Source organism: Gossypium hirsutum, chromosome A01, assembly GCF_007990345.1.
Source record: "Gossypium hirsutum isolate 1008001.06 chromosome A01, Gossypium_hirsutum_v2.1, whole genome shotgun sequence".
NCBI classification, from domain to species: Eukaryota; Viridiplantae; Streptophyta; class Magnoliopsida; order Malvales; family Malvaceae; genus Gossypium; species Gossypium hirsutum.
The window spans coordinates 7196523-7260576 of record NC_053424.1 but is presented as its reverse complement, the minus strand read 5'-3'; the positions used below and the strand labels follow the sequence as shown (position 1 = coordinate 7260576).

At 34.1% G+C, this 64054-nt stretch overlaps 2 protein-coding genes and 2 pseudogenes across 2 annotated transcripts; all 4 read right to left on the bottom strand.

Moving 5' to 3' along the window:
• Positions 1–28106: 28106 nt before the first annotated feature.
• Positions 28107–30725, bottom strand: LOC107917936 (uncharacterized). The gene has a single exon (XM_016847358.2). It carries the CDS (start codon positions 30459–30461, stop codon positions 28371–28373), a length of 2091 nt encoding a protein of 696 aa, XP_016702847.2. The 5' UTR covers positions 30462–30725; the 3' UTR covers positions 28107–28370.
• Positions 30726–36510: 5785 nt separating this feature from the next.
• On the bottom strand, positions 36511–40123 carry LOC107916869 (reticulon-4-interacting protein 1 homolog, mitochondrial-like; annotated as a pseudogene).
• A 402-nt stretch (positions 40124–40525) lies between these two features.
• Positions 40526–44063, bottom strand: LOC107916862 (protein SAWADEE HOMEODOMAIN HOMOLOG 2). Its single transcript, XM_016846229.2, has 9 exons — positions 43805–44063; positions 42945–43030; positions 42815–42860; positions 42552–42741; positions 41937–42009; positions 41762–41813; positions 41326–41469; positions 41077–41196; positions 40526–40972 (listed from the first exon to the last, which is right to left on the bottom strand). The coding sequence occupies exons 1-9, from the start codon at positions 43856–43858 to the stop codon at positions 40673–40675; spliced, it is 1065 nt and encodes a 354-aa protein (XP_016701718.1). The 5' UTR covers positions 43859–44063; the 3' UTR covers positions 40526–40672.
• Positions 44064–44558: 495 nt separating this feature from the next.
• Positions 44559–46548, bottom strand: LOC107917654 (transcription elongation factor 1 homolog; annotated as a pseudogene).
• Between the last annotated feature and the right edge of the window lie 17506 nt (positions 46549–64054).

Here is a 64054-nt window from a genome sequence, read left to right as displayed (position 1 = left end):
AAAACTTCAAAAAATTTCATAATCAACCATCATTTTTACAATATCAATCTTTTTTAAAGCTTTTATTTTAAATTACGTCAGATAATTTTAGTAACAAAAAGATTTGATTTATATAATATAAATAATTTAAACATACAATTAGAATGTTTTAAAGTTTGAGGACCAATTTAGAATAAATGTCATGGTTAATTTAATTTTTTGTTTTTGTTATTTTAATTAGTTTATTCTTTATTTTTTTATCAAATAAAATTGAAGTATAATAAAAAACATAAATCTCTCTTCTTTTTTCTTTTTTTAATAATGAAATAATAGAGATCATATGTTAAAATTATAATTATTACATTTACTCTAATAATTTATTATTAGTTTGGTAATAATGATTATAGTTGCAATTATAGTTGGTGATGAAATCATATTTTCATGAACTAATATAATTATTGTTTATAAATTTATTTCAACACTCTATATTTAGTTATTAAAATATAAATTGTAATGAAAAAAATTATATTGTATCAAAAGAAAGATGACTTAAGTGTGTAAAAAGCCTTTAATTTAAAAAAAAAACATTAAGCCCTTTTTTTTCTTTTTTTTTATATGCACTTAATTGGGCACCTAAAATGTTTAAGTTAACAGTCCCCTTTTTAAAAAAAAAAAAACTCAAGCATCTCTGCCATGTGTCATGATGAGCTGTAACATATGGCAAAAAATAATAAAAGCTTATTAAAATTGATAAAAAATATAAAAATATATAGAAAATATTTTAAATTTATAATTATATAAATATATTTTAAAATTAGAAAGTAATTTAAAAAATTATTAAAAAATATTTAAAATATATAACATTATAATATTAATATAACAATAAAAATGTAGATTAATTAAATTTTAATCCAACTTTAAAATAAACTTAGTAATAAATAATTAAAAATAAAGACACCTAGCTTAAGCAGGTGACAAATAGTAGTATATAGAAAACTGGCTATCAGTTGGATTAGATTCAAAAATTAATTGAAAACTTTGAATTTAATATTTGTTTATGATATTTTAGCATGCCGTGATGTAGTTGATGCAAGCCCTTCCTTTTGTTTTCAATGACAATGAGGATTATGAAGCTTTGGGTGGTGGTGAAAGTGATTATCAATGTTCGATAGATAAAGGTGAAATAGAGGTGCTGAAGATCCACGCTTCATTTCACTTGGTTTCAGAAATATTTTTATGAAATTTCTTCTTTTTTTTTCTAAATATTTATATTTGTTATTGATTTTAATAGTCTTTTTTTACCATGTCATAATCACAATATGATACATGCAAGAGGGAAGCTAAAAGAATTTTTTTAGAGGAGCTAAAATGAATTTTTAATTTTTGATAGACTATATTTTTATAATTTTAATATTCTATATTATTAGAAAACGTAATTGTAGAAGAATTGGATTTGTGCTGTTGAAATAAAGTAGGGCAATTAAAAAGTAAAAAAGGGCAATCCAAGATAACATGTGCAAAAGAACACATAACTTTACACTGTTTAGCAGCATCTTTTTTCCATGTTTTGATCTCCTTTTACTTTTAAACCTCAATTTTAGAAAACAAAAGAATAACTGCTTATAATCTAAGACAGAATATATATGTATGTATGTATGTATGCTTTCTTTTCCCATGAAAGCCTCAATACACTAACTTTTGTCTTTATGTTATCTTCTCTTTTTAGCTGCTTTTTCATATCTTATCATTGACCCATTGAATCATTTAGGGCACTATTTTAATTTGGTCACAAAATTTCCCTAACTGATTTTTTTTTCAAGTTTTACATTATTAACTATTTTTCGAAAGGAGTTATGGCAATAAAGAGGAGAATAGGGAAAAAAAATTATTCAATTTTTGTTTTAGTTAAGGGTAAACTACATCATTAGTCATTAAATTATGGGTAAATTTTTTTTTATCACTTAACTAAAAAAAGTTACAATATTATTTTAAAGTTTTCTTTTAAGTTACTAAATTATTCAAAACTTTTATTTAAGTCACTGGGCTGTTAAGTTTTTTTTTTTTTTAAAAAGAAGTTTCGCTAGCAAGCTTCAACCAATGAAAAACATACCTTAAAGGAAGTTTGGAGGTCAAATGATTAGAAGAACATACCTTAAATCCAAGTCGATCCGATGATTAGTGTTGGAGGTCAGAGAAAAAGCTATTTGAACTTTGGTTCACAGATTCGTGACATTCAAAGCTATTTCATGAAAAGAAACTGAACTATAGAATAGAAGGAGAAAGAGAGCCTTCTATTATTGTAGGTAGCGCGAACAAAGAAAGTCATATAGCATCAATTTTTAACAACCCAGTAACTTAAATAAAAACTTATTCATAGTTTAGTAACTAATGGTGTAATTTACCCTTTAGTTAAACAAGTATTTTGAACACATGATACTACTACATGAAAAAATATCATAAATATATAGTATTGAAATTTTATAAAATATGTAACCACCCAAAAATCAGTGGTGTCAAAAAATACTGTATCGGAGCCCTATTTCTGTTGCTTGAGTTCGTAAATATTATTAATTAATATTTACGAGGTTATAATAAAGTTTAATTTAATTTTGGTCCCTCAATTTTGTCAAATTGATAGTTAATTAAGGTATAAGGACTAAATTATAAAAATTGTAAAAGCTAATCGCTATGTATTTTTAAATCATTGGAGGACCAATTGGTAATATGCCAAATGGTGGTGGGAATTATTTTTCATCCATTGATTATATTAATTATAATTAAGTTTAGTTAATTATAGTTAATTAGACTAATTTTGATTAATTTGGAGTTAATCTAATTATAAAAGTAAAAATTAAAAGAAACCAAGCTATTTTTTCTTTCCCCCACTCATCTTCTCCACCAAAGCAAAAGGAAAGAATAGATTTTGAGCATTTCAACTTTTGGTCGTTCAAATTGGCAAGTATATAAGTCTCTTTCTTGTAATTTTTATGTTTCTAAGGTCGTGAGAGTTTGATTTAACTAGCCCATGTACCAACTTGCAAAACTATTAAATATTTCATTAATGAATTCTTGAAGAAATTGGTATTCATTTGTTAGATTTTAAGCTTAGAAGTGAAAAAAGACTGGTTTATAAAGTTTACTTACTAGTTTTTTAACATAAGAACTAAAGTGTGTAAATTTCAAAATTGATGCTAAAATTCTGTAATTATGAATAGTAGAGGGTTATAAAAGGATATAATTGAGATCGATTTCGAAATCGAAACTCAAATTTGAAAGATATTATAATTTTGGTTTTAGAGATTAAATTGAATAACATGCAAAACTATAAGGGGCATTCAAAAGATGAAATTGAACTGATTTATACTTAAATAGGATGTTATAAGATTTTTTGAATTGATAAATTGAATTGAATTATTATATAGATAAAATATTGGACCAAATCGAAAATAATCGGGGGAAAGATAAAATTGTTGAATAGTCCTTGAAGTTCCAACTTGTTTGTTGATTTATCCAGTTAAATTCATATGGTATGATTGTATTTAAATTTTTGTATATTTTAATTATGAATTTGTATATGTTTGATAGTAATTTGAATTGTTTACAATTTGGTACAAAAGGTGAGATATGGACTAAATCGTAAAGAAATAATAAATGTAATGACTCGAATTTTACCGTTACCGAAAAAGTGTATTTTCGGGTCTCCGTTTCGGAAAAATGGATTCGTAAATATTTATTAAAAATATTTACGAAGTAAAATGAGTGGTTAATTAGAGTTTAATTAAGTGAATTTAATTTAATTAAGAGTAATTAAGTAAAAGGACCAAATTGAATAAAGTGTGAAAGTTGAATTTAGATTAAAAGAAAATAAAAAGGACTAAAAGGATAATTATACAAAAAGTATAAATTGAGGCGGTTTATCGTGAAGAAAATCTAAGATTTTTTTTATGTTTAGTATATTATTATATTATTATATTATTATATAATAAAAATATTTTATGTTTTAATTATATTATATTATATTATATATTATATTATATTATATAAATAAGTAAAGAAACATAAGAAACAGAATGAAAGCAAACGAAACAGAGAAGAACAGGGGAGAAAGAAAGGAAAGAAAGAAAGAAAGGGAGAAAAGGGAAAATTAATGTTTTGAAGCTTTAAACTTTAATTGGTAAGTTAATTTAGCCATTTTTACTTAATTTTGATGTTTTAGAAGATTTAGAACAAAGTTTTGATGAAAGTAAGTTGATATTTTGATAGTTATTAGATTTCTAGATATTGTCCATGTTAAATAAAATGATGAATTAAGGGCTAAATTGATAGAAATTCAAGTTAAAAATGATACAAGGATTGAATTGTAAAGTGATTCATAAGTTTTATACTTTAAGGACTAAATTGAAAGAATTTCGAAATTATGGTTTTATGATGAAAAATAGATAATTATGTCTAAGTTTGGTTAAAAATTGAGTAGAAATAAAGTATGAATTAAGATAGAAAAATAAGTGAATTTAGTTAAAATTAAATTGAAATTAAAGTAAATCAACATTTTGTACTAAGACTATTTTGGATAGTAGCAGTAGTTTAAGTTTGAAAAATCATCAAAAATTGTAGAAATTGAATTAGAGGATGAATAAAATATGGAATTAAATCTTATTTAGTCTAGTTTCTTATAGAAGAAACGATATAAGCAATTGAATTGTAAATTATGAGATATAATGAATTTTGTGAGACAAGGTCAGAATGAATTCGGGTTCCCCTGTTCTGACTTTGGAAAATCACCAAAAATTGAAGAAAAATAATTAGAGGCTTAAAGTTATATGTTTAGAATCCCTAATGAGTCTATTTTCAGGAGAAATCAATGGGAATATTATCCGAGTTCTGTACTGTGAGATAATTAATTTTTAGTGAAGAAGGGACGAAACTGTCAGACAGCAGAATAGGGGCGAATTTAAAGAATAAACTGTACTTAATGGCTAAACCAAAAATTCTGAAAATTTTATTGTAAGAAGATTTGTAAGTCTAGTTTCAGGAAAAATTAGCGGATCTTAATTTATAATTCTGTAACTCAAGATATGAATTAGTAATGTATTAATGATTATGAATTGTATTAATTTCGTAGTCAATGTGGTACCAGAAATCTCGGCTAAGAAAGGACAAGACAAAGTCAACGGGGGTTAGCTCGAAAATTACGGTTTGTATTTCTATAATCCAAACTTAGTTATTATTTGTTATATTTATATGCATATGGCAATTGTTAGTGTTAGAATTATGATGTTTTACAATTGGAATGGATTGATTTTGGTATGCGATGAATTTATTGAATTTATATTGATTGAAATTATTTTGATTGAATTTATATTGATTGAATTATATAATATATATGATTTATGTAGAAATTTGAATATTGAATGAATATTATATTGAAAAATATATTGATTGGAAATATGAGGAAATTGATATTAATATATGAGATTGTGATATTTGAATATTTGATATTGAAAAGTGAATTGAATTGTATTGAATTATGAATTAATGTGAATAATTGAAATATATTGTTGAATTGAATGAAATTGTATGAATTGTGAAAATGGGTGAATATATGTGATTATCAGAATGGTATATTGATGAAAGAATTATTAAATTGAGAAAGTGAATGAAATACCCTATTAACTAGTCGGGCTGAGTCGGATATAATTGGCATGCCATAGGATCTGGAAGTGTACGGGATTTGCCGGCTTTATCGATCAGGCACTTTATGTGTCGTATTTCAGGCACCTCGTGTGTCGTATCAGGCACCTCGTGTGTCGTTTTAGGCACTTTATGTGTCGTATACTGATCAGGTACTATGTACCGTTTTAGGCACAATGTGCCGTACTGGTGTGTTTGGATTGGAATCCGTGTATCCGTCAAAGTCCGGGTTTGTTAATAGGGGTAAATAAGTGAAAGATAAATCGAATAAATTTGATTGATCAAGCTATTGAAATGAAACGAGAAATTGAATGAGAATTGAAAATTTAGATATGAAATTAAAAATATGAACCAAAGGTTCATGAAATGATTGGAGTTCGAATTGATGATATATGATGCCACTTGATGGATTGAAATGTGATTTGAGATATATGAATCGTATGTATATACTGAAAGCTATCAGGGATAGTAAGTTGATATGATATAAATGAAATTGACTGTTATTGAAATGAATTAAAATGGAATATGATTGATAAGTGTATAGTTGAATATAGTTTAATGATATTGAATTGTGAGTAAATTAAGGAAAGCTCTACCGAGTAGTAAGTGAAAGAATGGAATAAATAATAATGGATTTAGTTAAGAATTGAACAATTATGTTATTGTGTTTATTATATGATTTGTATAAAATTTATATGGTAAGTAGTTGAAATTTATCTATGAATAAATAATTGCATAATTGTAATTGTTATTATGATCTTAAATATTTGTTATATTATTAAATGTTCAGATTTTAGAAATACTACTGAGTATACCATACTCAGCGTACGGTTTGTTTCCGTGCGCAGGTTAAGTAAAGATAGTACGTTGAATCAGCATCCCAAGACGATCCCGAATTCATTAAGGTAAAGTATGTTGAGTATTGATAGTGGTATGTACCCAGGATGTTTAATGAGAGTCATTTAGGTTGTAAAAGTATTGATGAAATGAGTAAATTATGGTTGGCAACGGTATATAGTATAAATTTTGAAATTTACTGTTCATATTGGACCGCGAGGGCCCATTAAAGGGACGACATTTTAAAACTAGGATGTGTGTGAATATTTATTTTAATTAATGACCGGAATTGGACCGTACTGACTGGTAAGGTAATGTCTCGTAACCCTGTTCCGGTGACGGTATAGGGTTAGGGGACGTTACAATAAATTGATTCATAAATTGAATATGATGAATTGAAATTTGATATATTTAATGAATTGAGAGTTGATTATGATTTGATCAAATGGTATTGATGTGAATTTGATGGATTATCGAGATAGATGGTTAAATTGAATAAAATTAAAAATAATGTGTCTTAATGAAATTGTGAAATTGGCTTGGAATTGAGATAATGTATGCTATGCTATGTATGAAATGATATCTTAATTGATGACATTGAGATCGATAGAATGCGAATTGAACTTAAAATGAAATTGGATTATTAGTTACCTTATTAACAGTTCAGGCAAAGTCGGATATAGTTGGTATGTTATAGGATAGATAGAGTACGAGTTACTTCGACTACATGCTGATGAGTGTTCGGCACAACTTACTTCGGTTATATTAATGAGCGTTGGGCACAAACTATTTACTTCGGAATTGTCCGGTGAGGCATTAGGTGCCAAATTGGTGTGTTAGTTGGATTCGTGTATCCATTCGAGTACGAGTCAGGTTAATATGGATATAAAATGTAAAGCTGATAATGGTATACCAATTGAATTGATATGTTGAATTGGTACTATAAAAACGAGTTACGATATACGAATATTGATAACATGTGAAAGATCATATAACGAGCCTAAGGGTCAATATGGAAAAATGTTAATGAAACAATTCGATTTGGAAAATGATATGAATATGACATTGAATCTATTAAATGTTGATTGATTATGTGAATGACATGGCAATGTTGATTATAAGTGAATTGGAATGTTATATGTTTAACTTACTATATCATACGGTTGTATGTTGAACTCACTTTGTTGATATGTGGTTGTCATGTTTAGGCAAACTTGTCAAACTAGTAGCTTATCATATTAAATTTTAAATGGAAGTAAGTTGTTGTTTAATGCCTAAGAACTTACTAAGCAATCGATATGCTTGTTGACACCTCTTTTTTGGATGGAAACGGGGTCGACTTGGATTTTGAAAAGAATGAAAACGGGAGTCGCCACCAATCCTTTTTTGACGAGGTGTGATCGGGTCACCTCAAAAAGTGGTTGTTTTTAATAAATGATTTAATTTTATTAAAACAACGATTTTGGTCTACGAAATTCAGAAAAATGAGTTCGGGAGCCGGTTACGCACGAGGAAGGATTAGCACCCTCGATACGCCCAAAATTGGTACCTAGTTGATTAATTAGTGTCTTAGTGTCGAAAATTGAAAATTTGAAGAGTTTAAAAAAATGCGATCCTTAAAAGAAAATCTGATATCGTGAATTGAAACATAAGATTCTCTTGTTCCGAAGGAATATCACATCCAGCACGTTAGGACACGATACTCTAACCATCGAAACCAAGATCACCTCATAGTTTAATGAAACCATACTTTGAAGCTTTAAGAGGATATTTGGCTATTTAGTCAAACGAGAAATCGAAACCCAGCACGTTAGGGCACGTTTTCTCGAGTTTCCAAACGCGAAATATTGCCTTATTTAGAAAAATTTTCCTTTTGGTGTTTAGTGTCGATGCTTGACAAAACAATAACGAATACAACAAAGTGAGCAAAGTAAAATGAGTAACAACAATGCAATAGGCAAAATGAAATGACGAGGCGATTACATAAACAAAGCATACAACTAAATAAATAGAACTAACATTTTAGAAAAAGCACTAGTGTACATGGATAAATAAACATACACCAAATAACAATGATGACAATAAATACAATTATGTAAAATATATATATATATATATATATGCATGTATAATTTAAAGCCATAAAATAAGAAATATATAAATTACAGAATATGAAAACATAGATAAGTATGTACATATATATAAAATCGGTAAATATTATAAAAAATGTAACTGTGTATTTATATATTTACAAATCGTGATTATATAAAATATATGTATGTGAATTATAAAATATGTGAAATATACGAAAAGCATTTTTAAGAGTCTAAAATATATAAGTATGTATATGATGTAAAATATGCATAAATATATGTAAGTATATAAGAATTATGAAATGTGAAAAAATATATTTAAGTATGTATAAGTACGTATATATACATATTATAAATATATAAATATATAACAAAGCATAAACTAATAATAATAATAATAATAATAACATTGGAATATAAAAGAAACGTACATAAAATTAATAAAATATTAAAATAAAGTGAAATGAAAAATATTAAATACAAAAAATATATGCGTATACACATACGTAATAAAAATATACACTAGTACATAATTATAATAATAGTAATACTAATAATACTAATAATATAAAAATAATAAGGATATTTGATAAAGATACAAAAATAAACGAAAAAAATGATTAAAATCGAATTAAAAACAAAGTTGTAGGGCCAATTTAAAATGAAAACAAAGGAAAGGGACTTAATTGTAACGCGCGTGCAACTTGGAGGGTCAAAAGCGCAATAAACCCAAGTATTAAAACGCTGCGCAGCATGGGGGACCAGAATGAATTCGGGGCGAAACCATGGAGCCAAATTAAAAATAAAGAAAAAGCTTGATCGTAAACTCCCGAAAAAGCGGAAGGGCTAAAAGCGCAATTAGCCCTTTCAAAGAAAAACACGCGGATCCTCCTGGTGCGGGTCGGGTCGACCCGACCCGCGTTCAAAACGACGTCGTTTTATTTGTTTAAACTGGGGGTCCAAAACGGTGCGTTTTGACCCCCTATAAAAGTCAAAAAAATTTCAAAAAAACATTTGTAGAGCTGAAAAGAAAAAAAAGAAAAGGGAGAGAGGAGAGGGGAGCTCGGAGCGATTTCCGGCCAAGGGGGGTCACCGGACGGCCACCGGAGGCTCGCCGGCGCCGGCGCCGGCCACCGCGTGCGGTGGCCGGAAAGGTAAAATTTTTTATATTTTTTTGCTATTTATTCTTGGTCTTAAAATGTATAGATCTTAGGTTTATATTAATAAAAAGGTATAGATATGTTTATAGAAATCGAAAGAAAATGTATGAAAAAAGATAACCTTTTCGTTTGCCTTTCCTTTTTCCCGAATGCTTGCTATCTCAGTACTGAGATCTATGTTTTTTTTAAAGTTCTAGCTTCTGTTTTTCTAAAATACCCGAAAACAAACACAAAAAAAAACCCCCTGTTTCCGTCCTTCATTTCGGGTTTTATAACCCATTTTTACATCCTTTTTCTATTATTCTATCCTGTTTTTTGTCTTGATCTTGCAGGGTATGGAGGTGCTGGTAGTGGAGGAGGAGCAGGTGGCCGACATGGTGGCATGGAGAGCTGGGCGTGGCAGACGAGGAGGCCACGCGAGGCATGCGGCGCTAGGGTTTGGGGCATCCTTCTGCCGAAAATGTTAATGCTGTCTGGGCTGGGTTTTAATTTTTGTTTCGGGCCATGGGCTACATTGGGCTTGTTATTTTTCTTTGTAATTGGACTGTTGTTTATATTGTTTTAATATTCGGGCCTGGGCATAAAATTGGGCCTTACAGCTGCCCCTCTTTGCTTGTTATCGTGTAACGAGAACAGAGCAAAGACTAAGAAAGGCCAATTTTGCCCGGGCTCGTCGAGTTTTGACTTCTTTTGGTGCTTCCTTTCTTCAAGTAACCTCATTCTAGTCCACTGCGTCTTATGATTCTTCGATCTGCTCTACTGCAACTTCAGATACGCCTTGTAGCTTCAATCTACTCTGCTACGATTCCATGGGGATGAGATTTGTGTTTTTAGTCTGCTCCACTACTATTTAGGGAGATAAGACTGTGGTTTCGTCTGCTCCGCTACTGCTTAGGGAGATAATACTGTAATCTCCGATCTATTCCACTGTCAAATGCAGGGAGATAGAGTTATCAGCTTCAATGTACTCCACTGTAGTCACAGGGAGGTAGAATCTGCCATCTTTGATCTTCAATCTATTCCACTGTCAAATGCAGGGAGATAGAGTTATCGGCTTCAATGTACTCCACTGTAGTCAGGGAGGTAAAATCTGCCATCTTCGATCTGCTTCGCTGTCAACTACAGGAAGGCAAGATCTACAATCTTCGATCTACTTCACGCCAATACATGAAGATAAGATCTGCTTTCTTCGATCTACTTCGCCACCAGTATGGAAAGACAAGATCTGCATCGTCGATCCACTTCCTACCAATATAGGAAGATAGGATCTGCTACCTTCGATCTACTTCACGCCAATACATGAAGACAAGATCTGCATCTTCGATCTACTTCGCCATCAATATGGGAAGACAAGATCTGCATCTTGGATCCACTTCCTATCAATATAGGAAGATAGGACCTGCTATCTTCGATCTACTTCATGCCAATACATGAAGACAAGATCTGCTTTCTTCGATCTACTTCGCCACCAATATGGGAAGACAAGATCTGCATCTTCGATCCACTTCCTACCAATATAGGAAGATAGGATCTGTTATCTTTGATCTACTTCATGCCAATACATGAAGACAAGATCTGCTTTCTTCAATCTACTTCGCCACCAATATGGGAAGACAAGATCTGCATCTTCGATCCACTTCCTACCAATATAGGAAGATAGGATCTGATATCTTCGATCTATAAAATCAATTTTATGGACCTATTTACGTCTAGTGTTTAGGATGACATGATCAGAGTGGATCAAATGCTCCTAACTAGATGTGTATGAATGATATTTGTAGAATGTCATGAGAATGGTCCATTTTTAATGCTTAGGTTGTCATTCCTCATTGTTCATCAAGGTTCCATCACTGATGCCTTCTTGTTCAGCCAGTACCTTTGACAGAAAACCTAAAGAAATAGACGCTATTTAGACTATCATTTCTCAAATGTTTCCAACCCTTAGGTTTGGTTAGTTCTAAACAATAGTCCTGTTTCAGGTCCTCGTATTATTTAGAAACTTTCAGAGTAATATGCAGAACTCCTTCTGCATGTGTATTGTCAGTCCATTAATCGTTATTTCAATGAAAAATGCTTGAAAAAGATTATCAAAATGGACAAAATGAAATTTTGTTGAGAGTAAATCTCTAAACCAACAAATCAAGATAGCAAATTTTACTGAGATACGAGATGAATAAGATGAACAAGATTATCACAATGAATAAGATGGAACTTTATTGAGAGCAGAGCTTTAAATGAACAAATAGCAAATTTTGCTAAGATGTAAATAAGATAAAAAAAAAGATGCCCCAGATATCGCAGCATGAGCTTCTCTGCACAAACTCTGTGTTTAGAAGTCCTAAAAGACTTTGTTGATGCCCCAAGATGTAGCATCTCTCCTTCTTGTTAATTCGGAGAAGACAAAACTACTCTATGCCTCATCTTTGATCGAAAATTTGAATTGCCCATTCCTGGGCTTTCAATTCAAAGCCCCTTTGGTCTCAAGGTGCCCTTTGCGGGTTTTCGCCTTGGCCTCTCCCTTTTTTTTATTTTTTTATTTTTTTTTATTTTTTTTAGGCAAAGTACCTCTTCACTGAATCCGAATTCACAGGATTGGGCAAGCTTTTGCCATCCATCCCAGTTAAAATTAATGCCCCTCCTGAAAAGGCCTTTTTTACTACATAAGATCCCTCCCAGTTTGGCATCCACTTTCCTCTGAAGTCCTTTTGTATGGGAAGGATCTTCTTCAGTACCAAGTCCCCTTCATGGAAGTTTCTAGGACGAACTTTCTTATTGTAAGCTCGCATCATTCGTTTCTGGTACATTTGACCATGACGGATAGCTCTTAACCTCCTTTCTTCAATCAAGTTCAGCTGATCATATCGGGCTTGGACCCATTCTGCTTCGTCTAACTTTAGTTCTGAAAAAACTCGGAGAGAGGGAATTTCAACCTCAATTGGTAGCACTGCCTCCATTCCATAAACCAAAGAGAATGGTGTTGCCCCGGTAGAAGTCCTGACGGACGTTCGATAAGCATAGAGGGCGAATGGCAACTTCTCGTGCCAATCTCTATAGGTTTCAGTCATTTTCCCCACAATCTTTTTGATATTTTTATTGGCTGCCTCCACCGCACCATTCATCTTCGGACGATATGGCGATGAGTTGTGGTGCCTGATCTTGAATTGATTACAAACCTCTGCTATCGTGCTATTATTCAAATTTAATGCGTTGTCTGATATGATCCTTTCAGGCATTCCATACCGACATATGATTTCCTTCTTTAAAAACTTGCTGACAGCTGTCTTTGTGACGTTGGCGTAAGAAGTAGCCTCTACCCACTTAGTAAAGTAGTCAATCACCACAAAAATGAAACGATGTCCGTTTGAAGCCTTTGGCAATATTGGCCCAATGACGTCCATGCCCCACATGGAGAAAGGCCATGGGGAAGTCATGACGTGAAGAGGTGATGGAGGCACATGAATTTTGTCTCCGTAAATCTGGCATTTATGGCACTTCTTAGCATACTTGATGCAGTCTCCTTCCATGGTAGACCAATAATATCCAAATCTCATGATCTGTCTGGCCATTGTGAAACCGTTAGCGTGTGTTCCACAAATACCATCATGGACTTCTTCCAAGATCTGCTTGGCCTCCACAGCGTCTACACATCTTAACAGCACCTGATCTTTTCCTCTTTTGTACAGGATTTCTCCATCTAAGACGTAACCACTAGCCAGCCTCCTCAACATTCTCTTGTCATTCTCAGTTGCTTGGTTTGGGTATTTACAATTTTTACGTATCGCAATATGTCCTGATACCAAGGGTTGTCGTCCTTTTCTTCTTCCTCGTCAATATTACAACAGTGGGCTGGAGCATCATAAATGCTCATTTGGATAGGCTTCACATCCTCTGGTCTATTTACTTTGATCATGGAAGCCAATGTAGCTAAAGCGTCGGCCATCTGATTCTCGTCTCGTGGGAGATAACAAAAAGTGATGTCGTCAAACTCCTCAATCAATTCTAGGACTATCCTTCGGTAACTAATCAACTTAGGGTCTCTTGTTTCCCATTCGCCTTTGAGCTGATAAATTACCAATGCCGAATCCCCATATACCTCAAGTACCTTGATTTTGCGTTCCATAGCCGCGCGGATTCCCATGATACATGCTTCATATTCCGCCATGTTATTTGTGCAATCAAAATCTAGTTTACTGGTGAAAGGATAATGATCACCGTTTGGAGATACCAAGACTGCCCCAATCCCGTTGCCCATGGCATTTGAGGCTCCGTCAAAATTTAATTTCCAAGTATTGCCTTCTTGTGTGCTCGCTTCAGTAGTTGCCACATACATCAGATCCTCATTTGGGAAGTCAAAGTTCAAAGGCTCATAATCGTCCAGGGCTCTACTTGCTAGAAAATCTGCTATCGCGCTCCCTTTTACAGCCTTTTGATTCACATAGGTTATGTCAAATTCAGATAGTAGAATTTGCCATCGGGCCATCCTTCCGTTTAGAGCAGTTGACTCCATCATGTATTTCAGAGGGTCTAACTTTGAGATTAACCAAGTCGTATGGTACAACATGTATTGTCTCAATCTCCGAGTAGTCCAAACCAATGCGCAACATAATTTTTCAATTGGCAAATATCTCGTTTCGCATTCAGTGAACTTCTTACTGAGATAATAGATCGCTCTTTCTTTTCGTCCTGACTCATCATGTTGGCCGAGCACGCACCCCATGGAATTCTCAAATACTGCCAAGTATAGTATCAGTGGTTTGTCAGGGCAAGGTGGCATCAGTACTGGGGCGTTGGACAAGTAATGTTTAACTCTCTCGAAAGTTTCCTGGCACTTCTCATCCCATACACCTGGATTGTGTTTCCTAAGAAGACGGAATATGGGGTCACATTTCTCAGTTAATTGTGAAATGAATCGAGCGATGTAATTTAGTCTTCCTAGGAAACCCCGAACTTCTTTTTGAGTACTTGGCGGAGGTAATTCTTGTATGGCCTTAACTTTGTCTGGGTCAATTTCAATTCCCTTTTCGCTGACTAAGAATCCTAGCAGTTTTCCTGATCTAGCCCCGAAAGTACACTTGGCTGGGTTAAGTTTTAGCTGGAACTTCCTTAACCTCAGAAACAGTTTTCTCAGAACTTGCACGTGTTCCCTTTCTGTTCTGGATTTTGCGATCATGTCATCAACATAAACTTCTATCTCTTTATGCATCATATCATGGAATAATGCTACCATGGCTCTCTAATACGTTGCTCCCGCATTTTTCAATCCAAAAGGCATCACTTTATAACAAAACGTCCCCCACATCGTTATGAATGTGGTCTTCTCCCTGTCTTCAGAAAGCATCTTAATTTGGTTGTACCCGGAGAAACCATCCATGAAAGAGAACAGTGAGTATCCGGCCGTGTTGTCTACCAAGGTATCGATATGAGGCAGTGGGAAATTATCTTTTGGGCTGGCTTTGTTCAAGTCTCTGTAGTCCACACACATTCGCACCTTCCCATCTTTCTTAGGAACAGGGACTATGTTGGCTACCCATTCTGAGTACTTGACCACCTGTAAGAAACCAGCATCAAATTGCTTCTTGACTTCTTCCTTTATTTTTAGCAAGACATCAGGCCTCATCCTTCGAAGCTTTTGTTGGACTGGTTTGCATTCCTCCTTTATAGGCAATCGGTGTACCACGATATCAGTACTTAAACCTGGCATATCTTGGTAGGACCATGCGAAGACATCTTTAAACTCTTGAAGCAACTCAACAAGGTCTCGCCTTGTTTCCTTGGCAATGCAAGCGCCAAATTTTACCTCTCTGCCCTCTTCTAAGATCACAACTTCTACTGATTCCTTATAGGGTAGAATTTGTTTTTCTTCTTCTTCCATCATTCTTAACAAATCCGGAGATAAAACGCTGTCTTGGTCACCTTCAAAATCTTGAGGATTATCTATACTCATGTCTTGCTCAAATAGAGACTCTGAATTAGTAACAGAGTCGCTCATCTCGTTGATATCTGAAGACCTGTTATTGGAACAAATGGAGGCCCAAATAAAAGAATCTAAGAATACTTGTATGCATACTATGATTATAAAGGGAATGAAAAGAATGAAAGAATATTTGCTCAAGATGAAACTGAATGATAAGTTTTCACTGAAATTAGATTTTGGACATGTGCCTTTTACAAAAGATTCTTATCACCCCCAGGCTTAGGGCAACAAGTGTTCTGAATATTACTCTGAATTAGTTCTAAATGTTACAGGGATCTCTTCTGCAGTCCAGTTATTCAAAACACTTCCAGGTTCGTAAGGACGAATGCCCGATAAATTCCTTTCCACCCTTTCTTCCGCGGATATGGCATTGATGTCCAACCTCTCAATCCTTCCTTCTGTAACCTCATCCTTCTCTTCAGGGTAGACAATTCCCCTTGAAACAAAAGTCTTAGATAAATGGGGAAAGGTTATCGGTCCCCACTTGACTTCTATCCCGCCCAAATGTGCTCTTCTCTTTTCTTGCTTTTTCTCCATCTCTTTCCTCCTTTCCCTCGCATTAGGCTTATATCCCAAACCATAACGGTCCTGTTTGTTAACTAGGATCGGTACTCCGACCCTTCCCTGGAGGTATTTTCCTAATCCTCTTCCAGGCAATGCTCCCTTTCCCATCGTTAGCTGTAAGCTCATTGACGTAGCTTTGGATATCTTAGGCTCTGGGATTTTGCTCATCTCGATGACAAATGTGGCATTTACGAATTCCAATGATCGGAATGAACATTCTATCGCTTCACTATCGGCCTCTATGTATGGCATATCATCGGTGACTGATGCAATGATGTCTTCTTCTGCATCTATAGTCACCAATCGACCCTCCATCACCAATTTTAACTTTTGGTGAAGTGACGATGGTACAGCTCCTGCAGAATGGATCCAAGGCCTCCCCAATAGGCAATTGTAAGATGGTTTAATATCCATTACCAAAAAGTCCACCTCGTATGTATTTGGACCAATCAATAGAGGTATCTCGATTCTTCCCATCACTTTTCTCTCAGTGCCATCAAATGCTCTCACTATATTTTGGCATGATTTCATGTGAGAACTATCCACAGGTAGCCTGTTTAATGTGGACAGGGGCAGAACATTCAGGGCCGACCCATTGTCAACAAGTACCGCCGGTAGTATACACCCTTTGCAACGGGCAGTGATGTGCAAGGCCTTGGTAGATCCCATACCGCCTGGCGGGATCTCATCATCGTTGAAGAAGATGAAGTTATCGGCATTTATATTGTTAACCAGGCGATCCAATTTGTTCACTGAGATATCTTTAGTGACATAAGTCTCATTTAGCACTTTTACCAACGCATTACGATGTATCTCTGAACTTAGAAGTAACTCGAGCACTGAGATGCGAGCGGGTTGCTTATGCAATTGTTCCACCACGCTATACTCGCTATGCTTCAAGAATTTTAGGAATTCTCTAGCCTCATTTTCAGTCACCGGTGTGTTAATATGCGGTTCAATTCCGATCGTCTTCGTTTTATCTTGTTCAACCGCCAAGGCTTTTCCTTTTATAGGCTCCCTTTTTGTATTTCCCAGGTCGTAACATTTTCCACTACGCGTACAAAAGCCTGCGTCATTACCCTCTTCTGAAGCATTTATCGGGTTCTCCTCTCCCGTGATCATCACATTGCAGTCGTAATTCCAAGGAACCTTTTTGCTATCCTTGTAAGGAAAAGCTACAGGTTTTTGGATTATGACCCTTGGCGCCAGTTGTAATCCAGATCCTGTACTCGTTGGCCTTGAAATAATCACCACTGGGTGATTTGGGGCCTTTCCCGTAGGCCCCTCCTCCGAGGCATAAACTTCTCCATTTTCAAGTCCTTTGATCTCTTCATAAAATTCTAGCTCTTTGTTGTTCATCAGATTTTGCACCATGGCCTTGAATTCAGTGCAGTTTTGAATGTCATGGTCTTCTTCAGCATGAAACTCGCAGTACGTCTTCGTTCCTTCGGGCCTTTCTTTTGAATCTTGTTTGATGAGACCTCCTTCTATCATTTGTCTCCAGACCCAACTCAATGGGGTTTTTATCTCTGCAGTGTCGGTTTTGATTCTCTTTTTCTCACCTTCGATTATTGCGTTTACCCCTTTATCAGCATGGTTGGGTAACGGATTCGCTGCTACGTTGGGTCCTAGTGGGTTGTCAAACTTCACAATCCCCATCTTAATGAACCTTTCCACCGCCTTTTTAAACCCAGTGCAGTTCTCAATTGAGTGTCCTGGTATCCCTACATGGTATTCACATTGGGCATTCGTGTCATACCACTTGGGATATGGAGGTTGCATGGGCTCGAGATAAAATGGAGATACTATGTGTGCATCAAATAACTTCTGATACAATTCCCCGTATGTTATTGGAATGGGCGTGAATTGAAGTCTCTCTGTGTTAGCCCTTGTGTTGGGCCTTGTGTTGGGTTCCTGCCTCGAGGGGGCTTGGTGACTAGTGGTTATCATTTTTGGAGGGCCAACAGTAATCGGTTTTGAATGGCTCTTGCTATATGTGCTTACGTTGTTTACTTCGCCCTCTTTTTTCCTTGGGGCTGGTCTTTTGAAGTTTTCCCCCGTGTTAATTTTACCGCTCCTTACCGCGTTCTCAATCATTTCACCGGACATTACCATATCCGAGAAGCTCTTAGTAGCACTCCCCAACATGTGGTTGATGAACGGGCTTTCAAAGTGTTGATAAACAACATGGTGACCTCTTTTTCCAAAAGGGGTGGCTGGACTTGTGTCGCCACTTCTCTCCATCGTTGGGCGTACTGCCTGAAATTCTCGCTAGGCTTTTTCTCCATGTTTTGTAACGTAATTCGATCGGGTGTTATATCCGTTACATGACTGTATTACTTCATAAAAGCTTGCGCCAAGTCTCTCCATGAACTAACTTTAGCACGACTCAGTTGGTTGTACCATTTGGCTGCAGATCCGATCAAACTGTCCTGGAAGCAGTGGATTAACAGCTGATCGTTGTTGACGTATCCTGTCATTCTTCGACAGAACATAGTTATATGAGCTTCAGGACAACTAGTCCCATTATATTTTCGAATTCCGGCATTTTGAACTTAGGTGGGAGTACTAAATCAGGGACCAAACTCAGATCCTTGGCGTCAACCCCGCGATGATAGTCGATGTTTTCCATGACTCTAAATTTTTCCTCTAACCATTTACATCGGTCTCCTAGTTGTTTTGGCAGGTTCATTCTTGTTTTTTCTGTTTCTGCCACATCATCGAGGTCCGGGACCACAGGATTAGTGGGATTATCCCCGGGATTAGAATCCGAGCCCATTTGAAAATGCAATGGTACCGAGGCACCAGCCAGATATTGAGGTCTAATGGTAACCGGTACCCTCTGTGGGTACACCTCTGGTTGTGCTTGAATGTTAGTTGGGGTGAAACCTGGAGGATAAATAGGGTCATCGTGATCTTCCCCCGCATCGACTACGGGATCTTTTCCTTTGTTATTTTCTCCAGCCAATAACTGCTTTAATTGGTTCATCACAGTGTTCTGGGATTCTAACATGTCTTGCTGGATTTTTTTCCAGTCGTTCATGCATCTGATCTCGCATCTCTCGTTGCAACTGTTCCAATCTTTCCATCCTTTGATCCATTGCTTTTGTTTGGCGACGAGTACCGTAGTGATATTTGATTAGATTTTTGTTGGTTTCCAGGGTAACTGTCATAATTTAATTTTATTAGGGTCATTTTATGAGATGTAATGCAAATGTATGAGATGAATGCAAAAAAGAGGCATTGATTCGAATTCAATTTCATTAGAAAACTCAACTAGAAAGCAAATTTCTTTACATAAAATAAATTACATATACGGCTTTGCCTTTATACCCAAAGCCTTAACCTTCCTAAGAAGCCAAGCTAAATCTCGACCTCGGCTTGATTCTGACTCATATTTTAAACTCAATACATCGGCCTGAACTGCTAATGTTTGCAGATGATCAGCCACTTCCCGCACTTGAGTCACAGCTTCGCCCATAACGTAATCTCTATCTCTAATCTGCCTTTGAGAATGATGGAATTGCTCTTGCCATTGATCATTACTCCTCTCAAGAAGCTCCATTCGTAGCTCAGAATTGTGTAATGCGTCCTCAAGCTCCTCTACCTTTCCTTTCAGTTCTTCGATCTTATTTAAGCTTACTCTTAATTCGATCATGGAGTTGCGACTACGGTACGAGTGAAGTGACTTTTCTAGTTCTGCCACCTTGGCCTTTAATCCTGCCTTCTCATTTCGGCACTCTAACAAACTCATTTCCAAAGCGTTTTCTCGAGCTCGAGCATCTTGAAATTTCTTTTCCCACTGATCGGCCCTATTCTTTTCCTCATTGATCTCTTGTCGCCACTGCTCTGACGTTTTGCCCAGACCGACAGTTCTCATCGACAATCGCAGCTTCTTGTAATCTGTCTTTAGACTATCCAAATCCTCTTCAGCTTTGTTCTTTCCCTTCCTTAATTTCTCGGCTTCTAGCTTGTGGATATCGATGTCTAATCCCAAATGCACTCTTTCTTCTTCTAACTGTTCTATCCTCTTTCCCAACTCAGAATTTCTTTTCTCAAAGTCTCGTTTGATGATCTCTAATTCTGACGGAACTACTTGTAGATGCTCCTCTATAGACTAAACGTAATCTTCCCTCGGCTTAGGGATGTTGTCATTGACTCTTTTACTCCACCACCCATAATATTCTGAAGTTGTCATCGCTCCTACGGTGAATCTTTTCGTTCGGTGAACCTGTTTCCAAGCGTTAGATATTTCTCGAGTTTTTCTCTTGTAGTTTTCATCCTTATAAGAAAACTCACATTGAGCCAGCCCTTGTGTTGCTGGTATGAACTGTCTCGGTCTATATTGTCTTAATACGAGTAAAGGGGCATAACCGACAGCTCCCCAAATTCCGAGTAAAGGGACCCAGTTGAAATCCCCACATCGATACAGGATCTCGTCGGGTACCATCCAAGGAGCTTTCTATTCAACGTCATCCTCCTGAAGATTCTGGAGAATCGTCATCCACTTCTCTTCCGTGATGTCGTCTCGTCTTGGTGTAGCAACTTGTTCCTTCAATGGGGAATAGTCTTCTGAGAAGACTCGATAGGAGACATTTTCCACCTTCCAAAAGTGACTATGGAACCACACCAATAGTAGCTGTGCGCATCCGATGAACCTTCCCTCCCCTGCTCTTCGACATGCACTTAGAGATCTGAAGGTTTCTGCTAAGATTGCCGGGATGGGCGTGACTCCTTTGCTAAGCCGATCGAACAAATCAGAGACGGCCTCATCTACGTGCCCTAAAGCTCTAGGGAAAATTACCAATCCATAGATACCTAGAGCGAAGACATCCACTCTTTTCTTCACATCAGGGTGTGCTAATACTAAATCTCGCAAGCTTTTCCAAGGAACGCATTTACTGTCTCCTTTCTGTTGGATTCGGGCAGCGACCCACTGTTCGCTCATCCCTGTAATGCTCATCAATTTTTTTAATAATGTCGGGACACTAGTAGCTCTAGAATAGGCCTTGTCAATTTGAATCTTTGGACACCGAAGCAAGGTCGTATATTCTTCCACGGTGGGCACCAAGTCCACTTTTCCAAAAGTGAAACAACTGTAAGCGGGATTCCAAAACTGGGCTAGGGCTCGGAATAAATGCTTGTCCACTTTGACACCAAGTAAGTAAGGCAAGTCCCCGTAGTCACGGTAAAACATCTGCTTAGTCCCGTCGTCCCATTGATCCCATATTTCCTTCATTTCTCGAAGATCATTTTGGATTACGCTGATACGAGTGAAGTCCCATAACTCTGATACGTACCCTTCTGCAAGACTATCGCCTTTCTCTCTCCACATCGTCTCAGCCCATAATCGTACAGCTGCATTGTCTTCTACTTTATCAAGAAACCTCTTTTCCATGATAAGCTTTCTATCTATACTGAACGTGAATCGACACCTCTTTTGAAATGAAAATGCCATGCAATCACAAACAAAGCAAATTAGATCTAGGATTTAAAGTAAACAATAATAAATAAAGCATCTATTCGGTAAGCACTAGGGTCTGGAATAGCTCTATCTCGGTGGGTTCTTATGGTTCGCTATGTGTGGTTTGGTTCTAAAGTAAGGGTACCTGAACCAGCAGATTCCTCGATCCTTACCCATTATAGGCTCATATGGACTGAGTTCAGTTCAGGGGAATACATTTCCCTATGGCCATGCGGAGATGAAAATCTCACGAAGACATAGGTACGGATGTATCCCGGAAGCGATTCACTATCCCATGCGGAGGTGAAAACCTCACGAAGGCGTAGTTTCTCACTCCCACTTAAAAGGGTATGACCAGCGGTCATGCAATGCAATGTGCGGAGGTATAAAATAAAATACAGAACACGATAAAAAATATAACTCAAAACAAAAGAGATGCAATGAGAGGATCGTAAATTTAAATCGAATTTTCAACTTTCGACAAAAAGACAAGAAATAATCAACGCGTGGCTTGACTCTCTTATATTCCCCAGTGGAGTCGCCAAGCTGTTGACACATCTTTTTTGGATGGAAACGGGGTCGACTTGGATTTTGAAAAGAATGAAAACGGGAGTCGCCACCAATCCTTTTTTGACGAGGTGTGATCGGGTCACCTCAAAAAGTGGTTGTTTTTAATAAATGATTTAATTTTATTAAAACAACGATTTTGGTCTACGAAATTCAGAAAAATGAGTTCGGGAGCCGGTTACGCACGAGGAAGGATTAGCACCCTCGATACGCCCAAAATTGGTACCTAGTTGATTAATTAGTGTCTTAGTGTCGAAAATTGAAAATTTGAAGAGTTTTAAAAAAATGCGATCCTTAAAAGAAAATCTGATATCGTGAATTGAAACATAAGATTCTCTTGTTCCGAAGGAATATCACATCCAGCACGTTAGGACACGATACTCTAACCATCGAAACCAAGATCACCTCATAGTTTAATGAAACCATACTTTGAAGCTTTAAGAGGATATTTGGCTATTTAGTCAAACGAGAAATCGAAACCCAGCACGTTAGGGCACGTTTTCTCGAGTTTCCAAACGCGAAATATTGCCTTATTTAGAAAAATTTTCCTTTTGGTGTTTAGTGTCGATGCTTGACAAAACAATAACGAATACAACAAAGTGAGCAAAGTAAAATGAGTAACAACAATGCAATAGGCAAAATGAAATGACGAGGCGATTACATAAACAAAGCATACAACTAAATAAATAGAACTAACATTTTAGAAAAAGCACTAGTGTACATGGATAAATAAACATACACCAAATAACAATGATGACAATAAATACAATTATGTAAAATATATATATATATATGCATGTATAATTTAAAGCCATAAAATAAGAAATATATAAATTACAGAATATGAAAACATAGATAAGTATGTACATATATATAAAATCGGTAAATATTATAAAAAATGTAACTGTGTATTTATATATTTACAAATCGTGATTATATAAAATATATGTATGTGAATTATAAAATATGTGAAATATACGAAAAGCATTTTTAAGAGTCTAAAATATATAAGTATGTATATGATGTAAAATATGCATAAATATATGTAAGTATATAAGAATTATGAAATGTGAAAAAATATATTTAAGTATGTATAAGTACGTATATATACATATTATAAATATATAAATATATAACAAAGCATAAACTAATAATAATAATAATAATAATAATAACATTGGAATATAAAAGAAACGTACATAAAATTAATAAAATATTAAAATAAAGTGAAATGAAAAATATTAAATACAAAAAAATATATGCGTATACACATACGTAATAAAAATATACACTAGTACATAATTATAATAATAGTAATACTAATAATACTAATAATATAAAAATAATAAGGATATTTGATAAAGATACAAAAATAAACGAAAAAAATGATTAAAATCGAATTAAAAACAAAGTTGTAGGGCCAATTTAAAATGAAAACAAAGGAAAGGGACTTAATTGTAACGCGCGTGCAACTTGGAGGGTCAAAAGCGCAATAAACCCAAGTATTAAAACGCTGCGCAGCATGGGGGACCAGAATGAATTCGGGGCGAAACCATGGAGCCAAATTAAAAATAAAGAAAAAGCTTGATCGTAAACTCCCGAAAAAGCGGAAGGGCTAAAAGCGCAATTAGCCCTTTCAAAGAAAAACACGCGGATCCTCCCTGGTGCGGGTCGGGTCGACCCGACCCGCGTTCAAAACGACGTCGTTTTATTTGTTTAAACTGGGGGTCCAAAACGGTGCGTTTTGACCCCCTATAAAAGTCAAAAAAATTTCAAAAAAACATTTGTAGAGCTGAAAAGAAAAAAAAAGAAAAGGGAGAGAGGAGAGGGGAGCTCGGAGCGATTTCCGGCCAAGGGGGGGTCACCGGACGGCCACCGGAGGCTCGCCGGCGCCGGCGCCGGCCACCGCGTGCGGTGGCCGGAAAGGTAAAATTTTTTATATTTTTTTTGCTATTTATTCTTGGTCTTAAAATGTATAGATCTTAGGTTTATATTAATAAAAAGGTATAGATATGTTTATAGAAATCGAAAGAAAATGTATGAAAAAAGATAACCTTTTCGTTTGCCTTTCCTTTTTCCCGAATGCTTGCTATCTCAGTACTGAGATCTATGTTTTTTTTTTAAAGTTCTAGCTTCTGTTTTTCTAAAATACCCGAAAACAAACACAAAAAAAAACCCCCTGTTTCCGTCCTTCATTTCGGGTTTTATAACCCATTTTTACATCCTTTTTCTATTATTCTATCCTGTTTTTTGTCTTGATCTTGCAGGGTATGGAGGTGCTGGTAGTGGAGGAGGAGCAGGTGGCCGACATGGTGGCATGGAGAGCTGGGCGTGGCAGACGAGGAGGCCACGCGAGGCATGCGGCGCTAGGGTTTGGGGGCATCCTTCTGCCGAAAATGTTAATGCTGTCTGGGCTGGGTTTTAATTTTTGTTTCGGGCCATGGGCTACATTGGGCTTGTTATTTTTCTTTGTAATTGGACTGTTGTTTATATTGTTTTAATATTCGGGCCTGGGCATAAAATTGGGCCTTACAATGCTTACCCTGTTGTTTTCCCTTTCTATATACATTGCCAACTTACGGAACGTGTCAAATAGATCGTCAAGAAGCTCACACTATCCTGATATCAATTTGATAGTCTTTTAATCATTTTGAAGCTTGGTTTTTAGGCACGCATATAGGTGTTATGCTTTTGTTAACTTAGAAGTTGATATGGTTGAACCTTATCTAATGTTTGATATTTGAGAAGGGTAATGTCAACATTTATATGTATGTTTTGGTGGCTTGTTGTGACATTGTGAATGGCTTTAAAATGGTATGTTTGAGAATGAAATGGTATTGAATGGCCAAAAAGCATGGTTGAATAGATTGAAATCAAATAAATTGAATTGGTATGTTTTGGTGTCAATTTGAAGTTATATTGGAATAAATGATTGGAAATGGCTAAAGGCAAATTTTTGGCATGTAGTTGTGTTGATTTTATGCAGGTTTAATTGTGCAATATTGCTCCAAACTTAAGGTTTGATAGGTGGATATGAAGTAGGTACCGAATGGCCTAATTTGTATTAAAACAGAGTCCACGTCACGACATTGGGCGATGGTCGTCGCAACGAGCTTTAGATTTTAGGTCACGGCGTGATGAGTAACCCCGTCGTCACAACGAGACCAAGTCAGCATGTCACATTGCGATGAAGAACTCCCTCATGTCATGACGTCGACTCGAAGTTTTAAAAATTTTCAATTTAGTCCTATTTCGTGCTCGGATCAACAAATGAGCTTTCGTAAGCTCGATTAAGGCTCGAATTTGATTATGTATCATATTGTAAATGTGTTTATAACATGTTTGTATGTTTGAATTATCATTTTACTATATAATTGATTGTAGTTGCTCCGACAACGAATGTGGCATCTTGTTGCTTGAACCTGACGATTGGATCGGATAAGGAGTGTTACAAAATATGAATTATTAATGTATTTATATTTTATATAAATATAATTATGATTCGTAAAAATAATCTACAACTATTTTAATTTCAGTATCACTTTCTTTATTTTAACTTTTTATTCGTTGGATGATGGTAAAAGATATATATCATAGAGCAATACATGTTATATTAAGTGGTAAAAAGTTCGATTCTAGTCTAAGTATTGTGGATGGAGAAAATAATGTTAGAAGATTTTATCTCCCATTTAAGGGTTTAGCCCAGCTTGACTTTAGATTTAGTTGGAGTACAATATGATTACTAGATATTGAAGGGTTCTGGTCATCCCATAATCTTACGTCCTCAAATAGTGTCAAGTTGCTATAATATATAGGATAATCTTATTACCATTTATTTTTTTAAGAAATCTTATAATATATGGGTGTAATCTTAAATTTTGAATTTTTTTTTATTTTTTATTATTTTAATCAATTTAGTATTTTTCTATCTCAAATAAAATTTAAGCCTAATTAAAAACAAAATTCTCTTTTTCTTAAAAGTAACTTTAAAATTATAATTATTATATTTACTTTAATGATTTGTTTATTAGTATATTAATTATGATTATGATTATAATTACAACTATAGTTGATAAAGCATCAACTTTTTATGAATTATTATAATTATAATTTATAAATTTATTTCAACATCATATATTTACTTATTAATATATAAATTGTAATAAAAAAAGAATTTTAATAATTTATCATAGAAATTTAGACTAAAAAATATTTTTAAAAAAAATTATAAAAAATGACAATATAGTAAAATGTTCAAATCTTATATTCCATTAAAATAACCAAACAAAGTAACGTACATTTCGAATATTTCACTTCATAAATTTACATTTCTGTAATCTTATTATAAAATAAAATCTTACATTCTTTGAATCAAACATATTTATATTGGTATAATCATATCAAAATAAATTTTCGTAAGAATTTGAAATTTTATGATATTCAAATGTTGAAATAAAGTAAGGCAATAAAGGAAAAAAAAATGAACCAATCCATGATAACATATGCAAAAGGACACATAATTTTACTTTAAAGTTCAATTATTAGAAAACAAAAGAATAATTGCATATAATCTAAGAGAAAAGAAAAATATGCTTTCTTGTCCCATGAAAGCCTCCACTCAATGGACAAACTTTTGTCTTCAATGTTATCTTCTCTTTTTTTAGCTGCTTTTTCATATCTTATCATTCACACTAAACCATTTAGGGTATCACTATTTTAATTTGGTCACACATTTTCCCTAAACTATTTTTTTTTTAAAATTTACATTGAAATAAGATATGACAATAAAGAGAGGAAATTAGGGGGTGGATAACAAAAATAAATGCACAACTACTTTAATTTCAAAATGGCTGGGAAAAATCGCTGTTAAAAAAATTGAGCACTGATTTTGTTGTGTGTGAAGCTTGATGATGACATTGCAATTGCTTTGTATTTTGCTTACTTTTTCTGTTCTTTTTTTTTTTTGAAACTCATGTCCCCATGATTCATTAGCAGTTCAATTATCTTATCTGATGAAGTCCTTTTCAGTTGAAAATCAAGTAACTTCCTAATGCTCCATCATTTGTAATTTTCTTTTGAAATCGTTAAATAACTTGATGAATTTTTTTAACTATTTTTCTTGAATTTAATCAAATTTTTTATTTTTTATTTTTTTAATTGAATTATGGTTTCTAATTTTTTTTTTAAATAATCCAACTTTTTTAAAAAATTTCATTAATATAAGTATTATACAATTACAAGTTCAATAATATATGTCCCACTAACTATAACATATAATTCAATCAATAAAAAACATAACAGACAATAAATTAAATAAAATCGAAATAATTTTTTAAAAAAATCAGATAAAATTTACACCACATATGCACAAAATAGGATTAAGACCCAACAACCTAAGTGGTTAAAATGTAAAATCATTTCCATTTCAACCTCCAACCAAATGGAAATGACAAATGATCCATTATTATGAAGTCCTTATCCACTATTTTGTACCCAAAAGGACCATAAATTTGACAAAGATTTGGCCCCAACCTAAATTTATTTGGACTATGAAAACATCCTTAATCCAATCAAATACATCAAATCTTTGATAATTTTTGTTCCTATCAAATCATATCATTTGTTCTGACCATTGTTTTTCATTGTCTCCCCTTCTTACCAATCTAACGGCTCATATTTCATCTTTGGTCTACCCTTTAGCCAGTCCATTGCCTTTTTCAGCCTATCTTTATCAGCTTGTCAATAATTTCATTAACAGTAATAAAAAAAAAAGAAGATTAAAATCAAAATCACACCCCCACTATTTTTGAAAAAAGAAGAGCAAATATAACTGTTTTACAGAGTTTACAGTTTTACCGAACCGAAAACAAGGGAGAAAAAACAAAGAAAGGTAACCCTAACATTTTTTTTTACTATTCAAAAGGACTAAAAACTACGACATTTACTGATTTTTTTACTCATAAAAAACTTCAAAGTTTACCACAAATATCTTTCTTTTCCTTTCTTTTTTTTACTTTTTACTGCCTTCTAGCGAACCTGGCTTAAAAACCAACTCCAGCCGCGCCAACTTCAAGTGCAGCCGGCTCGAGCTTCCTATTCTTCCAAAAGCAAGCATCGGGTGCAAGCTTAGCCGATGACCTCCTCGGCTCCGACTTACAGCGCGTGAGAACAAACGACTCATACCCTTTAGCCATAGGCCCACAGCCGCCACCTCCCTTAGCTGCCGTAGCCATTGGTGGAGGAGCCGGGAAAGAACAAGACGACCTAGGTGGGTGTAACAAAATAGGAGCAGGATTACGGTCAATGCTGATCCTTGCTTTGGGTTGATCTCCACCGTCTTTTTGTTTGACTTCTGGCTTCTGCTGCTGCTTCTTCTTCTTCTTCTTCTTCTTCTCTGGTACACACCTTATGAAATCCGTACTGCACACCCAAGTCTCCTTGGATACCTCCATTGACAGCTTTGGCTCACACATCATTAATAGTAAACAATCTGGCAACAAATCCTCTTGACTCTCACTCTCCTTTGACTTACTTTCTGGATCGGGTTCTCCCATTTCCGGGCATTCGGATTCGGATCTTCCTTGGGTTGTCTCAGTTTCTTTCTCTTCTACTGTTGAAGTTGTACTCTCTTCTTCAGCTTCTTCTTCAACAGCAGCTTTATATTCTTCTTCCTCCGCTTTAACACTAACAGTTTCATTTTCATCTTCAGCTTCTTGTAGGAGTTCTTCTTCAAGGCCACCTTCATTTTCTTCAACATAAAGCTTGTCAAGATAAAATGAAACATGGGGAGAAGTTTCTTCTCTTATTGTTGACTCTTGCTGGTCGTCTTCTTGTTTTCTTTCAATTTCTTGTTCTTGACATTCTAGAATTGTTTCTTCATTTGAACTTCTTCCTGAACTTTCTTCATTTACTTCAGCTTCATCCCTTAGTACCAAAACAGATTCAGCCTCTGTTTCAACTTCAGCTTCAGCTTCTGGGATTTCTTGTTCCTCAGTGGCTTCACAAGAAACAAACATTTCACTGACTTCACTAAACTCTTGGCGTTCAATTCCTTCTCTTTCCACTTCCACAGCACCCTCTTGAACCTCTTTTTTTTCTTCTTCTTCTTCTTGTTCATCTTTTGGCAATGGAGTTTCCAGGAATTTGTTAGCAAGAGCAGCCATTTTAACAGGATCAGATCTACACCTCATCAACAACAAAGCATTCTTGGGTGGTATACAAATACTCACCCTACCTTTTTCTTCTTCTTCTTCTTCATCACCCAAATAATCATTTATTTCAATATCCTCAAACACATGTCTCCTTTGACTGCTCCTCATCATTTCACTGCTTTTCCTTCTCTCACCATCATAATCATCATCATCTTCCCCACCACCAACCACCAGCTCAATCTCCCTCCCTTTCCCTTCCCCTTCTTGCACTGCCACCAACCACCTTGCAAATACAGCCCCACAAGAGCTCCCATTCTCATTGCTCCCATTAGATCCTCTTTTCTCTTCTTTATCCCTTTGGTTAGCCATGCAAGAAGGCCTACAAGGCAAAAAGCAGTTAAACTCAGCCCCAAATGCCCTCAACGCTTCGCAAATAGTCACCGGAAAATGAACCCATTTCTTGCATTGTTGTTGCTGATGATGTTGACTACCGCTGCTCAAAAGATGAAAGCTGCTACTTGCTTCAAGACCATTGCTCCCATTGTTGGCATTGTTAGTATGATCCACTTTCCTGAAACTAACTTCCCCTCTTCTCTTAGATCTGCAAGCTCTAAACTTTTTGCCTTGTTTCTTGGTCTTGACCCTAACTTGACCTATACAAGTAACCTTAGGGGAAGAAGGCTCAGGGTTCTCAAAAGCACATCCTCTTTTCTTGCCATTAGTTGGGAACATGGGTGAAGCCTGGCCACCTTTCATGCTACCGTTGCTTCTCAACCTCCTAGTAAGCGATGAAGAAAGAGAGATTTGGGAAGGTTCCCTAGCACGACCAGGACTAAGGATGGATTTCGAAGAGATTTTCATTGACGAAGAAGAAAGACGTGAGGTGAAACAAATGAAGAGCTCGCTCGTGGTGCTTGTTGCGTTACTGCTGCTGCTACTGTTGTTGATGCTAGTACTTCGATGGGGTCGCTCAAGATCCATTATTTCTTCAAGTGTCTTTTTTTTTTTTAGTTTGACATGACCATTTCAATAGCAAGAAGAACAAACCCCAAAAAAGAAAAAAAATTTAAGGTTTTTGAGAGATTTTTTTGTGTGAGAGATGGTCAATGAATGAAGAAGAGAAATAATGGGGTTTTATTTGTTTGTTTGTAGAGTGGTGGGGTGCAAAGATTTTACAGATAGAAAGATTAATGGAAGATAGAGAGAGAGAGGGTTTATATTTAAGGAAGAAGAGGAACTGTTGGTGTTTTGTCTGTAGCAAAGTGTAAGCTTGCTTTACTTTCTGGTTCCAACGGGGGGCATGGTTGTTAGCATGTTCTCTTTTTTTGGGTACTGTCTTTAAGTTGATAGAATTGACTATTTTAGCCTTGAATTTTCTAGGGAAAATCATTAGGGGAAAGTCTGTTCTTTTAGGGTCATTAAAAGTGGAAGAAACAACCTTCAAACAAGTGGTGGGCTGAGAGTGAAGTCTGCACAAACTTTGACCGTCTTGATTCTTAACTTATAAAGTTACCTTTAAGATTGGTCAATTGTTTTTATTCTTTTTAAAACAAGTAAAAATGAGAGGGAAATGAATGGTAAAAATATTACAAAACATGTTATATTAATAGTTGAATTGTATTTTATTTTTTATTAAAAAATAAATAAATTAGTTTTTACATGTTAGATTAAATAGTAAATTAATTATTTTATTAAAAATTTTATCATTTTTACGGTTAAAACTAATACATTTATGTCAACATAAAGTAAATGTAACACAACAAGTGTAATTGTCTGATTATTTTATAAGTCATGTCATTTATTAACAATAAAAATAAATGAAATTTTTAACAGAAATGATCGATTTGCCTTTTTATCTAATATACATGACTAATTTGCTCATTTTTGAGAAAATGAACAAAATACAATTTGACTCATAGTATAAGATTTCCATGATGCTTTTTCTTAAAAACGGAATTATAAAGAAAAAAATTGGTAAATTTAATTTTTATTTTATTTTTTATATGTATTGTGTTTATAATTTTCTTTTGTCATAATAATAGTTTATAAAAAGGTTATATATTTATAATATTTTTGAAATTATATAAACTTTAATATATTTATGTATTTGTATTTATACTGGCACACAAGTTCCTTCCAATTTTTTTTTGTCTAATCATTAAAAATAAATAAATTTAATATATTTATGTAATTTCTATAATTAAACCTATGAGAAAGAGTAATTTATTTGTATTATGGTATTTGAATTTCCCATAGGTGAAATTATAAGTGAGGAGATAAAGGTATTTTTTTTTAAAGAAGAAGAAATATTTAAAAAAGATGGGAATTATGCATCTTGTATTGGTGTGTTTAGAATCTAAATTGGTGATACATTTTAAGTGTTGAAATTCAATAATTATAGAACAAAGCAGTAAAATAATTTATATTGCAATCTAGGAAAAACTTTGATTGAAAATTATTGTCTTCTTGTTTATGTCATCACATATCATTGGATGATAGACAGATATGAGAAAATGATACCAATTATTCTTACATGTTACCATTATATATATATACTAATTTTATTTGTCCCATAAAATAACATGGACGAACCTCCAAAAAAGAACATGGATGAACCTTTCAGTTTTTCGGTTTAATTTATGACCCCCGTCACTTTTATTCTTTCTACAACTAAAATTTAATTCCTCTATTTTTTATTATAAGACTTTTTATTTAATAATTGAAATTCAATTAATAATATATTAAAATTTTTTAAAAATAATAAAAAATTCATGTAGCCGATTGAATCTTAGCTCAATTGGTATAGGCATTGTTGCCAATATAGGAGAACGTGAATTTGCGTGCGCTAAAGCGCATTATCATTCTATTTATGGGTTGGAGATGAGCTATGGATAATTCTAAATATTGTGAGCGAATATTTTCAAAACTTATAATGCGATTGTTAAAAAAAATCGAATGAAAATCATGTAAACAAAAATAACATACATTTCTGTGAGATTGTGCTAAATAACCTTATTACCTTGGATTCAAAATAAAAAAAAAAACTTAAAAATCCAATTTCAATATTTTTATTTTCTTATTTGATATTCCTCATATTAGCTATGTGAGTATTTTTTTATTATTTTGAAAATATGGTGTAATTCAATTTAACGAAGCCTTTGGATACTATCATGGATTGGATTTCAATTATTAGCTAAAAAGAGGTAGAGATTAAATTCTTGATATTAAAAATATATAGTTTGAATTTCAAATATGCAAAAATGTACATGGATTGAGAGTATAATTAGACATAATTTTTTATAGGAAATATATATATGTATATATATAAAAATATTTCATACATCGTCGGTGGAGTTTAAAAACTCTACAAAATAATTAGCTGATTGACACATACCCTTTAAAATGCAGAAAAATAATAATATGGCAATTTAAAAACGGACATGTGATGGTATCTAGACCTTAATTGTGAAAATAAAGTTTTTCATTGGCACCAATAAACGATGAGTATAATGAAAAGGTGCATTATAATCTTAAAGGAAGGATTTGGATTATTAAGAAAAACAGTCACAAATTCAAAAAGAATTAATCTCGATAAAACAGACATAACTAAACTTTATAGCAGTGTATGAAATACTATTCTAATATACATGCTCATTTATGATAGAGATAAATGCATTTTGAACATGTATGTGGTTACTTCTTGTTCCTTTTCTCTACAACATTAAAAACCTAATAATAAAACCATGCATGGCATTTAAGAATAAAAATGAATGAGAGAGTTTGTAGCATATGTCTAGTAGTTAGCCAAGGGTGGAGTGGAGGCTTTCCCTCCTCCCCTACCATGTTATCAAATGCACTATATACATACATGTATAAAAATAAACATGGGCAGATCATGTAATAATATGGCAGACAATAGCAACAAGTCGAGGATCGACAGAAAGATAGAAAAACGTTGGCATGGAAAAAGAAAGAAGAGTGTCTTGGAAATATCAATCACCATCCGTGTGCTGTGCCCATCTTTTCTTTTTCTCTTAAATTTTGTTATCAATCCTTATATTTCGTAAAAGTTATGGATTTAATCCTCTATTTTATTTTGACCATTTTTAATTTTTATACTTTTTAAATTAGTTAGTTATTAATAAATGTACTTTTCAAATTATGAGAAACAATAGCAGTTAAGTTAGTTTGGTTGAATTTTATTAGTAGTCTTGTACTATGCGTGGTTTACTCCATATTCTCTAATAAAATCATTTTAAATCCCTTTACTTTTTAAACTTTAAAATTTCAGTCTTGACGCAAATAGTATTTATTAATTCGTTCATTGAATTTTTTATCTACAATATATGAAAATAACAAGTTAACATAATATTATACATAAGTATATGTTTGTTGCATCAGATTGTAAACAGTAAAACTTAATTTAATAGATTTAACTGTTATCATATTAAAGTACAGGGACTCTTAACAAAATTTAACCCTTTTTTTCATCAGTGGAAGTAGCCGTTTTTCTGGTGTGGAGTTAAAACAAGGTGGCAATACTAAAAAATATGTGGGGGCAAAAAATGGGTGGGTTTTTTTTTTTATGCACATGGAGGAGAGATGGAGGAGGTGAAAATATAAAAAATAATATCATATCATGATAGAATAGAATTTTTAAGATATGAAGAAATAAACGTATAATAATATAAACTGTTAAAATGAGCAGATGTGCACGTGGCCTATGACTTGGAGAGAGAGAGAGACAGGGGGGTGAAAATGACTTCCCAATATTTTTTGTTTTCATTAATTATTGCTTTACTATATATTTTACCCACTCGCCTTTTATGTTATTTGTGCATAAACTGTCTTTTAACCCTACCCTTATTTTTGGTCATGATTGAGCAATATACTTTCATTGCATTGTAATTTGTACTAAAAGCATTCATATTGGCTCTTGTATGTGAATAAACAATCCACTTTTCAAAGTACAAGTTAAGCTTTGGTCACAACAGGAGCTCACCTTATACATAATCGAGGAATTATGTCGTAACAAATATGTTTTATCGTAATGTCAAAATCCAATCTAATTACTTGTTCTTGTCCCCCCTCCCTTCCCCACAACAATGTCCAAATTTTCAAACATGCTTTGTCTACATATATAAAGAGTTGCAAGTTTCATCACATTCACATCAATTAAAGAGTAGTTGGGGAGCGCGTGGACAAAAGGCAAAGGCCAAAAGAAAATTGAAAGTTGTGGGTAGGAAAAAAAGAAAACCATGAGCAGTTGAAAGAAAGGAAAGAGGCAAAGACCTGGTTGTCGTTTGGCAGTAAAGGCAGGACAGACCCACGCTAGCATTACATTGAGAATCGCACTTAAACAGCGCGTGAGTTTTTTTTAAAAAATAAACATGTACAAGCTCCCCATTTGGTGTGGGAAGGACCACCCTAGTTTTCTAGCCATTGAGCCAATCCTCACTTGCCACCTCAACATTGACCCTCCTTTTCAAAGTTTAGCCGGTTGGACTACCCCATAAGTGATTTTAGCAAAGCTAACAAGGATTATGTATTAAATAATGAGGAAAGGGTTTTTCTTAAAAAGGAGTGTAGGGTTTTTGACCAAGAACAAGACAAGACATGTATTTTCTTTTTTGAAAGAACAAGACATGTATTGAAAGTTAAAAAAAAGGTCACTAAGATTCCTGCTTTATTTAAATGGGATTAAAGTATATGATTTGGCATTCTAAATCAAAGCCCAAATTCAAGGTTAAGACAACTGTAAATGGCATTAAATAAATTGGGTGATACTGATATTTCAGAATTTGGGATTTTGATCCAAAATCATGACATTTCGATAGATGTGAGGACCCTTACGCCTATGCACTGGAATCAAAATTGCATATATCATATCATTTATATAAAAAGAGAAAGCTTAAAAGCATTGTTGGCATTAGAGTTGAGGTGTTTGAAGCTTTTGAGATTGAGTTTGTGATTTATTACCAAAGGTTATGTGGTAACCACATAATTATTGTTGGGTTAAAAGAATATCATTAATTGATCCCAACCAAACTAGCTGATATAATCAAGATTGATTTGTTAATTATCATCAAAGATGATAAAATTTGCATTTCGTATTAAGAAATTGGCATTCATACTTAGTTTTATAGAGAGTTGGAGACAATGAATTTTTACCATTATTTACATATTTATATTTTAAAAGAAACCGATTTAATAAAATAAAATATGGTGAAATGCCTCATGGTAAAGTGGTTCAAGCTTGGACCACTGCCTTCAGATGGCTAATTAGAATCATGGGTTAGGACTTAGGAGACATGGCTTGGGCTTGTTAGGCCTATACGTGATTGGACCGGATCCCCATTTCTTCATAACCAATAGGTTCCATGGCTCGACAGTCCTAGTCCCTAGTTGTCAACACAAGCAATTTTACATGTCACGACTAGGGGTGAATATTCGATTGAATTGAATTGAATCGAATTAAAAATTTTCAAGTTAGTCAAGTTAACAAATCCTATTTTAGGAACTGAATTCAATTTAAATTTTTTCCGAATCGAATCGAATCCAATCAAAAAATTTCGAGTTAAATCGAATCGAGTTAATAAATCTTATTATTTATACTTAATGTTGCGCTTAGATTAACCAATTATTTAACTAATAAATGAAATACAAGATTATTTAACTACATGAACAATATAATAATTTAGTCTTTTTAACTTAATAGGTAAATATCAAAACGACATAGTTTTACCTTTTAACTTAATTATTTTAACTTTTAAAAAAATAAACATTTATCAAAATGATGAATTTTTGTCTTTTCTTATTCGGATTTTCGGATAACTCGAATTGTGTAATTCATATTCGAGTTAAACCGAAAAACTTAATTTTTTATTCGAGTTGATCCGAATAACTTGATTAACTCAAATAACTCGAAGTACTTAATTTAAAATTTAATTTTTTTATCGAGGCTTTTGAATCGAATCGAATTTTGCTCACCCCTAGCTACAACAAAGCTCTAAATTTTAAATGAATTCCATTTTTCTGATTCAAAGTGTTCAACTATATAAAATTTTCTGTAAAATGGAGGAGGAAAAACGTAAGAAAAACGTTGATGCTCAAAAGTATTTACAGATTCCGACAGGACACTGAAGGCTAACACCTGAAGAATTCCAACATTATATACAACGTCTTCAGCATCATATATTCTATCAAATTTATGTTGAAAGGAACATTTAGAGGAAAAAAAATCCAAGTTATTTGTGATGTTGTAGAACTTACTTTAGTCAAGTTCCAGCACTACTTTACCAAGGATTTGTTTCTTGTCCTTAGCTTCATGAGCCTCTCTTACTTGTGTTATTGAAAATGTTTTCTCCACTGGTATACTCAGCTTCCCGGCTTCCGATAATCTGCGTATCTCATGTAAACCTTCCGAGTCCGCCCTCATGTATATCCATGAATATTCTGCAAACACCGAGTGGTCAAAAGATTCAGCAGCAGATCATTAACATTACGGGACATGAATCTATAGTCAGAAATGCAGCATTTCATGGCATGGATGAATTGAAATCTTCAAACTAAGAGATTAAAATGGCAAAATGCATGGAAGATGCATAAGACAACACACATGTTAATGTCTTTCTTCAGACAACAGAGCGATGTTTCTGTTACCGGTAAGACATACATAAGGAATATGCAAAATCAACAAAATGGGAACTTATTAACAAGATAGCAACAAACTGAAAATTTTGAAAAATTTTCACATATGCTAATATTATTTCTTCTTAGATCCTCTCTTATATAGATCTTAACTTGAGAAACAGTTCTCTTTTCTAAAAACATGCTTATCGAGAGTAAGATGACAAATAAACTATGTACCTATTCCGTAAGAAAATTTGTATTGAATCCTTTTCTTGAATAAAACAGCTGTAGCTGCAGGAAGCCCAATCGGTAGTCCATACCTGTCGCTCAGCGCTGCTGCCTCTCCCTACAATGATAGAGTAATAGATGACTAAACATTTGATAATTACTTCACAGCATTCGTAAAAGCACCTACCAAAATTTCCAGCTAGCAAAGCTGGTATAAAGTCTTAAAGGGTTTGCACCGGGCCATGACTCTTGTTATGTATGTACCGATAACGTTGAACAGGAAAGGGATTTGAAGAAAAGAGAAGGAAGTGCCCTTTTAAGATGACAAGCATTACAAGATTACACCTCTTACCTGAAGTGTCATATAGTGCCCGCCTCTATTCAAAAGATTGATGCCTATTCTTTCTGTCTCTGGCACACCAATGGTGTCTAGGACAGCATCGAATTTTCCTTAATTACTGACTCAATATCCTGAAATAAGCATCTCGTTAAAGCTCAAATCAGTACTCAATATAAGGCAGTGTCAATTAGTAAGCATTCCTAACAGCTATCAATATCATAATAATAAATCGTTAATTATCACTTGACCACCTCGGAAGTGTAATCAACAGCCTGCTCAGCGCCTGCTGCCATTAATCGATTTATACTCTGATTTCCACAAGTAGTTGTAACATGGCACCCTGCAGCAACCGCGATCTGAATGGCAGAAAAACCTACTGCTCCTCCGCCTCCTATTACTAACAGCCTTTGCCTGTTGAATGAGAATTTGATCATGGGAGGATAATTTGCAACAGTTCCCCAGAAAATTTAGTCGTAAAATTCAGTTGGCAGATTGTATTGTTATACTCTCAACCAAAAATAAGTTTGTTAGATGCGGCATGGAAATGAGACGGCATACTTCATCAATATCATTATGTATTTACTTTAATTTGAAATGCATATATATTCATCTTTGGACAACTATCCAAAGATAAACAAAATGAAACAAAATAAGTTCAAGCCAAATATAACGAGCATCACAATAATACAAATTTCGGATTGCTACTAGCCAATATAGTCAATGCCCTTCAAATTCTCTGATATACAATGACAAACCTATGTACCTCAAAGATGATCATAAATTTCCATGAACACAGGCAAACAACTTATCAATGGTAAGACACCATTAACAAGCCATAATATTTGACAACAATTCGTCGAAATCAGGATATACATGAAAACATTGCTGATAATGATGGCCATTCCAGTGAAAGAAACATACCCTTCAGTTATCCTTGCAGTACTTTTTAAGGCACGCCATGCAGTCAATGCAGCAAACGGAATGGCACTTGCTTCCTACAACACCCAAAAATAATTCTCAGATCCATGCTGTGCGATTATTAAAGAACCATGAATTAGAATAAATGATGATGAAACAGTTAGTCGGAACAGTAGAAAAAACAGATAGTAGATAATATGTGAGTAGAGTGTACTATCATCCACTACTGCTAAGAATGAACAACCAGTAATCGTAAGTCACGAGTAAATCTATTTCTTTCTGGAAACAATCAAAAGTAACATAAATTTATTTTTCACCAAATGAGTAACTAAATGATTGAATAAGTTACCACATGAGTCAATGAAGCTGGTTTCGGAGAAAGCTCGTCCTCGGTAAGAATAGCATAGTCTGTGTATGTACCCCTCAGAGCAGTTGGATGCAGAGCACCAAAAAACTTCCTGCCCTACAGTCAGTGACTTCACTGAAGCACCAACAGCTGCAACTTCACCACTAACATCACGACCCAAAATAAGAGGTAGAAGCGGCTCGAATATGGAACGACCATAGCCCGATCGCATCTGCGGGAAGAGATATTCGGAAAATTAAAGCAAAATGATTTTAGCTGCCTGATTTGCAATGTAAACTGAAAGGTTCTTTTTTTCTTCCTAATTTAATTTCAATCCTTTTGCAACTTTTGAAATCAGTCCATAAAATTTACACAGTTTCAAAAATCCCACAACTCAAATTTGCATTAAGAAATTATATAAAAGAAAATCTAGCACCATCCAACATTTTAAATTCGTTTTTTTTTTCACATTTTTATGGCAAATTAAACAACATTTAAATGAATTAAGCAAATTAAATAGATTCAAACAAATTAAACAAGGAATTAACTTTTTTTTTTTAAAAAAAACCTTCACATGTCTAAGGAGATTGATTCATATAGCTAATAATCGACGGGAAAAAAACCAAAAGAGGAACTCATTTCCATCTCATTTCATTTTCTCGCACTTTCCCAGGAACCAATCAATCCAATAAAAAACAAATAAAACAAACTTTTACGATTCAATTAAACAAGAAAAGTTCAACCAAAAAAAGGGACTTACTCTGGTATCAAGGGGGTTGATAGAAACAGCACGGGCTCGAACCAGAACTTCATTGGGCTTAAGATCAGGAACAGGCACATCGGGCCGGAGCTGCAACACCTCAGGTCCACCGAATCGAGGCAGCAACACAGCCCTGCAGCTGCTTACGTAGCACCGAATCGAACCCACTTTCATTGATAACTCCGAAATGGGTCTGGGTTTTAGGCTTTGAAGTTTCAAGACAGCCATCCTTTTTTCCCTTTTTTCTGCTCAAATGTTCTGGGTTTCAGCTTCTTTCTTTTGTTAAATGAAGGGAAAGCAAAGGAGAGACGTGGAAGTGTTTTAGTCCGCAGAGAAGAAAAAAAGTAGTTGTGAATTGTGAGTGAGGGCCTAAGGGGCGTGGAAGGAGGCGATGAACAATTTTAAATCGCTTATTACATTAATAAAATAAATAAATTTTCTAACCTTATCTATTAAATCAAGTTAGAATTTTCAACTTGATTTTATTTTTGATATAAGTATCATATTATTAAATTAACTATTAAAAAAATCATTGAATTATTGTTTTCAATTATATCTTCTCATACTAAATTCAGGATGAAAAAATAACATTCACATTACCATTAAAGAGTTCAACTGAGACATGCAACACTACTTAGATAATAACTTTTTATTTATTTTTAAAAAAAAATGTTATTTTGATACAGTTAAAGTTTTTATTTTTTTAAATACATAACAACATTATTTACCAAATATGTTTTATGTTGAAAACAGAAAACACAAATTTCAATCAACCCTAACTTATTCCAGCCACTGCCATGAGTTAGACACAAGCAAGCACCTTTAAGAAAACGAACTCAAATTTCATAGACAAAATTAAAACTTTCATGAACTTGTAATAATTACAGAACAATATCCACAAGAAAAAAAAAATGTTATTCAGTGGGGAGCTTAGCCCCATTGTGAATCAGTCTCTTAACCTATTACTTTCATTCCTGCATGTTTTGAGCAGGGGTACTGGTAGCAATGGTTGTGGTGAATGCAGCATTTTTAGATTCAGGATTAGCAGTTTGTGCAGCTATGGAAAAAACATTAGCATGGGAAACTCCTACTGGGGCTGGTGTCCTCGATACATCTCGATTCTGCTGCTTCTGCATCGTTTCGGTAGGAGTGGTGGCTGTTGGAGGATTCGTGCTAGGTTTCTGCTCTGTGTTACTTGAGGCATGCAGTTGCTGCAGCCTATAATCGGTTTCAGGCCTACGGCAAACCTTCCTCAAAGGTACAATTTCCTAAGGGATGGAATATGCAAAAGACTCAAACAATGCAATATATAGTTTGTGCCCAGTGTGTGTGAGTGTGAAAACAATAATCGAGTAATTTAATTAACTAATACCTCAGATTGATCATGATCATATCGCACCAAAAATCTACAACGACAACCTCTTACATCATGCCTCCGCCTTTGCGCATCAAGGACGTGAGCATCAAAGTAAAGGGCCTGATCTTTACCTTCCTGAAAATATAGAAATCATTCGAAAAAATGACTTCTGAGAAAAGGTTTGATCAAAAGAAATATATATATATACTCTCTCAAATTTGCTTCAATGTCATCTTTGATTGGCAGTTGTAACTAGAAATCCACCTGAAAACAAAGAATAAGGTCCCCTGGAAGAACTGCAACACACTCGGATGCTTCACATGGGAGGGACCGTTGCCTGAGATGCTTGCGAACTTTAACCCACTCATCCTCCTCAGGTCCAAAGCCAGCAAAACGAACCTGTACTTCCTGCAAAAGACAGCAAAATGATTTTGGAATTCTCTTTCTTGGATGGCAAATTTTGGTATTCTTTAGTTATTCATAAACCATTAAAATTTTAATAATGAAACAGAAAAAGGTGAAATGATGCCAACTTTCAAAAGTATCTAATCAATTTCAGGGGGAAAAAAATAGAAAGATGGGATCAGGAAAACATAAGAAATAAGAGGAGAATAGTTAGAATAGGTAATATATGTAACTCGTGCAATATTAAATAAGCACTAGCAGCAGCGTATGCAGTAACATTGAGCTGAAAACCTACCGGATCACCTGTTTCCATATATCTATGGGCCAAAAAGGTTGCAACATCATAGCTGAAAAATAGAGATTAAGAAATTGAGTTAATTGAAAATAATTTGTTTACCAGAGAACAAAATTTATTTGAGATGAAGGTAAACTTCTGCCTCCAAACTTCCCAGTCCGAATCGCAGACTTACCATGCACCATCCCTTGAAGATTTAGCTTCAAACTCCATGAAAGATTCTGACATATGCCTTGTGGCAACAGGAACTGGGCAAAGAAAACGAGAGCAATCAGTCTAAAGTGAGATGATCCAAAGAGGATAATCCACAGTGGGAAGCACGGAAGCCCCAGAATGAAGTAGAACTCTAGTATCTTTAAACACTTATTAATTAGGCTGCTTAATCACTTACATGTGCTTTTCATAAACACAAGCTTCTGAGGTAGAGATTAGTAAAATTCCTCCCTCAAAAGTAAAATTATCAACATATAGTTAGAGATGAGAAAAGAGCACGGCTAATAGTAGAATAAGCAGAATCCTCCATTAATGTATCTTCAAAATCTAACCTAATGATTAGTAATAAACAGTTTAAGGAACCATTAAACTAACATATATGACGGATTATACAAATACTAGTAATCTTATGCATCACATTTAGAGACATAGGAACACAGCTAAACAATGTGTACTTCTTCCATATTTCAGATAAATAACTAAATGGACTGTGAAGCATCCAATTATTAATCCCAAATTTAGGAAAAAAAAAAGGAGGCCTTTAAGACTTCGAAGACAGAATCAAAATCCATTCTACCTGTAGTGGCTGGCATAGCAGTGGACATTGGAGCAGCCATAGGGGGAGGCATGGGAGCAGCAACAGGTTGAAGTACATTTCTCACAGGATTTGAATCATCCCGAGGCATAGATGTAACATTTAACTTCCCAGGAACCTTACTTGATTTTGCCCTAATTGCATAGCGCCTATTTTGGAACCAATTCCATACCTACACAAAACTTTCCAGAGTAAAGGACTTCAAATATTTCCTCAATACACAAAAAATCAAATCAAGTTCTTACTTGCTTAAACTGCACAATAGTCCTCCCTTTCCGTTCTGTTGATTCACTACAACCAAAAGAACTTTCCTTACAGTAAAGAATTATACATCATGCCGCATTACATTATGCTTTCAAGGAAATTAATGCACACCTGAACTTCTCTGCCAGACTTTCAAGGATTTCCCGAGCTGGCATTTGATTATGGTGCTCTTGGAGAACAGTCTCCATATCTGCAACCTGTATGTAGAGATTAAGTCACAAACCCATTCTTTAGAGAATGCGGGAGGAATATGATTAACAAACAACGATACTACTTATCTAAAATACACCAGGATTTCAGTATGACCTTCAGTGATAACCAAAGAAGCAGCTGATTAAAAATTATTTTTGCTTCAGAACATTCAGAATAAATAGACCACATACCAAAAACTAATTGCAGCAAGCACATGTTTCCCATCCATGCTGTGATTAAAAGGGCATTACACCTTAAAACCAGGAAAATCTTGCTACCAAAATTGCCCCTTTTGATTCTACTGCCATCAAGAACATTACTTACTTGGAATTTTCATTTAATCCCCACATCAGAGTTTCCAATTTGTATACTATTTTTCCAGTGTTGGTGATACTGTCAGGGGATATCCAAAGCCTACTCCGGGGCTAATCCCCTTCCCACACGAAACTAAGAGCACAAGCTAGATTAATAAAGTTGAAAACCTTAAAGAAGCCCAAGGCATTTAGTACATAAGAGTAATTCCAAGCAAAAGCTAATGCTACCATTAACAAAGAAAGATAATACCTAAGCTCACTATTAAACAAACTATCAAGACAACCCCAAGAAATCAAAGATAAAAAATAATAGCAAACAACTTAAAATAAAAAACAAAAAACCCAGAACTAAATCGAATAAATCAAGCAATCTAACTAATCCCTTCGACATTTTGAACTAAAAAAAGAAAATCCAAATATCCATATTCAAATACATGCAATGTAATAAATTGAAAAGGAGGGTACCTCAGTTTGGGTGAAACGGAAGGCAGGGCCACCATTACTAGGGGGCCGACCCATCTATTCCAACTCTCAACTCTCCCTTGCGCGGGCTTTATTTTTTTTTTTCTGTTTTTGGGAGTGTGTTTACGAGGTAAAGAAAGGAAGAAGAAAGTCAAGATTTTGTTTTGAAAAAAAAAGAAGTAGTTGACAAATTGCGATAGAAGTTTAAAAAGGAAAGAACTATTTCGTTTGGGTTTCGACTTTCGACCCTAATTTTGTCGCCAAATCAGGTGAGTCCCATGCGTTTTATACTATGTATATTATCGTTTCATCCAGTAATAAAATCTTAGACTTAATATAATAATTTCTTAAAAATAGCAAGAGTTTTAAGTATGGTAAAATGTTTTATTTATTAAATTATAAAACAAGTTCGTCTCCAAAATTTTTTTTCTTTTTTTCGTCTCCAAAAAAAGGTTTATCGAGATATAAACCATGAGGCCACTACAAGGGAATTTTCCCATCCATGTCTAACTCCCATTGCTTTTCAAAGTTGGAAAGATAAAACTCTTAAAGTTGTTTAATTACTTTACATCTGATCACATTTTGTAAACAATTCTATTATTAATTTTATTAGTAGGGTCAATCAACATAAAAAAAAATACAAATACAAAATAATCAATTAGATAACTTTTAATACCATGTGAACACTCGGACCTTATATTAATAATCTCAAATTTTTAAAAATTATAGGATTTGAATTGATAAGCTGCATTGCAAATTACTTGGGGACTTTTCATGTTTAATGAGTTTGAAATTTAAATATAAAATACATATGTGTTGATGGGGTGGATGGATTTAGTGACAAGTGCAACTGCCATCTTTGTACCTAAAAGAAAAGGAAAAAGATCTAACACTACACAAATGTTCTCATCTTGATCTCCAATTAGATTTGTCAAGGAACTAGCAGGAAAACATTGCATTGTACATTCACCTTTAACAGTTTCATCAGAAAATAATAACCATGAAGTCGGATTCAAGTATATCCATTCCATTAAAAAGATCTTTTCTTTTGGTTTCATGGACTTTTCTTCCAACAGTGTCGCAAAAACATATGTACTCAATGTTTCCTAAGAATCGTGGTCTTCAAAGTTGTTGACCTTTTCACATTCATCGATCAATTCACTGTATCTGTCATGAAAGAAGCCAAGTTAGGAACAATAAAGTTGAATGATAATAAGATGAATCACCAACTGGATTCATGTTGATTGTTACTTACATGTCTATAGGTTCTGTCAAAGCTGCAGAACCAGAAGAAAAGAATGGCAATATCTTAGATAATTACACAAAATCACAGTAATGGAAGACAATGTACAACAAAGAGACTTAATAAACCACTAAAACATACTGCAATGGAATCAGCAAACAAATATAAAAGGATCCCTTCACCATCATAACATTCTCAGGACTAATTTCATTCACAAAGAATCCAGAAACCGACCTTCCCAACATGATACATCAGCAAGAGCTAGACTATGCTACAGAAAACGAAAAGGAAAACACAAAAACCTAAACCCCTTCTTCTATTCAGTTTTAATTTGGTAACTTGACGTTCCATAAACCTATTAGAACGCAAAACCATTTTACTTATAACCGGCCGTCATTAACTCAAACAATAAAAATCAACAACATCTAAACCACTCATTTCTTTATGATGTATAGTTTGACCAGCAGGTGACATATTCATATGCTTCTGAAGTTTTCCTTTGACATCAATTATATAAAGGTTTAGGTGAGCCAAATTTTCTTGAAAGTGATAAGTACAAGAGAAACTTTGGGAAAAGATATGAGACATGAACTTTGATGAATGATGATAATGTAAATTGTGGAATCAATGCAGCAGCAAATTAACATACCTGTAATGGTGGTGCAAAAGCTTTCTTGACAATCCTACAAATTGCTTCACCAATCAAGTTCTTCATATCCCTAAAACCAAACCAAATCAAACCCTGAGTTCTCCAAAAAACAAAAACATAAATTCTAGAAACTAAATCTCACTTAGCACCCCCCCCTTATCACCCTATAAAATTCGATCAAATAAAGTACACAATTCCTAGAAATTGAAGTACCAATCGGTTGATTAAAGTGCTAAGGCCTCCATTCCAATTCCACTAATTCCAATTCAAATAGAACAAAATCTGGGTGCAAAGCAATTGATAACATTCACCCTAGCTAAAATCATATGTATGTTTCTTGAAAACATCAAAGCAAGAATCAACAAAGAGTAAAAAAAGTGAAAACCAACAAGCGGCATTCAACACCGGTTCCATGGTTGCAAAAGGGACAACTGAAAACAGTATCAAGCTTGTCCATTCTCTTCTTAGGTGGTGGCTTTGCCCTCGATTTCCTTTTCCCCATTTATTCAGAGAAAAAAGGAGAACACCTTAAATCTGTTATCAGCAATCAAAAAATGATGCGATTAGATTCCGAAACAAGAAAAAAAGCATCAATCCAAAAATTAAGAAAAAAAACCCCTAATAAAACTATTCGACTCTGTTACTTAAGGTGATCAAATAATCAACGCGACAATACGTAACAAAATATTCAATGTTGTCAAATTTTCTTCAGAAAAAAAGGAGGGTTTTTTCTTTTACCTTATGAATGAGAGAATAGCTTGAGATTCAAAACCCAGAAATTAAAACTGATTTGGAGAATCGATGAATAAAGATTTTAAGGAGAATGAGAGCAAATTATATGTACATATATTTTTTAAAATATAGATACAGAAAGGTCTGGAAAGGTGATGAGAAAATTATGATTAACGCGGGCTAGAAATTAACGGTAAACGGTTTAAAAAACTAAAGCCAGCAAAGTGACACCGTTTTTGGTCTTTTCTCCTTTTGCTCAAGCTTAAATCAATATTGTTTCAATTTAAGTACTAAATGCTAATTCGATTTAAGTGGAATATATTTAAAAGGTTTAATTACTTTATGACCCTCCAAATTTACAAACAAAATTATTTTAGCTTTTTATTTAATTATTAGGTTAATTACTTTAAATTATTTAATTTAATTCAATCCACCTATTAACTATAACTAATGAAGTTTGATATCATCATCCATTAAATTTAACTTTGGTTCCATTTTGACCCTTTGGTTAATTGTCATTTAAGTCCTCAAGCCATTTGTCAATTAAAAATTTATAGCGATTGAACTTTTACGATTTAGTCCTTGAGCCTAAATTAACTATTTAATTGACAAAATTGATTGACCAAATATCAATACATTTTTATATTAATCCCGTAAATATTATATTAATTCTGTAAATATTTATATTTTAATATTTACAGACTCAATTTATGAAAATAAGATTCTAAAACTGTCTTTTTCGGTATCACTGAAAATCAAGCTGTGATAATGCAAATTGCGTGTGACTTATTTCATTTCTTGTCGAAACTACTTCTAATCCAAAATTTATAATATAGGCTAAAAAATGTGCGATGAAATATAAAACCATTTAGGTTATGGTTATTTTAAATCAACTAAGATGATTCGCATTATATTAGTATATCATTTATCAATTACATGATTTGAATAATAAAAATTATTAAATATCTCAAGATCATGAGAAATAATGAAAGCTTTTGTAATGAAAAAATTTAGCTTACAATTTGGATGAAATAAATAAATTATTTCAACTCCAACCAAACATCTATATATAATGTATCGATAAGTACATAAATACCTTTAAATAGTCATAACCTTTCATATTTGGAAGTTTACCAAACAAACATGATTATTTGGATTTGTAATCACCGAACAAACATATATTTTCGGTTTAAAGCACCAACCGAAACATCATTTCCTTGTATTGCTTAAAAATTTCATTAACTTCCTTTCTCATTTTCTATATCATATATATTACATAATTATGTACCAATCATAACTATGCATGTAAAATATCATGTATATAATAAACTAGAATTTAGCTTTATAGAAAATTAATCCATTAATAAACTATTGATTTAGAAGAATGAAGCAAAAGTATTGTTTCGGTCCATTAATATTTCCTTTTGCAACCATGCATTTTCATTTCATCCATCTTTTTTCTTTTTTCTTGTATGATATATAACATATATTATATAATTTTTATACAAATCATGCAAATGGTAAACCAGAATTTGGTTTCTATCGAATAAATAATAATCCAGTAGACAATCATACTTTTTCATAATATAATTAATATCGGTATAATTTAACTATTAAAATTTAACTGTTGCTTTGGGTAAAATAATAAATTTAACATATATACATTTTCTCCTAATAAAGAATTCTTTTATTAACCAAAATTTAATAAGATCACCAACATCAATGTGGCTTTATTGTTGATAATCTTTCTCATGGTACCATGATAGTATTGGCATGTGAATGCACAATGAACATACACACCTTTAATTTCTCATGAATTGTGAAATAGAACATTAAAATTATTGGTATGCAAAGATAAAAATGAACTAACGAGAAATTAACAAAGGTATTAGTGAGTATATAAATGTCAATTTTTTTTTGATTTTATTCTCTCTCATTTATATTTCGCTGTGCAAAACAAAAGTTTTTATGTTTTGGTGTACTAAACAAATGGATTTTAACTCTTATTTATAAGAGTTCCCTCTCTTCATAGAGACATAACTATTCAAATGGATAATCATATATTTTATTAATAAACATAATAATTCAATAATAATTATGATATTTTATTATTAATTAAATAATATAACCTTTAATAACAAAATAAGGTAACCCATTACTACAAATAATGATAACTCTTAATTAATAATAAAATGAGTACAAAATCTAAAAGAAGCTTTCATTATAACTTGGAAGAAATATTAAGATTGGGACTTTCACAAAATAGAACCTTTCAAAGTAAATGACATGTTAATTCTAATTTAATAAGTATTTCATTTTGATAAATTTACTACTAAATTAATATCAATTAACCAAATTATAAATGCAGTAAAGGTGATGCACCAATAGCTTATTTTAATATTGAAGAAAGTATTGACAAAAAGAAAACAGGAGACTTTTCTCAAACTTGGAAGTTGATAGGGAGCATTTGAAACAGAATGAGATTCTGAAAGGTGAGAATTCCAATTGGCATTTTCTAGGAATTGGAATATTTATGGCCAAAGGAGTCCTTTCCTTTCAAATCATATCTCTATATTATTCCTCCACTACTATTTCATTATATTATTCTTTCATATATGCTATTTAGATTTTGAAATATTATGAATTTAAAGTGGGTTTTTAAAACCAAATAACTAATTTATATTTCATATAGTTAATTCACATTAATAATCTCCCATTTAAACAAAAAATTATAATTTATATTGAAATAAAATGTTAATATAATTTTTTTTCCCAAAGAAGACATTATTTAAAAAAACAAAAAACAAATTTTTCCTTAAAATTTTAGTAACATGTTTAAAGTATAAATATAATTACATATTTATTAAGAACTAAAACTAATTAAAATGTAACCCCATGCCTCTTTTAGAAGATATTATGTTGCCACTCGAACTTAAAACGAGATGCTCTAGCGTTGCTTTCTAAGAGCAGCGTGTCAGCCGTTTTCACCATAACGGCTTGATCGAAATCATAATAACCAATATTTTAGTCAATCGTTGAGATTGAAGGTGAAGGGGTCAATTCAATGTAAAATGTCAAATTTGTTAGGAAGCATTTACTGATTAGGGTGTTCACTGCCTTATGTGTGGTCTAGGTTTGATTCACGTTATCACAAAAAAAAAATTAAAATGAACTACAATTTGGTCATAACAACCACAAATAAGGTACTTAGACTACAATAATAATCTAACAAAAATATTAATATAAAAATGTGGTCTAAATTTGATTCACGTTATCACAAAAAAAACAATTAAAATGAACTACAATTTAATCATAACAATCACAAATAAGATACTTCGACTACAATAGTAATCTAACTAAAATATTGATATAAAGATGTGGTCCAGGTTTGATTCACGTTATCACAAAAAATTATCAAAATGAACTATAATTTAATTATAACAACCACAAATAAAGTACTTAGACTACAATAATGGCCATTTTACCCAAAAAGGCCCATTTCCAAAACTATTTATAGAAATGGGCCAATTTTCAGATTGTTTACCAAAAAGGGCTGAATTCTGCGAAAACGTGTCTACGTCAACGCGTTCTCAGGTGATGTGTCATCAAAACGCGTCACTGGGGAAGCGTTTTATCCACGTCAGCACAAAACGTTTCCTTGAAGGAGTGCTTTGTTGACGTGGACAAAACGCTCCCCTAGGGACACGTTTTGCCCCTTTTTTTAGGGTTAGGTTTTTTGCTTGGTTTAGGGTTTTAGTGCTAAGGTTTAATGTTTAGGGTTTTAAAGGTTTAGTATTTTAAGATTTTTAAGGAAAAATTAATTAAATTAGGGTTTATGGTTTAGGGTTAATTAATTAAATTAACTATTAATTAAAAAAATTAATTAAGTTAGGGTTTAAGGTTTTAGGGTTAATTAATTAAATTATGTTTTAGTTTTTTTTTTAAATAATTTTGTGTTTAGAGTTTTGGAAAAAATATATTAGCAATATAAAAACTTTTTATTTTTTTTCTACAGTTGTATATGAAAAAATAATTTTAAGAAGACGTTTCTGAACAAATAGTGTCCAAAATGCTTCAAGCAAGATGCACTGTCAGCAAAATTACTGAAAAAATCTCCCACATGGACGCTCTTTTTCTACAATAGTTCCTATTTGGCCTTAGACTATAAATGAGCCAAATTTCATTCTCAGGTTGGATAAAATACAGCAAGAGAAATTGAGGCTAAAGTAGAATAGAAACTAAAGATGAGTGAACGTATTAGTGATGTTATTTACTATGATGGTGATGTCCGTTACACCGAGAACGGCGTTATTTTTTTATCAGAGAACACTGCGTGATTGGTTTTTAACCAGAACATGGATTTGACAGAACTTCGTAAAAGAATTAGGCGTAAAATCTTGGGAACGACGCCAATGAAAGTTTTGTCTATTAAGTATCGATTTTGTACTTCGGTTGATCCCGTGAGATATGACTCATTCGACATCAAATGTCCTCGTAGCTTGGAGGCAATGGTGCAGACTCATCTTACTAGTGGATCACCCTATCTTGAGTTATATGTACAATTTTCATCGCCAAATGATGCATTTGCGAATTCAACATCTACTGCTGTTCGAGAGGAATACACGACCTCTGCCCGACACTCCATTAGTAGGTGGCAAAACACAGAAGCGCCCGTATTTGGTAGCAGTATGGAATACACAACCCCTGCATGGCACTCTGTTAGTGGATTGGACATGCACCTTGGTGGGTCGATGTTTGATACTGGAAATACGTACTGGGGAATGACATCAACTTCTAGTGGTTGGCAATCCACATCTGATTGGGGACGTTATGAAACATCCACAAAAAGGGATGATGTACTCCCTACGACGTCCATCGATGAGAGGACCTCGTTCGTTAGAGATGATAGTGGGTCGGATAATGAGTCCGATATGGATCCACCTTGAAAGCCTGGCCCTGATGGTGCAGAAGTTGCACTATTTTTCTGAACTGAAGCCTATTTCAACCATACCTGAAGATGTTGAAGGGGGTTTAGATGAAGAAGAAAAAGATCCGCGATTCAGGGCGTACTCGCCTCCAACCCACATGCATAATTAGGGGTGAGCAAAATTTGACTCGATTCAAAAAATTTGATAAAAAAATTAAATTTTGAATTAAATAGTTTGAGTTATTCGAGTTATTCGGATTGACTCAAAAAAATTCAAAATTTTCAGTTTAACTCAGATATGAATTTCACAATTCGAGTTATTCGAATATCCGAATAAGAAATAACAAAACTACGTCGTTTTGATAATTTTTATTTTTTAAATTAATTTTTTTTCAATAGCTTTACAGGCTACAGTTTATTTTCTTTCTGTCGTTCCACATTCCCACCCCCACATTTTTCCTTTCTTCTTTACTCAAAGATTTATTTCGTTCCCCACACCTGACAACCCTCTTTCAATTGTTTACTCTTTTTTGATTTCTTGTTTTGTCCCACGAGGCCACAACCACCGTTCCATAGGCCACAACCACCATCAGTTGTTTAATGTGAGATTGTATTTTTTTTTTGCTTTGTGCGAGTAAGTGAGTGAGTGTTTTCAGTTTTTACCTTTACATTCTAAAAACAATTACTGTGCTCTTTTTGAATCTTCTTCTAGAATTAAAATGGAAAGACACCATTTCTAGAGTTATTAGTTTGTTTTTTGCTTTGTTTTGAGTGCTGGTTTTTTTTCCCGGGAAAATTGTGATTTCTTTCTTTTTGGTTTAAAGATTGATATTTATGTTTCAATAAAAATATTCAGAAATGAAAATCCCTTTCTCTTTAACTATATCACTTTTTGGCATGGTATTAGACATTCAATTTATTGTTCCGGGAGATTGATAGCGGTGGAAAGGCTTAAAGCCAATAGATGTTTCACTGTGATGGAATGCTGTCAAAAAGGCGTTAACAAGCCATGACGGTGGAGACCTCTAAGTATGATCCACGTATACCATAACTTAGTCATTTTTTTTTCCATTAACGCCACTTTCGTTTCAACATCATTGCTGTGGTCCATTATCTGTTAACACTATCAAGTTTTCTAGAATGCCTAGTTAACAGCTACTAGCAATGTTTGATTTGAAAGTTTGCAATATGTGTAAAGATTTCCACCATTACAATGCAAAGTTCCAGTAGCTGTTTTGCGACATATGGTCTTTTTATCATCGATGTTTCACTATAATTGTCCATGTTTAACACAGAAGAGCATGTGGATGGTTTTTATTTAATAGTACAATCGCAAGTCTAAAAGCAATCATAATTCTTCAAATAGTGTGTTTGAAAAATAGACGAAGACACAGTGCATCAAGTGTGCCAACATGAAAGAAAAAAATGTTTTACGCTAACTTGTCACTCAGGTCTTAAACTTAATCCAATTTGTTATATTGTAACAAAGTATATATTGGCCAAAACTAGAAATTACAGACCTTTAACTTGTTGATGCCTAATAATGTTATGTTTATTACATTTATTTAAATAGTTTGTAACAAACTTGATGGAATTTTAGTTCGTTCAAATTCTATTCCTAAACATGTGGATGAGAATGATTTGCAGGCTAAAATAATTTTTTAATCTCTATCCATTATAATTTATAAATATTAGTTGAAATGATTGGAAATCTCACTCCAATCTCCCAAAATAAGTGTTATGGACTTATTGCTTCTTTCATCTATGACTATTGATTTATTTTATATTATTTATTGTAAACTTTATTTCTTTTTATTATTATTTATGTGGACCACAACTCTTTAAATAAGAGTTTTAAAATTTTGGCTTTTTATTCTCATTTCTTAAAAACTTTTTTTACGTTTACTCAATTATAAGTTTCGTTAATATATTCAATAAGTTAAATTAGTATATTTTATAAGTAAGTTACTTCATTGTTTTTGTTTTAAGTTAATTTTGAAGGCTTTAATTTGAATTGTTGATGGATACTTTTGTGGAACATACCTATTAGTATAAAACTTTGATAAAATTATGGCCCTTGACCATTTTGTAATTTTAATTGATTATATTTATTTTTGTAGATGAATGACTCAATATCATCCCAAAAGTCCCAAAGTAAAAAATCATTATAAGAAACTACACCTACTTCTCCTACTAAAGTTGTTCACATAATAAATAAGGGAAATACTCGAAGAAAGACCAAACCAAGGGCACCTTGTTGGCAACATTTCAGCAAATACTCAACAGAAGATGGAGAGAATAGGGCAAAATGTAATTATTGCGATGTCACTTACACAATGGAAACCAGGTGTAACACCCTAAAATTTATAAAATTATTTCCGTAAATTTTTAACATAAATCTATATTTGCTTTAGTGGCTGTGTGTTTTGAGAGTGTTTGAGAAGTCCTGAGTTTAAGACTTAGATTGGATAAAATTTTGGTTTTTATTTGAATAAAGTCTTATCTTTGGACAATATGCTTATAGGAATTAATTTGTAAAAGGCTTATCAGAATGGGCCTGCTGGTCTAGTGGTTAAGCAAAGTGTCAATCTACCAGAGATTCTGGGTTTGAATCTCTGCATGAGCATATAAATATATATTTTTTGTAACACCCCAAACCCGGCCCAGACGTTATGGCCAGATCCGACATGCCACATCGAAGCGTTCAAAACATTTTATATTGTTGATCCAGAAAAACCTACTTAGTGTTTTAAAAGATAATTTCATTATAGGTTAAAGTGCATGGAAGCTGTGCACCAGGTAGGAAACCGGAAAAGAGGATGTGAATCTATCGGACTACTTAAGTACCAAGCTCCCTTCAGATCCAATCCTAGACATGCACACCGCCATTGCCACACCTTAACGTCATGTATATTTCTAGGAAACCTATTTGATTAAGTCATTTTTAGGAAAAGTGATTAATTTTGGAAAATACTTTCATTGCGGAAGCTTTGCTTGTTGTCGTGTTATTTTGAAATCAATTGTTGTTTTTTTTTTTGAAAGCGCGCCCTTAAGCTATTCAATTTCAACAGTTAAAATAAGTAATACCTATCTTAGTAATACATATTAAAACCATCAAAAATAATTAAGCGGCCTTATTACATTTAAAAACCCAAAACTTCAAACGTAAATAAAAGGATGTCCAGTTCACCAGAAGAAAATCAAACTTTCAGAACTGGTGGCCACTCCGAATTCCCTCACAGCTCCAAGCCCACTATGGTTGGGGATTACCTGCGTGGATGAAAATAAAAAGGGTGAGTTTGGGGAAACTCAGTGTGTAAGGAAAACCCATTCAAAGCCCAAGTCAGCTCAAGCCTATTGGGCCTAAGCCCATTCAGGTAACAGTGGTACTGGACCAGAGCCCTTTTCAGATTACAATAAACTGGGCCTTAGCCCCTTATTCAGATAACAGTATGGCCCATAGGCCTATTTCAAAATACATGCAACATCAATAACATATGCAAGCCCATTTGGAGAGACTACTCAACCCACCAACCACTACACTCCACCCGTACCAGCCCTACACTCCATGTGGGGAATAGCTCAACCCACCTAGCCCAACACTCCACAGTTGCAGCCTTGCTGCTCAGTTAACAGTAAATTGAGGCAAAGCCTTCAGTACATGGACAAGCCACTTTCAGTACTTCCTCGGTCAATATCCCAATCCCATGCATCAGATAATAACAACATGGCATGCAGTAAATAACAACAGTCAAACATGCATTTAGGTCAATTTAACCCTAGGGGTATTTCAGTAATTTACCTACTAGGGGTAAAACTGTAAATTTTTCACTTTTAAAGGTATTTCAGTAATTTATCTATTTTAGGGTTTTTCATGCATATTCCTACTTTTCACGTACTAACAGAATCACGTATCGAGAGTTCTTACCGAATTGGGCCCATTGGCCCATCATTCCAATTTTGGCCCATTAAGCCCAAAAATATCGAGGGCACAGAAATCATGCACTTTGCAGTCCAAATTTTGCAGCTTACCAAAAACATTAATCAATTTACCTCACGAGCATTCGCACACTCGCAAATCTACAAAATACTGGTTTTCGGCATTTCGGCTTTTCGACTTTTGTCGATCCAGACTAAGAAAGAGGGTGTTAGTTACACACCTGTTTGCGACGATATGCTGACAAGATCCACACACGAACCGCCTACAATTGGATCACTAACACGTTAATCTAACTATTCAAATACAAACTACGTATTAACCCCTTACAATATTCGGCCAACCACACCTACAGATCATAGTAAGCTTATAAGAAATCAATAAGCAACTCATTAACAAATTTTTGTCAATGTTTACCACATAATCATAACTTTACCGCAAGCTGTCTTCCTGAGCAACAGTCACTAAATCATTTATAACTGGAGCTACGAAACTCCAAATCAAGTATCGTTAATTTTCCCTAAAAATAGACTCATATATCTTATATCTATAAAATTTTCAGAATTTTTGGTTTGGCCAATCAATACTAGATTTTTCTCAAAGTTTCGCATGTTTCACTGTTTGACTAATCTAACCACTCTTTATTACGAATCAAATTTCTCATTGTACAGAATTCAAAATATGTTCTCGTTTATTTCATTTGAAACTAGACTCAACAAGCTTTAATTACATAATTTATTCAGCTTCTAATTCATCTCCCATAATTTATAGTGATTTTCCAAAGTCACATTACTGCTACTGTCCCAAGCAGATTTATTACCAAATTCACTCTTTCACACATAACTTGCATGCATGTTATTTAAACATGTATATCACCAATCAATCATCAGATATCTATGATTGTACTTAAGTATAATCTCCATTTTATCATTTTAAAGCACAACATGTTAGCCGATTTTTCCCCTTAGCATCTAAGGCACATGCATGCTCATTTGTTTGGCTCAACTTCACCTATCTTCCATTTTTCATCAAAAGAACATGAAACAACAACCATTTCCTTCATTTTAATTCATGTCTAAATGCTCACAACACAACTAAAAACCAAAATATGCTTCAAGAGTTAAGGTAGAATCAAGAAGAACTCATGAACCTCAAAATAAAAGCAAACTACCATGAACTTACCTTCAATTTTTCTTCCCCAAGTGACTGAACATTCAAGAGCTTTCTCCTCTCCTTTCTCTTCTCTAACTTTAGGCTATGATGAACAAAGATGGACAAAACTTTGTTCTTTTCACCCCTTTTTTTTAATAAAATTTCATATTTCATCCATTTAATTCTTTAATACAAAAGACATGAAATTCCCAACATGGAACATTTACCTAACCCATTATCATGGAACATTCATGAAACATTTACCTAACCATTATCATGGAACATTTACCTAACCCATTATCAATTTGTACCATAAATTATGGATATCAAGTGCACATTTTCTCTACAACAACATGATGACAAGCCATTACATGTAAAATGGGAGGTTTGTCATGCAAATCCTCCTATTTTGCACTCCTATTTATTTGGCCACTTCAATTTAGCCTATAGCATTTTCAAACATTTTCACATAGGTCCTATTTCATAATTTCACCCCCTTTTTCTTATGGAACAAAAATTAACTAAAATTGCCGGGTTCTATCTTAAGCTTGGGCCTTCTAGAGGCCCACTAACATAATTAAACCTATGCCAACATTCACAGAATTCCCGAAAATTGGGGCGTTACATTTTTACTCGGTGAGGTGGCTTAGAGTTTGAGTTGTACTGGAAATCTGAGTAGTGGGTGGTTGAGATAGAGTAGGTAGTGGGATTTAGGTGATTAGTTTTCCAAATTCCCTCTGCAGAGAAAACTGTTCATATCCCCTCTATTTTTCCCTTACTTTTCTTTTACTATTCTGCTTAAAATCCATTGCTCATTCCCTATTGTTTCGTTTTCGATCTAGTTTTCCTGTTGTTTTGTAACGTGGTGTGTACATGTGCGGGTCGGTAAGTGCCTTTCTTCTTTTTTTCATGGTATTATAATGAATGATTGGTAACTTATTTTTTTTTCTGTATCTGATGGCGTTTAGAAGAAGGTTGAAAGGCTGGGGATCACTTGTTGTCGATTTAATTCGGTGTTGCGTTCATTTTGGGTAGCGGTAAGCCTACTCTACATTTTGGGAATTAATCGATTTAGATCGTTTTAGTTCTAAAGAAATGAGGTATTCTGATTTTAGGTCTCGGGAAGCTCGAGAGGGGTTTCGCATCGAATAGATATCAGGTGTGTACTTCGAACGCACTGAAAACGAGATTCGACGAAAGTTAAAAAGTATTTTTTCGACGCCATGTGACAATACACGGGCGTGTGGTCGACGATGAACTAGGCTGTGCGCACGCGATATTGGGGCGACAGACACGGCCGTGTGATAGCTGGTAGGCCGTGTGCGAGACACGGGCTCAGTCAATTGGGCCATGTGAGCCACACAGGTGAATCACACGGGTGTGTAGAAATTTGGGCCAAGCTATGTGATCCACACGGCCAAGGCCAATTTGGGCTGTGTGGGCCACATGAGCGTGTGAGCTCATTTTTTTAAAATGTACTGTAAGGTTGCACGGGTCACCCAAGACGACTGTGACCTGTCATAGGGTCAGTAGGTATTACTTAGACCCTTATTCTACGATAAGATATTGTGATGTGTGAGATAACATGTTATACTTGGTATTTATATGTATGTTCTGTTATGATTATCAGTATATGTCTATTAATTTGCATTATAGCATGTCATTCTTGTATGATGCATTGCATTAGGGTGAGTTTGATGAAGTGAATAAAGAACTGAAGGGCTTCATAAGCCCGTTATTTAGCAGCTAAGTTGCGTATTTATGATATGTACCGTATTACGGTACTCTATGATGTGTAGGGTTGGATGGGTTGATTTTATCCCCATATTTAGTGTGTAGGGATGGGTGGGTCGATTTTATCCCCACATGGTGTGTTGTGTTGGACGGAGTGGGTGCGCAAGGTTGGTGGGCATGTTTCTGCTATTCTGATCTGATATGCATGTTACGTTTGAGATGGGCTAAGGCCCTAAGTTGTAACTGATTCTGTTTCTGAGTGGGCTAAGGCCCACACCGATTCTGTAAAGGGCTCATGCCCAAATTATAACTGTATTCTATGATCTGATTATATGCATGCTGAACTGTGGAGATGTACACACTGAGTTTGAGAAAACTCACCTTTTATTTGTTTAATCTGTTAGGTAACCCCAGCAGTAGGCGGATCGGTGCAGCGAGGGACTCGACGGAGGCCACGGCTATCTACTCATGAGTTTTATGTTTATAATGTTTTACCACGCTATTTTAATTTTTTTGGGATAATTGTTGATTATAGACTTGGACTTTTGGTTTTAATTTGAGTTTTTGAACTGTGTTTTTGGAATATGAACTGCAACTCCAAAGCATGTTTTTAAACTTAACTAAGGTTTTCGTAAGTAAAATGGTAATAAGAGTTATGTGGATTTTAAAGCTTCTGCGTGTTAAGAAATGTATTCAAGCAAATTAATAAGCTTACGATTTTTTTCGAACTAAGTATCAGATAATATTTGGAACGATTTTTATGTGTTGAAAGGTTTGCCAAAACACTCTCATGTGACATTGCCGAATTCGGCCATAACGTCTAGGTCGGGTTTGGGGTATTACACTGGTGCTTCTACCACCAATCTAAATAACCATTTGAAGACTTGCTCAAGAAAACCCCGAGGTAATACCTCTGATCTTAAGCAAGCAGAACTTGCATTTACAAAATCTAGCCAAGCAAATGTAGATTTGTTAACTTGAGTGTTTAATCAAGATGATATTAGAAATGCATTGATTCATATGATCATTGTGGATGAATTACCTTTTAAATTTGTGGAAGGAGAGGGTTTTAAGTTATTTATTTCTATAGCATGCCCAAGGTTTCATCTTCCATCTCGTTGGACAATTAGAAAAGGTTGTCTTGATTTGTTTAATTCCATGAAGAATACATTAAAGCAATCCTTTCAAAAAGAGACAAGTAGAATTTGTTTGACGACAGACACTTGGGCGTCATTGCAAAAGGATACCCTACATGGTTCTAACAGCTCATTGGATAGATGATGAGTGGAAGTTAAAAAAGAGAATTATAAACTTTTGCCCAATTTCTGCTCATAGAGGTGAGTGCATTGGTCAAGCCCTTGAGAAATGTCTTCGAAATTGGAGGATTGAGAAAGTCTTTGCAATTACTGTTGATAACGCATCTTCTAACAATATTGCTATTGATTATTTAAGAAAGAAGTTGGTTCATCGAAAAGCTTGTGTTGTGAATGGTAAATATATACATATGAGATAGGCAGTACACAATATTAATCTCATTGTTCAAGAAGAGGTTAAAGACGCTTCTATATCTGTGGATCGAGTTAGAGGAGCTATAAGATATATTAGAGCATCACCATCAAGGTTATCAAAATTCAACCATCGGGCAGAAGAAGAAATGGTAGGTACTAAGGCTCATTTATGTCTAGATGTGCCTATTAGATGGAATTCAACTTATAGGATGTTAAATGTGGCTGAAAAATATGAATGTGTGTTTGAAGCTTATGTTCATGATGATCATAACTTTTTTCTAGACCTTAGTGCTGGATTTGGAGTCCCGACATGTGATGATTGGAAAAATGTTCAAAGAGTTACGAAAGTACTTGAGCTTTTTCATGAACTTACATTGAAGGTGTCTGGATCATTACATGTCACCTCTAATACTTTTTTTGAAGTAGTCACAGTATGTGCATTGTCTTCTCAATGGGTGGAAACATTGTGGGGATTTAGACATAGTGTCTATGGCTTCAAAAATGAATGAAAAGTACAATAAGTACTTGGGTGATTCAAATGTGATGAACTTGCTTATTTATCTAGCAGTTATCTTTGACCCACAGCGCAAATTTGATTTTCTTGCATTTGGAGTCAACTTGTTTTTTCCTACTACTGTAGATGACATTATAAGGATGGTCAATAGAGAATTGCATTATTTTTTTGATGAATATTCTATAATTTTTGAGGGAAATCATCACATGAACGTTGAAGTTGAATGTAATTTTCCTAATAGAGCTCCAAGTTCAAGTGAAAATAAAATCGATTACGTAAAACTGAAGATAGGCTTAGTCATGTAATAATATATGAAGAAAAAGCAACGTGTTGGCTTAGAAAGTAAATCTGTTGGATAGATATTTAGGAGAAGATTGTGAAAATAATTCCGATTCATTTGATTTGTTATTGTGGTGAAAAGTTAATAGTCCAAAATTCTCAATTGTTACGCAAATGGCTCGAGATGTGTTATCCGTTCCTATCTCAACCGTTGCATCCAAAAATGCTTTTAGCACGAGTGGATGTGTTCTAGATAATTTTAGAAGTTCTTTGACTCCTTCTATGGTTAAGGCTTTGGTTTGCACACAAGATTGGCTTCGAAAGTCAAAAGATCTTATCAACTTAAAGAGTATGTGGAGGAACTTCAAAATATATATGATGGTAAGGGACTAAATTTAATCCAAAAGGTTAATTGCTTATTTTAGTTATTTTTATAAATATCCTCATAATTTAACTAACATTTTTCTCTTTTGATATTTATTAGAATTGTCAAAGTTATCGGAACATGAAGATGGTAACATACTTAACTGCAACTCACAAAATTGAATGTTTATTTTTAATAGTTCTTGTGAAGATTTTCATAATTTAAGAATACATTTTTATTTTTATTACAGAATTGTTGATACTATCTACAGTGTTCGAAAAAGATAAAGCTTGAAGATAGTTTGATTTTAACTTTTTGGAATAGATATTTTGTTAATCCTTATGAAAACTTCAACCTTGCATTTGCTTTGATTTGGTCAAAACAATTGATTAAACTTTGGATTTTGTTGTGTAGGAAGTTTGAATTATTTTGTTGAATTCGAGTCTTGGAGCGTCACACCATGACCATCTATATCATACTTTTGGTGTATCATTTTGTTATATCATATTTTGTGTAGTAGTGACATGTATCCCTATATCATGCTTTTGGTATATCATTTTGTTACCTAGTATATAATATAGTTTTTGACGCATAATTATGCACTATGTAAATATAATTAAGGGTATGGTGTAATAGCTTATGTAGTTGACTCAAATTATGGCCACAATGATCATCTTGCAACGTTATATATAGTTATTTTGCATGCCTAAAATAATTCTTTACATATAATTATTTAGTAAATTAAATTATTTATGTAGTTAAATAATATTATACTTCGTTTATTAGTTAAATAATCGGTCCATGTAAAACACAATATTGAGTATATATAATAGGATTCGTTAACTCGACTCGACTCAAATTTTTTTGACTCGATTCGACTCGATTTAAAAAATTTCAAATCGAGTTCGGTTGCTAAAATAGGATTTGTCAACTCGGCTAACTCGAAATTTTTTAACTCGATTCGGCTGGACTCAATCGAATACTCACCCATTTGCATAATGTCGATCTATTTCAAGATGTGGGTTGGAGTTTCCAGATCTACCACACAGAAGGCGTGATCGTACAATTTCATCATTAGATTCGGGTGAATTGAAAGTTGGTAAGGAGTTTTCCAATAAGGACAATTTTCTTGGTGCATTGAAACAACATAGCATCATTAACAGAGTTAACTACAATGTGGTTAAATCTAAATCTGATAAGTTTGAGGCCAAGTATGCAGTGCAAGATGGTACATGTTCATAGAAAATCATGGCCTGGTTGAGGAAAAGGACAGGCTTGTAGGAGATAAAAAAGTACAAAGGTCCACATACATGTGCTGGGGGTACAATATCACTAGGTGTTTACGGTTTTTGAATAATACTATTATTACATAATGTTGCATTATTTAACGTACTTCATTGACAGGTGTTTTATAAGATCATCCCAAGATAGATTCAGATATGTTAGCTAGCTTAATACTACCGATGGTGAAGGCAGATCCCAGGGCTTCAATGTCGGTCTTAATTGCCAATATTCGTAGCCAATTAAGGTACACGCCCACTTACCAGCTTGGATAGCTAAGCAGAAGGCGTTGGAAAAGATGCATAGTGGGTGGGATGCTTCATATAATGAAGTGTGGCAGTAATGTCAGGTGCTGGAAAGATATTTCCCAGGTTGCATAACAGACCTTGAAACGGCACCTACATACTACAATGACCGATTGCTCCGTGGATGCCAAGTGTTCAAGCGTTTGCTCTGGAGCTTTAAGCAATGCCGAGACGTATTTCTATACTGTAAGCTATTGGTATAAATTGATAGTACCTTTTGTATGGTAGATATAACCATCGGCTATTACTAGCTGTGGCACAGGATGCCAGTGGGAGAATCCTTCCAATTGCGTTTGCAATAACACTGGCGGAGTCAGCGGATGATTGAGATTTCTTTCTTTCTAGGTTAAGGAGGCATGTCTGCCCCCAACCTGATATCTGCGTTATATCAGATCAGGGCACTGGAATACTAGCCATAATTGAGCGACAGGGAAGCCTATGGCATCGCACACACTATCGGTATTACCTAAGACACGTTGCGTCCAATTACTATGGGCAATATCGATCTACAACTGAACGACGACAAGTGAACAACATCGGTATTTAATCTCTATTAATATAATTTCGTTTGTAATATTCAATTTATTCTGAATGGAAGAGTGGTATGTAATTTTCGCTATCAACTTATATTGGCAGGATATGAGATAAGTAAGGACCATTTTCATGAGATGTTGGCGATTTTGCGTTCAGTTAACGAAGAAGGCGCAGACTACCTCTGTAACAAACCTTTCGAACAGTGGACAGAAGCATACGATGGCGGCCTACGATATGGTCATATGACCTCAAACCTGGCTGAATGCATAAATTCTGTTTTAAAAGGAACGGGTCATTTGCTGATAATATCGGTTGTGCAAGAGACATATTTTCGTTTAATGCTACTATTTCCAAAGTGAGCAACAAGTTATAAAGGCCAAATGCAGGGAGACCATGTATGGTGCGCGAAGGTATTGCAAGAAATTAACAAGACGAAGGCACGGGCCAACACCATGCACACAGTGTGTCACGATCGCGACAACCTATGGTTTCATGTAACGGAGTTTGACAGACCAAACTAAGGTATTATTGGCGGGCAATATCGTGTACACTTGAGAAATAGGACCTGCGACTGTGGGAGGTTTGACGCACTTCGTTATCCGTGCGCTCATGTAATTGCAGCTTGTCAGAATCTCTATCTAGATCCCATGAGCTATGTCGACGAAGTGTACAAAATAGAATACATGTACAACCTGTGAAGACACATATTCCAACCAGTCCCAAATGAACGTAAGTGGCCGTCTATATCGCTTGCTTCGTTTAAGCTGTTACCGGATAGAGAATTGCGTCGCAAACCAAAGGGTCGGCCTTGCTCGACTAGAATACGTAATAATATGGATATTCGAGAAACAACCAACCAACAGAAGATGTGCAGATGGTGTAAGAACCCAGGCCATACAACTTGATCATGTCCAAATCGGAATAGTTGATAGTTGTTATAATAAAATTATGTTGCATTATTTATATTTTATTAAAAATATAAAAATATTAAAAATATTACCTTATTCAAAAGAAATTTTATTTTATTAAAAATATAAAAAGTAAATTACAATTAAAATATTAAAAACAACTTTTATTTTATTAAATGAAACAAT

What these genes read in the sequence shown, in the direction of transcription:
- LOC107917936 (XM_016847358.2), bottom strand. Translation starts at nt 30,461, where the DNA reads ATGGATCTTGAGCGACCCCATCGAAGTACTAGCATCAACAACAGTAGC.
- LOC107916862 (XM_016846229.2), bottom strand. Translation starts at nt 43,858, where the DNA reads ATGGGTCGGCCCCCTAGTAATGGTGGCCCTGCCTTCCGTTTCACCCAA. An exon ending in ATATGGAAACAGGTGATCCG is followed by an intron (nt 41,470 to 41,761) that starts GTAGGTTTTCAG and finishes TGTCTTTTGCAG; the next exon opens with GAAGTACAGGTTCGTTTTGC. An exon ending in ATGATCATGATCAATCTGAG is followed by an intron (nt 40,973 to 41,076) that starts GTATTAGTTAAT and finishes TCCATCCCTTAG; the next exon opens with GAAATTGTACCTTTGAGGAA.